At 41.4% G+C, this 66,499-nt stretch overlaps 2 protein-coding genes across 8 annotated transcripts; both read left to right on the top strand.

Annotated features, from left to right (window-relative positions):
* The first annotated feature begins 9,537 nt into the window (after positions 1–9,537).
* c5h19orf47 (chromosome 5 C19orf47 homolog) lies at positions 9,538–21,734 on the top strand. 7 transcript variants are annotated; one of them, XM_066704042.1, is made up of 8 exons: positions 9,538–9,620; positions 10,727–10,814; positions 11,405–11,519; positions 13,234–13,315; positions 13,762–13,887; positions 15,740–15,886; positions 18,155–18,231; positions 20,138–21,734. In XM_066704042.1, the coding sequence occupies exons 1-8, from the start codon at positions 9,557–9,559 to the stop codon at positions 20,657–20,659; spliced, it is 1,221 nt and encodes a 406-aa protein (XP_066560139.1). In that variant the 5' UTR covers positions 9,538–9,556; the 3' UTR covers positions 20,660–21,734. The 7 variants fall into 7 exon arrangements, with proteins under 7 accessions (XP_066560139.1, XP_066560136.1, XP_066560138.1 ...); XM_066704039.1 differs by having other exon boundaries at positions 11,405–11,534; XM_066704041.1 differs by lacking the exon at positions 9,538–9,620 and adding an exon at positions 9,744–10,079 and having other exon boundaries at positions 11,405–11,534.
* A 12,220-nt stretch (positions 21,735–33,954) lies between these two features.
* Positions 33,955–60,960, top strand: ttc9b (tetratricopeptide repeat domain 9B). The gene is made up of 3 exons (XM_066704035.1): positions 33,955–34,649; positions 58,188–58,370; positions 60,804–60,960. The coding sequence occupies exons 1-3, from the start codon at positions 34,202–34,204 to the stop codon at positions 60,896–60,898; spliced, it is 726 nt and encodes a 241-aa protein (XP_066560132.1). The 5' UTR covers positions 33,955–34,201; the 3' UTR covers positions 60,899–60,960.
* The last annotated feature ends 5,539 nt before the right edge of the window (positions 60,961–66,499 follow it).

The raw sequence follows: 66,499 nt of genomic DNA, 5'->3' as shown, positions 1-66,499 counted from the left end.
AGTTGGTACTTCCTCTCTCCTTTCCCTGGCTTCTTCCTTTAAAGACTCCTCTTTAAAAATGCGCTACTGAACATGCTGTCTCAGAACAGCATTGGCAGCACAGTATTTCCTCCTTCTACCAGGAAAACTGTACAACATTCTGATATGATATGTTAGATTTTGGGGGCTTGCCTAAATATGTCTTGTTCAGCAGTGTGTATAGAATATTTTTAAAGCGGTAATGATCTGTATTCGTAGTCCAGGGAACAGACAGAAGAACTAACATTATGACTCTTCCCCAGCCAGTCTCTCTCTCTATTTTTTGCATTTAAACTTTTGCCTTGCATTGTACTCTGTAAATCCTAGAACAGGGGCGGACTGGGACCAAAAAACGGCCCTGAACTTTTACCCAGGTGGCTGGTGAAGTCTGGGCCACAATAAAGTGTGGTCTGGGGGGGTGGGGTTGCCAAAGTGTGGTTGGGGGTGTTGGCGATGTGCGGTCCGTGTGTCTACATGGGGAGACTGGCCCACATGGGAATCGACCATCCCACTGAACTAAAAAATGGACCGGCCCTTCTTGCATTTGCCAGAATTGCCCGATGGCCAGTTCAGCTATGGTCTAGAGTCTCCGTCTTGCAGTGAGAGACAAAGAGTCTGGTCCCTCAACAATCCTGTGAACTTTTTTTTTTCCTCTTTGGGTCATGACTGAAATACATATTCAATTTTTAAATGTTTTGCATGGAACCATCAGCAGCAACATAACTCCGCACGATCAGTATGGAGCATGGGGAAGTGTTCTGCGTAACTTCATGCCATTCCTTCATATTCACAATGCGAGCCGATCTCCCCTGCTCTGGCTTTCTTAAATGGCCATTTCTTCTCACAAGTATGTTTTGCACTAGAGGGACGTCTGAAATTGGATGTTGATTGTACACTTTTTGTGCGGTGGAGGGGGTGGGGAGAAATTCAAAGCAATTACATACAATGGGAGCACTGTGTTTTTCATTTAAGACTGGCAGGTCGGTAAAAGATGTGATTAGGCTACAACCCGACTATGCTGCAGATCTCCTGGAGTGTCAGCCTGGGACCTGCTTTACCGTAGGTGACTGTGGGTCCTGGATCTGGTCAAAACACCACTTTTGCAATGGCAGGTCCTCCACAAGGTATTTACGGTTTAAGACTAAACTCGGTGCTTAAGTTGAGACATTTTCGGGGGCGCTGAAGGCACAGTATTGTCCAGACTGCTGGTCAGAGCACTGCGCCCCTGTCCCCACTGACCGGTGACCACTCTGCTCTGCTTGTTTTTTGTCCAAACAGGGCAAAATGGGTACTTACAATGCGGTCAGCAGCTGGCCAGACCTTCCCTACATCACTCCTCTTCGGCTTCTTTGATATATACTATATTTATATTATGTGTGATAGATAAAATACTTTATTCTGTACCTTTTAGTCTTTGTTATTAAGGACAGCTGGTTTCTCGTGGGAGACTCTGCTGTTAGTTTCTATGTACTGTTTCCTGTTGTACAATAAGTGGATCTTCTATACTGTACAGTGGAGCCCACCTTCCTCATGTGTTACGAGTCCGGGGGCATCTTCAGCTGGCTGCCCTGTGCGTTGATGTTAAAGTGCCTTCAGCTGAGCAACTCCCCCTGATATGGTGAGGTTTGGGGAAGGAGTTGGCATCAAAGTTCCTGTGAGCTCTGAACTCTGACCTAGGCCATATCGTGGCCTGTGCCAGGGTTAGGGCGTAATTAATGAGGTTTTGTCTTGTCGGGGGTTAGGGTACAGGGCTCGGCCTGTATATACTATAGACTGGCTTTGGAAAATGGGGGGTCCACTCCACTCTGCTCACCCTAAAATCAACAAATAAACAAACACAGCCTCTTAACTTTTGGAGAAGTGGCCTCAGTATTGTCCTGTGTGTTTCCCTGGCAGGCCCAGCCTGATCTCAGGTGTGTGGATGACACGCGGGTCCAGGCTTCTGGGCCTCTAAGCCACTTCTCCTTTTATTTCTTTCTGAGAGGCTGGACAGGGGGGAGAGACCGGATTGGGGTGTGGGGACGACAAAAGGGAGAGGTAAACATGTATTTCTGTGAAACTGAACTATAAGGTGACAAAATGCTTTGTTCTTTTGCGAGTACAAGTGGCTTTAGCCTGGAGAAGCTGCTGACCAAACGTCTCGTAGTACTTTGAAGCTTTTCTTGTTGTTATTTGTACTTGTTATCATTATGACTATTATTATAATTTTGTAATTGTTATTATTATTCTTGGGCAATTTCAGGCACGTCTTGCACTATAAACCTTTTTATATGTAGAAATATGTATGTGTGTGTACATATATATATAATTACATAAATATATATGTGTGTATACATACATTTATGTTTATGTAATGTTTTTAAGGTATGAATGTTTAAAATAGACTAACTTATTTACTTTTTGTCAATACATGTTTTTTTTTTTTTTTACTTACCTAGGTCACAAAATTGCTCTTTTAAAAAATGGGGGGGGGGGGGGGTAGGAAGGGGGGGTTGATGAATGACTCCCCTCACCTGACACAAAAAAGCTGTTCACTGCCTAAACCATAAAATGTGTTTGTGTATGTGCAATGATATATATCTCTATAAATGTTTTATGCCATGAACATTTAAAGTCCTTTTTTATTTACATAGCTTGCTGTATAAGTAAACCAAGATAACTTTCTCATATACCCTGGGTAAACTCCCATTCCTCTTGGACTCTATTGTCTGAGCAGATATGTGAAGCTGATTTGAATGTCATACCATTCGATAAGCAATGTTGCAGTAAGGGAGGTCCCTTACACTTACTCAAAGCTGGGACCAACTTTATATACTGGCGTATATACTGACCTCCCAACGTAAAACTGGCCGTGGCCTGGGTTGAACCCAGATTATTCCATTTTCACATCTGAGGGAGGTGGGGTTGTGGGAGGTCCATCTAAAGACCTTGTTTTCACCGTAAAAAGTCCATAAGAAGCTGTTACTTTTGCATACCTGTGTGAGTTTAAGAAAACCCCGCCTTTTTTAATTTGCTAAAGATGTGGGTTTTTTCCCCACACTGCCAGTTTATCGGGGAATAGTACATGCACATGAGTATTCATAGTGGGGCTTGGTGATGAGATTACAGCATTGGTGTTCATTTTAAACATGTGGTTAAAGTCTGTTGGCATGCAGTGGATTCAGTCAGTTATGCCCAAGCTGTGTCAGTGGTGTGTGGTGCTGATGGCGGCCATGGCAGTAGTGGTTCCAGTCAATCAGAGTTACCGGTCCTGTGCTATCGAGCGAATCTGAGCTCTCTGTCCGAATACGGATTGAGGCCAGAAGAGACGCAGCTGTCTGCTTCACGTATGACACAAATTTCCTCCAGCCCTATTTTGTGTATCTGCCTAATATTCCAATTTGCACTTGAGAAGACAGAATGTAGACAAAATGACAAGCTAATTGTAATACATAAACAGGATGACCAGAAACGCTGTAAGGCCTTTAACTCATCCTCTGCCTTCAACACCTAGCTGCCATTGCATGAGCCTCAGTGTTCAGTTCTCATATTTCTCTTCCCATATATGTCTTAAGACAAGATTGGGAGGGAATTATACTAATCAATCTAATAGCCAATTTACCTTCAGGCTAATTGCAACATCTGAGGAAGACAAGACCTAACAAACATTTCCCCCTACTATTTTCTGCACTGCACAGCTGGGGTCTCGGAACAAAAAAAATGCTTTTCTAGGGCACCCCAGGGCTGTGTCTGAGGACCCCCAGGTGCTCCCCTAGCCTCAGTGTGTGGAGCTACTATTGCAAGTAAATATAGATGGTGTATTACTAACTAAGCAGCTCTGTTTTGGTTGTCTGCCACTATCCACCTGGCCTGCCTTAATGTCTCCTCTAGCACCCAAGGCCCCATTATGCACTCTCCTTGTAGAAGTGGCTGTTGAAAGACAAACAGTGTCTCTGTGAAAAGGCAGCTCTGAGCAGTGCCCTGTGGATTGGAATGAATTGCCTGCCTCTTAATGCAGCATTAATCCAGAGAGGCGCTCGCTCTATTGCTGGTGCATTGTGGGTACTTGTGCCTCTGAATGACACACTCTACAGAGGAGCAAGTTTTATCGCTTATGCTTCAGATTTCAATTTGCTTCCATGGTCTCAAAAAGAGCTGCAAAAGTTTCAAGGTGCCAAATCCAACCTCTTGAATGTCAATATATTTAATAATAAAAATAATATGGTATAGGGCAATTACCTGGAGATTGTGTAATGGAGAAGGGGGGAGGTTTTGAAAGTGGTCCTGAAGGAAAAAGACAAAGTAGGAAGGTGATGTGATGGACAGGACATTTATATGTTGTGGTGGGGTGTGGGACAGTTCTGGGGTGCAGGTTAGTGTGGCTTTGGTGGCTGCACAGCCGTGGTGTTGGCTGCACTTAACACTTCTCAGAGAAGATGGGGTCAGGCAGAGTGCTTTGCTTTTTGTCACTCTGTACTTGCAAACTGTACAGTTCACAAAAGCTCTTTCAGCAGCATTTCTCAGATTTGTGGGCTTTAAACATCCTTCACCCAAGCCTCCAGTGCTGCAAAAAATGGTCAGCAGAACTGTCAGGCCCCGCGCAGTGATTGAAGACTTTTTTCGGCCTTTCCATTAGTTTTGAAGATCTGTCTTGCACCTGGGCACCTGTATGTAATGCACACAATTTGGCTTCCAACTCACAGAATGAGGATTTCGCCCTCTAACTTATTGGCAATTTAAAAAACAAGAGCAAACGTGCAAAACCTCAAGACCCAGCAATCGACTTCTATAAAACAAAAACCTCAACTGACTGAATCTGCAGCACTTTTTTCCTTCTATTTCGCCTTTCTGGCTGGAGGTACTGGTGCGTATGCAATGTACGTGGTGCACCCCCAGAAAACGCAGGTGTGACGTGCCCTGTAGTTGTGAAAATCTGTGCTTATGCAGTGTTGAAGTCTCCTTTCCCTCTTGCGTGTTAAAGTGATTGGCTCGAGGCGTGACAGGGAAGCTGTGCGGATTTTCAAGGCGCCTGCCAAACGAGCTGGCCCTGTGCCACTCCCACTGACGAAGTGTTAGCGATTGTGGCCAGTACAGAGTGAGGAGACCCACCAGGCAAGGAGGGAGGGATGGGTGGATAGGGGATGGGGAGATGTGGTGGTGGGCGGGGACAGAGAGTGTTGCCAAAATGAGAGGAAAACCGGCTTTGTTGCAGAGACATTTTGACGGTGTTATTCCCAGGAAACCAAAGCAGGCACATCTAGCTGGGTTCAGTGCATTCTGATTGATCAGAGCTGATGAAGGGGGGGGTCAGGGCTGGCTGGGACCGAATGCCACCACAGACCTGAAACCATTCTGCTTTGCCGGAATCCTAGAGACCTATCATCCCGCTGTGGCCTAGTCCCGAAAATAATGTGAAAATTGAATGATGTTGGGTTAAAGGGAAGCAAAAAATTAAAATTAAATAAATCCCAAAATGCAATGTAAATGTACCCTGTGAAATGAACACTTAATACCTCATTGGTTGTTCTTTTATTCTTAATGAACTTGTACCCTATTGCATGTTTCCTGCTTAATCCAATCTCTGGCTTTCTCCCTGCTGACCAGACTGCAGATCCCTCTGAGGGGGCAGTAATGCACACAGGCATGTTACCCCCCACCCCTCGTTTAGGCAACAGATTTTTTTATTTTCCAGAAGGGGCAACAATAATTGTCAGCCACACAATCGACGCCGTACACTCTATATATAATTTGATCAAATAAAATCAAAACGTTAGTTTCACAGAACTGGAAAAAAGGACAAATTTAGAGATAAGCAAGGCTTATTTGCAAGCTTCATCTATCTCTTTCATTTTGAATCTTGAAAGCTGCCGTGCAAAATCAGACTGTGAATTTGGCCTGTGTCTTTGAGCTGACTACCACTCTGGCGATTAGGGAGCTTACATCCACGGTGCTGTTGCTTTGACCCTAGTAGCATGTTTGACTGCCGTTTGGCCGATCTCTCACCTTCCCTTTTCCTTCACTTGCAGCTTCTGTGGCCGATAACGGCGCCGAGACAGGCCGAGCAAGACTTCCACCAAACACACACGTGGCCGTGATTGTCAGAGAGCATTTAACCTTGAGCGCAAATGCTGGGACGTGGGGCAGGGAGCGTCAGGGTGGGGGGTGGGGGGTGGGCAGGGTGTTAGGTCAGCTAAGCTTTTGTTCTGAAGAACTGCGACTAGAATCCACTGCATACAGCTAGGTGTGCCTGAAGCCTTTCACTTTGCCCTTCTGTGCAACATACGCACAAGTGTGTAACTCACAGGGAGTGATGGATGTATATATTGATTTATTTTGTATTATTGTTGTTTATTCTTTTATATTATTATTATTATTGTTGTTGTTATTGTTATTGTTATTGTTATTATTATTATTATTATTATTATTATTATTATTATTATTATTATTATTTTGATTGTATTATTGACTTCAGCCCGAGAGATCTTTGAAGGAAAGAGACTTTTTTTTTTTGTAGTCTTGGCTGACCCATCTCTACATCTGTGACTGGGGTTTTCATGGGGGTGGGAGACAGGACCCATCCCCCACCAACCCGAGACTCTTGCCAAACTGACTGCTACAGCACAAGGCAGCTCATTTAGGACTCCAAGGGACAAGGGGAAGGAAATCCCCAAGACTCTGGACTACAGGATCCACAACCCAGTTGAATGTGTGACTCTTGACGGAGATCTGTACTGGAGATGGAGGTTCGCAATTCTCCACCTGCTCATCTGCTTATCTATGTCACATGGTTTCTGTTTCAGACGGTTTACACCGACAGTTGTGAGTGCGTGGACCTAAATCGTGTATGGCCATTCTAGGCCCAGTCACGGCGAGTTGTGATAGGGAGCTACTGCCAGCCTGGTTAAGACTGAGACTGAACAGCTTTCCTCTGATCTCCTACGCACTGGTTAATCTGTAATAGGCACCCGTTCATTTCAAAACATACAAGAATAAAGTGTTTAAATGATATCTAGTATAATTCTCTGAAAGTGTCAATCTTAAATAAAGGCTGGTCATTTTTTTTTTTTACTTTCTCTCTCTCTTTTTTTTAATTAGTGGTACCAGGCAAAACCCTGACCAGCCCTGTACATCCTCACCAGAGGGACAGATGAGAGTGGGGGTTATAGCCTTTGTACTACCCTCTCATTTAGTTACTGGTCATATCTCGTATTGAGTATATTCAGGCCTGACTGGCAGTCATTGCTGTATAGGATCCTGCCGGACAGATTTCCGAATGTGCAATAGAAGAAAAACCATGAGATCAGAGAGAGCCCTGCTCCCAGTCTAACCCACCAGTGCAATGGCTCTCCATTCCGATCATGAAAAAGGTTACAGCCCTGAATGTAGCTGTTTCCCGAATACAGCCAGATTTGTTGAATTCATTGGGTCATATCTGAACCTGCCTTTTCTAGGTCCCAGGAAGTTGGCAAGCGACGGATCTAAAAACCTTTTGTTTTGGCTGTTCTTTCTGTCTTTTCAGTTCTGTTTTTGCTTCTGCAATCTTGACTTTACAAGCAGAACCGCCTCTGAAAGGGACTCTCGGAGCCGAGTTTGAGAAATGACAAGAAGCCACGAGCACGAGCTATAGACCACAGAGTGTGGGGCGATTTTTCATTTAGCTGTCACCAGAACAGCCAGAACCCTGCCAATCCCTCACACCCCCCAACTGCCCAACACACACATTGCTGACAGTATCTTCAGTGGTCGCCCCCCCGCCTTCCCCTCTCCTGTCACCGTGAACTGCAAGCTCAATCTTCTACTGGACCTGCTGGGAAAGACATGGCTATTTTTGGCTGCTGTGTGGTTAACCTGCAGAGAGGGCAGGGGTAGTGGTGGGGTGTGTTTTATTGTGTGCAAGATCACCCACCCAGGTATACCTGTTGCTCTCCTTGATCTGACGATGTTGTGTGTGCTACTCGCCCTTTCTATCTCTCTCTCACACAAACACACACAAACACTCTCTCTCACTCTCTCTCTCTCTCTCTCTCTCCTGGGCGCTTTGTGAGAGGGGACCAATATTCTGTTCCTCTTTCTGTTTTAATCAAGCTGTGAAATCCTGGAGAAGCCTCTCTGTGGCTAATTTGTGTAAAAAAAAAACAATAATAAAAAAACTAATAAAGAGACATCTACTTATTGTAACCACGTTTTATTTTTATTTTTTAACTCAAGGTTACTTTCAAACACTGACATACAATGTTCTTCATTTACACAGAGTTACAAAATAAAAAATAAAAATCACAAACACATAATGCATATTCAGTGGAGGGGTATAACTTAAAATATAGACTGGAGTATTAAAAAAGACAAACAGTAAAGCCACATATAGCACACTGCACTGCAAATAAAGCAGAACATGTATAGGAATGTGTCAAAAGATTAAGTACATTTAATTCCTATTATGAAAGTGTATACAACACAACAGTGTGTGTGGTATAACATTGCCTTGCCTTGTTTGTTTACGTTGTGCATGGACTGACGCAGACTCTCATCACTAAAGAAACAAGTTTTGCGACAAATTTTAAACCAAATGTGCATTGAAAAAACAATGAATAAACTAATGGTGTGTGCATACTATTTCTTAAATAGTCTGTTTACTGAGTGAGAGTCTCACACTTTTGTTGGCTTCCTGGATTCATAGTGAAAAGCTTGCCATTCATCATACTCTGGTTAATGCAAGATTCTTCATGACATTTATATCAAACTGTAACCAAAAATACTAGCAGAAACTCAGCTGAATATATTGCAAATAGATGTACAGGTACAATAACAATAACAATAATAATAATCATAATAATAATAATAGCACAATTTATTGTATATTAAAAAGACAAGATATGTACAAATTGTTTAATTTATTGAACTGTTGTTGTGAGAATTAGTTTCCCCATTTTTAAATAAATCCCCAAAGTAATCTAAACGTAATCTGATTAAGTTATTAAATTTGGAGTGTTGTATCAGATTACATTACAGATTATTTAATAAACAAACCAATAAGTTTTCTATAATGGAATGCTATTTCAAAATAACCCTCCCAACACTGGTAATATTATTGTATTATTTGGCAGACTCTTGGGTCCAAGGCAACTTGCATGTTTTATTTGAGTATTAACATACCTAATATAATACATAATACAATAACATATATAGGGTTGCAGCGACCTCTAGTGGTTTTAAAAAGCACATTAAAAGGAATGGGTAGTTCTGCGCAAAGCTCAAAACTCTCATTTATACAGTAATATTCGTGGGTAAAGTTGAAATCAGAGTCAGATACAAAAATATGCGCATTTTTGTAATACCTAAAATAATAAGAACATAAAATTTAAATAATGTAATATGCCTAAAGAGTGTCTTTCATTTTTATTTTATTGCGAAGATTTGAATTGTTTAAGTTTCTGCATTTATAATATTGTAAAATCCCATATTATTATGATTTCAAATCGTATGAGTTCGCGAGTGTGAATTTACTATTCGGGGCAGATTCGGCTATCTCCGGCGCCAGTTCGGATTCAGCCTCGACCGGATGTCGCGTCATCACCCCGCCGGACGCAGCTGCCGTTCATCAAAGATGGCGTCGGTGACAACAGGTGAGGAAAGAGAGCATACATTTAAGTTTTAATTGACTTCGCCGGCGGTAAGACTTTTATATTTTAATTCCATTAAAACGTGTACACGTGAAGGATCAAACGGAGGCGCGTTATGGCTCAGGTCGTCGTTCTGTTTCCGCCCAAAGTTGTTAAAGCTTTGGTGGATACAAATGTGAGAGGCCGGCGTTGCCTTTCTAATTCATTGTAGTGCTAGTGGCCTGTTTGCAGTAAACTGCGGTCTAGGCCGATATAGACCAGCTATAGCAGCTGCCTTCACACCAAGATTAATATACAGCGACTATAAATAGCCAGAAGTACAATTAAGTACCGCAGCTGAACGAGAGCTGTAGTTGGCGTGTTCAGAGCACAATTAATTAGTAAAAACAAGGGAGTTAAATAATCGGTGTATGTATTTTAATGTCGTTTTGAATGGCCACTTGTACTGTGTTCTGTGTCAAGGTACCAATTGGATGCTTTATGGTTTCTTTATTATTTCGTTTGTGTAGTAGTTGGTTAATGTTTTTATCGAAGGTGTTCCCAATTTAAACCTTCACAGCCATACAGGAATGTGTTTTCTTTGCCCTGGGTGCGGGTGGGTACGGGTGTGCCCCTTTACTGAACAGCCATGTGTCCGTCTGTCTGCTTTTTCAAATGTATACCGTTCAGTTTAACTGCTGGTTTCGTGTCTGTCCTGGGAACTACAGATGTATGTATTGCGCGTCTTATTTCGTGGACCCCTCGGATCTCTTCGTCATGTTTGACACTAGTGGGCGATTTCCATGTTGGAAAGGTGAAAAACGGCTGATATTGTTAATTGGCACAATTGTTTTCCGCCGTTTCGTATCAATCGGTTTGTATTTTAACTAGGGTAAATATGTAGATTTGCGTTTCTGTGAAAGTTTCCTCCTTCAAATGTAAGACGCAGATGTAACTCCCCAAATAATGAAATGTTAATATAGCCTAAGTCTTTTTTTTTTTTTAACTTATGAACTTATGAATACAATCACTAAAGTTAGAGGATTTCCCACTACTTTCACAGCTCAACAAGCACATGTTTGTAAAAGCTGGAGTTGAACCCTAGATTGTGCTTCCCCTTTTCTCATTAGCTACATCCGAATGGATCCAATTTTTCAAGGATGCTGGGATCCCCCCTGGGCTGGCAGTCAACTATGCAGTCTCCTTTGTAGACAACAGGTAAGCAAACTAGGTCTTCATGGGGCTATATTGACTTGGCTATTCTGATGACAAGTTACTAAATAGTCTCTTTATGGTTTATACTGTCCATACAATTAATATAAAGTAGCACTAGTGTTTTCATTTGTACTTTTTCCTGTTGCCAGCTATCTACTACAGAAGCAAAACATGTATTATAGAAGCTAAGCTGTAGATGTATTTCAGTGCTTTGTGCTATTAATAGGCATTGCTTCAGTGGGTAAATAGGTAGATGACCTAATGGCTGTTGACTACAGCTTTAAAAGCAGTTGCAGGGGCAACAGAATGAGCGTGGAAATGCTAGATTTGTTTTACAGTGAAGTTTGAGAGTCAAGATCAGGAACCAGAGTGCTTTCGTTCACACAGGGGGCTTTGGTGTGTGGATAAATGGGACCCCCCAAAAAAAGCAGTAATTGCAGGCAATGAGGCATCATAAGGACTATGAAGAAGAGCTTTAATCTGAGACAGGAGTGTTACAGAGGTTTTTACACTGATTAAAGGAACAAAATTATAAACACCTTTCACACCATTCTGTGTTTATAATAAAACCACCTTCTCTCCTCTCTGTCCAGAATTCAGAAGAACATGTTAATGGACCTCAGTAAAGAGATCATGATGGACCTGGGTATCACCGTGATCGGTGACATCATCGCCATCCTCAAACACGCCAAAGTAGTTTACAGACAGGTAAGGAGCACGCAGGTAAGACAACTCGGTGTTTCCCCCAGAAATTTGCATAGGCAGGGTGGTCAGTTACCGAATTGTTCATGCCAGTGGGGGGAGGATCATCGAGGGTGGGGTTGAGTGGGTTGTAGAACGATGGAGGGTTTGTTGCAAATGAGACCGTGGCAGTTGTGAACGAGAGCATGGGGTGGAGAATGTGTGCTTGTGTTTTTAAGGGTGGGGGTGGGGTACTTAATCTGGACTTAATCAAGAGAATGATTCTTCAGCAGTCACTTGTATATGGAATCCATTTCAGGTCAAATCATTTTTTGTTTTATACTTCTGGAGTATAATACATATTGCAAAAACAATACAATACAAATCTAATGATTTACAAAGAGGAATTTCTGAGCTCTAAAATAAACACATTTATTCAATGGTAAGAGAAGGTTCTGTTGTGTTTTGATCTGAAGGCAAGATTTTTACAGGATCCTACAGGGTTTACCTCTTCTCTTCTCTTCACAAACCTTTGGAAGTTTATTTCTAATTAATCGTCTTGGTAATGGCAAAAACAACCAACAGAAGTTCTGTCAACGTTTGCTCCCAGATGTTCAGAATACTCCACATCCAAATAAGCAAGTCTCCAGAATAATGGATTTATTGCATCGTTTCAATACTTACAAACCACTTATCTACAAATGAGTTTCCTACTCAATACCCTGCATGTTTGTAGAAGAACGTGCAGCCCATGTGGGTTTGTCGGCTCCTTTTTGTTCTTGGCAGTGTTTTGCTGTTATGTTTTACGCTAATCTTGAACAGTGCTGTTTCTTTAAAAAAATTGAAAAAAAAGACCGCTCTTCTGAGATACCTAATAATAGGCATGTACATTCTCCCCCTGCTGTAATGTCTGCTCCTTAAAATAGCCCATGGAAGAATGCTTCAGTGCTCTTGTCAAAGGCTGTTCAGCTCCTCTGCCGTTTTCTATTCAGCCTGAACTCAATTATTTTTGTGATGTGTTGATTTAGCGAATCTCATAAATTAAGAGTAGATGAGCTACAGTGGACTGTGATGGAATGACAGATAGGTGGCGCCCTGGTGACACTCACTCTGAGCAGTTGTAGGGGCAAAGGCCTGTATTCAATTTCAGTTCAATCCAAATTATTTACTGTAGCACCCTTAGAAAAAGAGTTGCACTAGAGCATTTCACATAATAAAGAACAGAGAACCATTAGGAGAACAACAAAAACTCCTAATAGAACAAACTGGTATAGGAGAAAATAAATCTGGGTGTGGTCCATTGCATAGGCCTTAAGCAATAGGCCTATGCCTATTGGTTGCAGCCCCTTCAGGCAGTATCTTAACCCTTTTTGTGCTCAAATTCAAATACGTATAGGGGAGACCAAATCATTTAAAGTCGTTTTATATTCAATCATATATATGTATTTTGCCTTTGTCTTATGACTGGGCAATCTGCATGTTCATGCAAGAGCAATTGCCAGATGGGTAATATGCATTTTATACGATTTAAGTGAACCTGTCAACCTGAGACCAACCGGGTTAGTTTCAGAGCAGTAGTGGGCTCCTGTAGACTGTGCGAACGTTAGACAGTCGTTCGCATGTCTGCTCATTTTTATTGTGTGATTTCACTTCACCGAGCATGAAGGTTAGGCTGGCCTTGATTAAGAGTGATGCTCTGCAATGCTCCCAGATCCTGACTCTCTGCTCTCGTGTCTCCCAGGACATGTGCAAAATGGCCACTGAAGCGATTTCATCAGGACAGACCAGCATCCAGGCAGAGTTGAGGAGGACTGCCAACACACGTGAGTTCTCCCTCCCTCCCACAGAGTTGCACTGTCAGCAGAAGTATCATAGCATGGTGTCTAATCACAGATTACAATAATGAGTCTGATTATAAGACTTATTGTTTTCTGTAGATTTGGATGAATATGAAACATTTAAAAAGTTGAAAATTAGAGTATTCAGGAATGGTAACTTTTAATTATGGATACTAATGAAAGTAGCAGTGCTCTTAGATGTATTTATGGGATTATTTATAATATAGAAAATATATAATATAAAAATTAAATTGCTGTGAAATATGATAGCTGAGGAAAACCTTTATTTAAATGTTGGTTATTTTCAGTTATTTATATTATACGCTAAACTTTGTTTTGCTTTTTAACATTATGACATTAATTATAACATTAAGGGTGATTCTCTGAGTGATTTTTGAAAAGATAAATGTAGTCTCCTTCCTCCCCTACAGCTGCCACACGCATGATTGCCAACAGCCTGAGCCGGGACTCCCCTCCCAACACACCTGTGCGTCGACCGGACAACAGGCTGTCCGTCACAGTGTCCAATAAACAGGCTGCCAAGAACACTAAAGCAGGTACTGACACAGCCCAGAGCACTGATACCCCCCATCATGGCAGCGTGCAGTGGTATGATCGGTCTCTGTGCAGTGTTGTGGGCTCTGTGTTTGTGCAGTAGGGGTAGAACGACTACTAACTTTATTGGGTCGAATAGTTAAGGTGTAGTTGAACTATTTGACTAGTCTGGATTGCAGCATAAAAAAAACTATCTTGTTTTTGTATTAAGTAGGCCTATTTCTCTTATGCATCAGACATTTTATAATGTTAGATAAAATCTCTTCACTGGAAACAATTACTTCCATTTTGATAATTCAAGTGAAGAAAACAGAATCATTCAGTTTTGTAATGCATTAATTTCTGCATGGATGTAGTGAAAAGAAACCCTATACAACATGTAAAAAGAAATCCAGAAGGAATTGCTTTTAATCCATGGTCTATAAAATTATTTAGCCTGTGATCATAATTGTTTATTCATATTCGAGTTACTGATTTACTTAACCAAAAATATATTAATCGTTAGTTCAAACAATATGCACATACCTTACAGCAAATAACGAATGTGCAATAGCATAGCTCGCCATGGAAAATAGTAAAATTAATTTAAAAAATAAAATAAAGAACTGGGTAATTTTTATTTATAATGTTTTTTACTTGGGTAACAAATCAAACCATTTCATATAAGAAACACTTGTATTGCTGGCATTGTGTAGCCGGTGCAGGTCAGTTCTCCCCACTCAGCATTTGATCCAGCCAGTAGAGTGATGAGCCCACTACACCAAAAGGGGATACGTCACTTGTATACGTCACGTTCTCATATACCGTATGAGCCCCATTACACTTGTCATGAACCGTACACAAAAGATCAATGCCCCAATGTGCAGTTACACTAATATAAAGCATCCATTGTCACCGATGTTCAGAGGTCGTGTCTTTTAGATTTTTCAGCAAACTGGCTTTTGACAGTCGTACGTGTCTTGGATTTGTTTCCAGACGCTAACGCAGGATGGAATTGTGTACGTGGGTTCAAAAGAATGGATAAGATCTTGAAATCCCTGAATTACTAAAACTGGACGTACATCTTTCACAATGAATGCTATTAGATTTTCTGTTATTTCCTGTTTACCCATGTCATTTATTGGACGCTTTGAAAAATGTAGCATTTTTGACTGCCTTTTTGGGTTTAACTTACTAGACTGCAGTACCACTCATTGTTTGATTTTCAGCTAACTGGTTAAGGAATGTTTTCCTCTGAAGTGTGCACACATACGCAGTGTGCTTTGGTTTTATTTTACCACTTTGTGAGAGTGCATAGTACTTCACATCTTGTTGTTTTTTTATTTTTTCTTATATATATATAGGTGGAATTCTGCAGATCTCTGCAGAACTATGGACATCTGCGCAACAGGAATGCAACCTAGTTTCTTGCTTTTCTTCTTGATGTTGACGTAACATCTGTGCAGAACTACGGTCAACTGCGCTATAAGATCGTGACCTAGTTTCTTGCTTTTCTTCTGATGTTGATGTAACATCCACCATTTTAGCAAATGGTGTGAATGGTCACATGACATTCATCTGGTTAGTTGAATACAAGCACTGAGGTCAACAAAACCTGTAATTATTTGACTCTTTGGTGCCAGCCCTAGTGGGCAGTGTGTGGTCTCTGCGTTTGTATAGAATGCACTGGTGTGGTATTTGTGCACTGTACAGTGTTCATTGGTGGAGTGTCAGTGTTTGTCCAGAATACAGCGGGCCGGGGTGTAGTCTGTGTGCAGAGTGCAGTGGTGTGGTCTATTAGCGCAGTGTACATTGTGCAGTGGTGTAGTCTCTATTTGCGCAATTTACAGTGATGTGGTCTCTCTGTTCGCGCAGTGCAGTCCCGGCCAGCAGACGAGGGTCCAGCTGTCCCCGTGAAGCGGCGGCGAGTTACAGCAGAGATGGAGGGCAAGTACATCATCAACATGCCAAAGGGCACCACCCCCCGTACAAGGAAGATCCTGGAGGAGCAGGCTGAGAGAGGTACAGCTGCTGCCTCCACGAACACTGCTTGTTGGTTACCGGGGTTAATGCCTCCAACCCAAAAAGCAAATAGGGAAGTACGGGGGAAGCACAAAATAACTGGTGTATACTTGCCACATGTTGCCATAGCAATTCAACTAACCTTTAATTGACTTTACCTTGGTTCATACCTTACTGAAGTCAAGCTTGAAGTTGCTTGAAGTTTCAAGAATTCAGTTTCCATACATTGCATGTGCATCGCTGATTTATTGTCTGGTGTCTCTCTCAGCCGCTGGAAAACACCAAGTCCAGACCCTCCCATGGTACCTAGGTTATGGGAGATGTTTCTCTTGGAGCTGTTGATGACCTCAGATGGACAGATCAGCTTTAAATTGCCACTAAATAATAAAAAAATCAAGAATATCCAGTTAATTCTTGGGAGGAACATTCGACTATTCCTTAACTATGGCAACTATCAACAAGTGAATCCAACATTCAATTTTTATTTTTATTTATATATTGATTTTTATTTTAAAGCCTGTACTGCTGATTGGCTCTCTAGCAAAAGCCGTAATGAAGATTGACAGGAGTGTGGGATTTATCTTATCAGTGATTGGCTAAACTAGAACGTACCTTAGTTAACGATGGCTTCCTCACAGACAAGTTCTGCATGGAAATACTTTGACAAAGTAAATGAAAACCCTGGTAAGAGTGAAATGTGCAGTTAAACTGATCTACAAATCTACAACTGGAATGTTAACCCACTTAAAATCTAAACACCCTTCTGCGATGCTAGCAATGACAGAAAAGGAAAGCGCACGGCAACAAACTAATATTAAGCCAGCTACATAAATATATATGCATTTATTTTGTATTCACTGTAACTCAAATGCACAGGTATGATTTAATGTAGACTGGTAGTCTATATGTTGAGTGTGGTTTGAAAACTGGGGGAAAGTAAATAGTTTTAGTTAAGTAGATACATTTTGTATTTCACTTATGACTGGGAAACATTGACATCTCATCACATTTAATGTTAAGGTGTTTGCGTCACTGCTCTCATTGCAAAAATATTGAATGAAAATGTAATTAATAATTTAATACAAACATTTTCGTCTGACAGGTTAGTTGTAATTGCAAAATATTCAGTTCTTATTCATACACACAATTTTTCTGGAGACGCTCATAACTCACAACCTTCAAAGTTAATTTCAAGTTGTAATTAACAAAAGATTGACAGTATCGTGGAAAAATAACACTTGCTTGCAAAATAAGTCTCTCACAAGATGTAAGAGTTGACATGTAATGCTTATTTCTGTTAGTATGCCATAAAGTTCAAAACTTATTGCAATTGTTACATTGCATGATTTTGCATTTAATGTATGTCTCATGATAAATGGGTGCGGCAACTACTTGAATAGTCACCAACAGCAGCTCTGGAAATATCCATAGTTGAAATATTTGATGCCGAGTTACTTCCCTGCCACAGTTTTAAAGAGCAAGTCATAGGTTTTAGGATAAGACTGTTCTGTGTCCAACTGTTGATTAACCCACAGGAGGTTCATTATCTCTGCAGCCTGATTAATGCAAATATATAATTAGAGATTTTTCTGCTTATTCTGCCTACAATTATTCTAATCTCGTCTCAAACAACGAAACTACTCTGAGATGCTTATCCTAATCTTTGACACCTCACTCATGATATTGGTCAAACTTGCTTTCAGTGCTGATCCATCTCTATTGGTTACTCCTAGGCTGGGGTCATGTTGGAAAGTGCACAATTACAACAGGAGGTGGTACTTTCATGATCAGTGTCGGAGACCAACATTTCATTTCTAGAGAACATCACCACTCCTTGCTGCAGCTCTAGAAGGAGGGACCCTGGAATTTCTCTCTGCCAAGAGTTATTAGTGCAATGCGATCACTTTCAACCCCTCCACTCAATTTCACACAGTGGGCTGTTTTGGCACTGATCGCAGCCACGGGTGCATTTGCAGTGTCACTCTTTGGCACTCTGGAGAGAGAGGTGCTGCCTCTGCTGCTGACGTCAGACAACCAGCAGGCTTGGTGCTCTGAGCCTCCGGCACAAAGCAAGCGGACCTTCCTGAAAGAGGTTTTCTTTTGTGAATTTATGCTAATGTGAGCAGCCTTGAACAATTGCCCCTCACAGCTTTATCAAGGTGTGGTAATGAGTCTGGGAGCTAGAGGGAGCACAGCTCAATCAATCTGCTCAGTTCTCTCCCCCTGTTCTCTCTCATTCTTTCTCCTCCTCTGTCTCTCCACCTGCAGAGAAGGGCCAACATCGCACCTCAGTGTTCGAGAGGCTGGGTGCTGAGTCCAAAGCTGACACCACAACGGGGAGCAAGGTAATATCTGCAGTACCATCCACTCGTCTGATGGGAGGCACGAATGACTGGCCAGACTAATCTAACCCTTTTCTTTTTGGTCTGCAAATTGGTTTTGCTTCTCTCCATTATCATTTGACTGTAATTCAGTCTATTTATTTATTTTAATTTGCTTACTGTGTGCGTCTGTGATTTTTTTTCCTCTCTCACACTGCTCCTTTTATGAGCCTGACATTAATAGTAGGTTAGTTACACTCCCACATCCCCAAAGGAATTTAATTAAATTATTTGCCCACTTCATTATGGAGTTCCTGATCTGGCACACAGCGACCCAGCTTCTAACACAGTTCTGTTCTTTTTAGTTTTTTGGAAACGCATTCTTTTTGTGTTCATGACCATACACCTTGCAATTGTTTTATCACCCACAGAAAACCTCTTTGATCTTTTGATCTGGTTTGTCTACACTATACATTTTAGATGGATTTTAGTTAATGTACATCCTGATGATATGCTTCCGATGTCAGCTAGGAGTGTTTAGAAAGCTTTTGATCCCTTGAGTCTTTATACCAGATCACACTCTTCTGGTTAATTAACAGCTGCAGAACAGAAGGCTTAAAGCTCAGTAAAGAACAGAATGGCAAAGTAGTTCAATGCTACACTGATTTCATGATTAATGCTTCAGTAATGGCCTTCAGATGCCTGGTGTGTCACTGTAGGCTTCCTGTGCTGTGCAGTGGCAGTCATCTTAGAAATGTTTGATTCAGACAAGTTAATTTATTTAACCATAAGTGAGGGCAATGTAAACAAAAGGCTTCTAAAGTCATTAACACTTTTTGTTCTTGATAAAAGAATGTTGGTATCTCTGTGGGGTGATGGAGACAATTCTAGTTTGGCCTACTGCTTTCATTAGTTCATAATGGCTTCTGATCTTAAGTGTTAGTCCTCCCTGTAGAATTCATCCTGAATGAAAATTAATGAAAGTTTTTTTTTTTTTTTTTCCTCTCTCTCTCCCCTTTTTCTCGTAAAGTAAAATGCAAGAAGGCTACCTGTCTCTCAGTAGTGGTATTGGCAGAACGTACAGGAATACATTATGATTGCTCCTGAATGCATGCACTTCCTTTAATAACTTGAAAGCACTGCATTCTATTTGTGTAGCCAAAGGAATGCAAATTCCCCCTTTTTGTTAGCTTGGAGTATAATTTTGGCAGGAGCAACTCCAAGTGATTTATTATTTACTGAAGCCGAGAATGACTATGATCCGTGTCCGAAAACCCTCCAGGCTCACAAATGTTCTTGTACTTGTCTTGTGGTATTTGAAACCCCTTTATTGAATGGTGAACTGTTTTCTTAGTTTAAATACGGTCTCAATTGATCCCACGCAGATCTTAAGTTGTGAGATCTGTACCTGTGGCTCTGCAGGTTGCCTTTAACTGCATCTGGTGGTATGTCAGAGACTTAAGTGCAGAATGTTCATTGCTTGATGGTTATGAACTTTTCTCTAGCTCACATGCGTCACTGCAAAGCAGTAGACGTGGAGATCTTGTCCAATGTGAACATTTTTGGGATGACAGGAATTCTGGCTGTGAAGCAACACTTTTCAAACTGCAGATCCATTGTCTGCCTTGGAATGTGATTTGCTCTTCAACTGTGTGTCTTGTTTTTGTGCATGCTCCAAATTCCTGCTTGTAAAGAAAGCCGTCACTCTTCGCTTTTACAATGCCTCTGTTCACTTTTTTATTTCCCTCACCCCTCCACACTTAACCCTCTGTTTCAGAAATCGTAAGCGTCAGACCCTTGATTTTCAGCGAAACGTCCCTGGAAATCCTTTAGGAAAAAGATTGTATGGAATTGTCTTCTGGTGTGTGATTGTGGTTTTGTGTGCTGTCATCACTGGTCCCATCATGTGTGCTCTGTGCTTCTCTGCCAGCCCACTGGAGTGTTCAGCCGGCTGGGGGGAGCCTCTGAGCCACGCCAGACTGGTACCACCGAGAAGGAGGACGGGGGGCGGGACTCTGACAAGCTGGAGGAGAGCGACGAGGAGGGCTCAGTGCTGCAGTACGCCGGCGTCCTGAAAAAGACGTCCCAGTCGTTAAAAAGAGCGGCCTCCTCCACCCAGGCGCCCAAACCCCAGACTGCTGGCCTTGCTAAGCCCGGCCCGGTCACCCTACGTCGCCTGGGCAAGCCCTCCAGCGCCCCAGCCTCCTCCACCTCCCAGGAGCCACCCGCCAAAGTCAGCATCCTCCAGAGGCTGGGCAAGTCCTCCGTCCATCAGCCCGACACCCAGGACAGCCGGGTCACCAGCACCAAGAGCAAAGGGTTCTCTGTTACCCTGAAGAGACCCGTGCCCAGCGTCAAGGTCAGCAGCAGCACAGGGGAGTGCCAGGGCGCTCAGATGGACAATGCGGGAACAGTCAGTGTGTTCAGGAGGCTGGGCACCAAGAAAACCTAACCCACTCCCCACTCCGGCCTTCACCACTTTCACCTCTGTTTTACAAGTGTGGGTTTTTATGTATCAGAGCCCAGTCGTGGACTCCAGAGTTGAACCCTTGGTGCTGCCATGAAGTGCATATCTCGGCGAAAGAGATGGCCTACTGTGTTTTTGTTTTATTTTATTTTTAATCTGTAGGGGCGCACACTCCACAGTTGATATCCCCTCTCCTCCCTCGGCCCTCCCTATCCATTCACTGATGAGAGGAATATGGGTTGGTTTATTTATCATTGCAAAGCCAGGCTTGAAAATACCTGAGTGCACGTCTTTTTAACCGGTATGTAAAAAGAAAGAATTGGTATTGATACAGATCTAAGTTTTATTTTAACTTTTTTCTTTGTACAATCAATTTAAACCCGTTATCTTTACAATACTTTGATATACTGTACAGCTCCTGAATCTATTTGCTGAACTGTATTTAAGTTTTTAAAGTGTCATAATCAGATGTTGTCTTGCACTTGTTCTTAGAAAAACAAAAACATTGCCGTCCTTTGTCCTTTTCTTCAGTTATTTCTGCTTTTTGCTCTGCTTCTTTTTAAGCCTTGTTCTGTGTTTATAGATAGGGTGATATCAGTTTGATCCTCATCATAACAAAATGACTCACATCTCCAATACTGCGAAGACTTTACTGTTCTTCTGAAACAATTGTCTTGTGTAATTATTAATATCCGAATGGGCATTTCAGATGTTCATTAGGTGTAATGAGTGATGGGCAAGGTTTAAAAAAAAAAAAAAAAAAATGTAGTTCTCAACTGGTCAGGACCCACATTTGTCCTTGGTCATTAATTCACGACCCAAAAATAATTTAATTTCCGAACCATTGTAATTTATTGTGCAAAATGATTAGTGCAGTAATCCACAATATCTATATGCACAGTTCAAAACATGAAACAAAGTGCCACAAGGGCTCTTCACAAAATGAATAGTGCAGTAATCACAGTGCCTTCATGCACTGATAAAAACATTAAACAAATGCAAGTGCAACAAGGGCTGAAACACCCAATGAAATAAAAACCCATTGAAACATATGAAACTAGATCTTGGGTCTCCAAAACTCTGCTTTTCTAATCTACAGAAATGGTAATCGGCCTATCTTGAATAACAGGCTGGCCATGCTTAGGCATATGTTTTTTTATATATGAAAACAATTTTCTTTGAAGAAGAGAAATGGGGGTTTGCAGAGCTTAATTACAAGTTGTAATGCACTGCTTTGAACTAATGGAAAAACTGTGGATGCTTTTTGCTCCTGATCCGTGTCTCAAAGTCTGGGGTGATGGTAGACAAAGCAACTCCATGGTCGTGTTCTATGTCTATTCTGTTCCTAGCTTTTGTCTTCAGCTAGGCCAGAGCTGAGCAGCCGCTCTCACAAAGACAAAGTTGTGCTGAATGGTAGGATGATTTTGATTGCATGGGTGGCGATGGAGGGATACTCAGTCACCGCACTACACCAGCACTGAGAGCTTTACCTCTCTTTTTTCTTTTTCAGTGTCCTATCACATGAGCTTCAGCAGCTGACTCTCTTTGGTGCTTGGCAACATGACACTTTCCATCTTGATTCCAAAGGGATCGCGTATCCAGCCGTCATCCCTTTGCTGCTCTGGGAAGTAGTCGTTGAAATGTTCCTGCAGTGCCGTTAGTTTCTTCAGTGCATTTCTGCCTGTGTTGTCCAGGTGTGTAAAGTCATGATAAGCATTGGGGAACATCTCTCTCTTTGGAAACATGACTTGCCCACAATGCCATTTTCTTGATATAGCACCTGTACATGTTCACTGCCACAGCTTCTGAAAACACCTGGCATTCTTGGCCCTCCGTTTAATGTAGTACACCACTTTGACAACATCTTTTAAAGTTTCGTAAAGCACTGGCACCATATCCTTGGCTGCTAAGGCAAAAAACAAAAAACAATTGTTGCAAGTTCACCACCCCTGAGTGTTTTCATATCATATCCCATGTCAGGCCCATCGAAGCCATGCACGAATCCACAGTATTGAAAATGTCCTCTGCAGTGTAGTGGTGGGAAGCTCTCTACTGCAGAGAAATGGCTTCTGATTGCCCTTCCCACACATGCCTCACATAAACCAGTAAAATGGCATGGTTCATAACATCTGTGGATTCATCCAATTGTGATTAATAGTATTAATTTCCCTTGGTGTGAGATGTGGTCTGTTGTTTTGTGTCATTGGACATTTCTTGAATCCTCCTGCATATCATTGGACAGTAGAATCGTCTTCAATTTATCGGCAGCAGATTGATCCAGCACCTATCTGGCCATGTCAATGGCGACAGGTACAATAAGGTCTTCTGCACTAGTGTGGGCTTTCTTGCATTTTGCAATACGGTGAGCTACATGGTAAGATGCACGCAGTGCCTGCTCTTGCGTTGACGTTAGGCATTTGTGGGATGCCCGCAGCTCCTGGAGTCATCTTTGAAAATACATTTTTGTGTTTTGTCTAAATGTTGACTGAGGAGCGCTACCTTAACTTAGTGACAACGTTACTTAACTGCTGTGACAACGTTAGCCTAGTTTTTTAATTTGATTTTGAAAACAGTCTGTGTTGTGTTCTTTTCTGTGATCATCCTGAAGGTGGCACTGCAGTTTTGAATGACACTTTGACACTTGTGTTCTAGAATGGAATGTTGTGATTGAGAGATGCGCAAGACACCTCTGGCCAACTGCGTTCTTCAGATCAGGGGTGCGAACCTACACACCTCTCAGAATAAAAGTGCATCATTGGAAGTTTGGTAAACCTATACAAATACAAGTTTTATTTTTGATGGAGCAGAAGCACATGTCTGCGACCCACTCCGCACCAGCTGGCAACCCACTTTTGGGTCTGGATCCACCAGTTGAGAATGGGTTTAGAGTAAACTGATTGATTCCTTTTTTTTACTATATTGTCTTGGATATTTCCCTAACAGGTCTTTGTCTACCAATTGATCTGTTCAAGCTTAAGGAAGACCAAAAAACAAGGTTCATCATTACAAAACTGCAATCATTCCCACTTGTGCACCTTACCTTAGATACTGTGTGTTGGTAGTTTCCACTCCACTTCCACTCTGCTTGTTTGTACTTTTTGTTTTTTGCGCCAGCTACAGCCTTATACCCTGGAGGCAGTGCACTGATGTATTATTATTAATATTATTATGTATTTATTAGCAGACACCCTTCTCCAGGGCGACTTACAAAAGTATAAGCCACAAGTGCAACCAGGATAAAAGCTGTTTCAAAGCAACCCAGTTAGCATGCAGCCTGTTGGTAATGATGCAGGAATATGTTTTGTGATTCGCAGATTATGACTCTGTGGTAAGCAAGTGCTGGTGAATAAACTAGAATGACACCGGGCTCAGGCCTGCAAGGATTTGGCATCCTCCAAAAATAGTGTGTGTGTTTGTCTCCCCCCCTTTTCTTTTCAAGTGCTTCGCCTTTCGCCCTTTTCTCTGGAGTCTTGCAGTATCTGGAGTAGGAGGTGGGCTGTCAGACGTGCTGTCGTGGTTCCTGGCTTTTTCACCAGAGAGAGCCAGTCTGAGAACAGATGAGCTGATGTCATCTGAATTGTCTTGGGATGACTCACTCTCTTGCCGATAAGGTTAAAGCCAGGAGATTCTGGCTCATGTGAGAAGACTATTATATCAGTCTGCTGTTAAAAAAACAAACAAACAAAAAAAAAAAACTCCATGCCATGTCATCTAGTTTGATTAAATCTATTCCCCTCTGCTTCATTGTGCTGTGGTTTGCTATAATGCTTTTTTGGCTGTATCCAGAAAGGGTATCAAACTAAACTGATCTCACCAGGTGTTAGGTATTATGAGCAATTTTGAAACCTGGACAAAATTCTTAACGAAAAGCCATCTAATACTGAACCACAGTGAAGACCAGTCAAGATGCACGTTACATTTTCTCCTGTAGTAATCAGCACACTGAACTATGCTCAGATAGGCAGTGTTAGTGAAGGCAGAGGAAGGGTCTGAGGGACACAGGGGCTTGATGCTTCCAGTCCATTCAAAACCTTTGAGTTATTATCCTTATTCCCATGTCCCTTTGTGGGTATTGGTTCATGTTGGCCCACTACCACACAATAGCAGGAAGTGTAGGTAATTGTCAGTACAAACTGTTTCGGGTGTCAATGTTTCTCAGTCTTTTGTGTGGAATAGTGACTTAATTACAGGAAGAGTAAAATATTTGTTCTGCAGTGCCATTCAAAACCTGAAAAATGTAGATCTTAAAGAAGAAGGTGGGGGGGGGTGGAAAAACAGTGGAGTTGTTTTTTCTGACTGCAGCAGGTCAGTGGATCTAAACTCAAACTGTACTAGTTCAGATAATGGAATTAATGCAATGAAGACACAGGATGATTACAAACAACAGTTCTTTAATACAAAGTATTAAGTACTTAAGAAATTAAGAAGAGTCTAGAAACAGTTGTTCTGCATTTGGGCACAGATATGCTTAGGGGCCTGCAGTGGCTGTGTGATGAGGGCTGGGGTCCGTCTATGAGAGGTTATACCCCCTCACTTCCCTCTTCCTCTTCCTCCTCTGCCCAGCAACTCTCTGTGTCTTGCAGGGCCGCCTGCGGGCTACTGGAGCCCGACCCTGAGGAGGAAACAGAGTCGGAGTGAAAAAATGAATGTATAAAATTGCCACACATTTGCAAGCTTACTTAAGGGAAAACCTTTTATTGGTTGTAATGACTTGGATTTTTGCTGCTGATACAGTCCAGTTGGGTTTGACTGCAGGGACTCTGACCTTTCTCTGTGTGAGGCGCCTCTTGACCCAGAGCAGGACGATGCAGAGCAGGTACAGCTGCCCCGCGTTCTTGGCCCACGGCAGACAGCAGGCCTTCAGAGACCCGAGCACAGGTCCCCAGGTACCTGCACACTGGGTGGAGGAGGGATTGCTAAATTACTATTGCATATCTTTCACTGTTACCGTTACCAGTAATAGTAATGTAAATAATCGTAGTTGTGTTTTTGATTATTTGAGACTAAGGCATCTGCTAAATGATGAATCATAATCATAAAATAATCATAATATAGTTACTTGCATATTTATTATTGCACCTCTTAAACAAAGTAAAATGTGTAAACACTGTTATATTAATACATATTGCTATAATTGCATTGGGGACAATTACAATATTTACATTATATTATAAATGAGTAGTAGAAGTAATAGTAATACCAATACAAATTATATTAGTTGTGTTGCATCATTATTTTAGACTAAGATGTCGGCTAAATAATTATGAATAATGTATAATACTATGATCCTCAATGTTTATTACTGCACCTTTAAACAAAGTTCAATTTGAAGCTGAATCAGCTTTATACAAATACTTACTGCTATCTTTGCAAAGCAGGGCTGATCAGTCTCCTCCATGTTTTTGCCCAGTCTCCATTGCTCGTGTTCCTGTAACACTGCCAGTTCGGCATTGGAGGGCGGTAAGGGGAGCTCTACAGAGACCTCAGGGGTCCTGTTTTCATTTGCCAACTGTCCTCCAAACACCAGTAGTGCACAGACTATCAGCATAGTGTACAGCACAGTCTCCATCTTCTCTCAGTGATGTCCAGACACTAAGTGACCAGCAGGGCAACGGAATTGTGCTATTATAAGGCCGGAACTTTGGAACCCTGATGTCAGAGGTTCCAATGGTGATGTCACAAAGTGAAGAGAATGTTGATGCAATAGTATAACATTGCATGTGGAAAAGGGGTGAGGCTTGTTTTCAAAGAGACAGATACATGGAAATACTAGTGCCAGATTATTAATAAAGAACAGAATTTCTTTGTCATCGGTTTGTCAGATTATTATAAAAGTGATCTTTTTGGTATAGAAACACCATAGCTTGGGTAGTAACATTTAGTATAGGCCAAAATAAACCCCATCCCCATGTTGCAGTTATTATAATTAGGTTATTTAGCACACACCTTTATTGAAGGTGACTTTTATGGTTTTACAAATGCTTAAATGAAATGATCTTCACGCTTATTAGTATTGTTACTTTTGCAGTGTTGCATATAAGACATTTTTCTATACTTTGAAGTGAAATGAGGTAGAATAAAAGTTCAGAATGGTCTACAGGGGAAATCTTACCAGATGTGATTTAAGGAGTGTAGTGCAATTTGGTCATATTTGTTCTAGTTAAATAACTCTTATAAGACATTTTACCAGTATCAGACACAAACACAAGTTCAAAAGACACAAATCTTTATTGAAAAGCAAAGGTACACTGACTATGCTAAATTATTAAACTAATGGAAAAAATTGGCAGTTAGATATATTATGTAATACAAGGGATACACGTTACTTTAGATAGTGATTATAACAGTGATATTCTCATGTGTTAGAAATGATTAGTTGTTCAATCTTGTTTTATCAGTCTCAAAAAACTGGTTCAGGAGAGGTGCTCACGAGGCTGCTCATAGGTTGCAAATAGGGAACCTTAGGGAATCAAATAGGGAATCACAACTGCACTAAACATAGGTTAGATATCAATACATTATATTATTAGCTAAGATTGAATCTGGACTCCAAATAACTAATGGCAGAATGGTGATAATCTCTGTTGACACACATACATATGTAGTGGGTGTAGAAAGTATTGACCCCACCTTGGAATTTGCCACATTTTGTTGTGTTACAACCTAAAAACTTGATATATTACACACTTTTTAAATTATGGTCTATACAACATGCTCTACAGTATCAATCTGTTTTATAAGTTTGGAGATGAAGAATAAACCCCCTTAAAATCTTCATTGGATAAGGACTGACCCCCTTACCAATTACACTCACAAATATTCTCTGCCTCCACAAGTTGCCTTCAGATTTTGCTAAATATGTTGATTGGAATCCAGCTATGTCAAATTAAAGTAGTTAACTATTCAATTTGTGCACACCTGTCATTGTAAGGATAATTTCATCTGTCTGTGTGATGTTCCGCTGGTGGACATTGCATACAAAGCAATATGAAGACAAAGGAGCTTTCCCAACAATTCAGGAAAAGTTACGGACAGACACAAGTTGGGGGAGGGATATGAAAATATATCAAAGGCCCTGTGTATTCCATAGAGCACTGTTAAGAAATTATCAAGGAGTGGAAGATTAATAAAACTACCCCAGACTCTTCTACGCCCAGTTCATCGTCCAAATCTTAGCAGGCAGACAAGAAGGGCATTGTTCAGAGAAGCAACTGAGATAGGAGTAACTGTATGAGTCAACAATGGCTCTGGTACTCCACAAATTGGGGCTGTATGGTAGAGTGGCGAGGAGGAAGACATATTTAAAAAAACAAAAATCAAATATGAGAAACCCTCATATGTTGTCCTGTATGAATGTGGAAATATATTTTGTGTTCTGATGAGACAAGAATTTAATTATTTGGCTCAATGCCAAGCACTATATCTAGCAAAAGAGCAGCACTGCTTCTCATCACTCAGAACACCATCCCCACTTTGAAGCATGGAGGTCACAGCATAATGTTGTGGGGTTGGTTTTCAGCTCTAGGGACTGGTAGGCTGGTCAGAAAGGATGGCAGATGGCATTTTGTCTTTCAACAAGACAATGACCCTAAACACAAAGCCAAAGTGACCTTAGAGTGGCTTAAAACCAAGAAAGTGGTAGTCCTTGAAACATTAAATCCTCTGGTGAAACTCTGGTTAGAACAGACCACAGAAGACTTGAGGTTATAATTGCTGCAAAAGTAAATATTAAATGCTAAATGACTCAGGAGGGTAAATACTTATCCAAGGTGGATTTTTCTGTATCTTTCTATCTATGGTAGATAATAACTCATGCATGTGTTAAAAATCATTAAAATATCACAGAGCTAGATTATGCAAAAATACATTCAGTAAAATGCTATTGTAGATTACCAACACTTTTTATTATGTGAGTTTATGGATGACGAAGCTTTTTTTAAAAGAACCATGTTATTTGTAATACATTAATTGAAGATAACTACTTTCAAATCTGTTATTTAGCACTTATTGTAAAGATTTATTCAATCGTTCTCGTCGTATACAAACGCATATATAAAATATATATTTTTAAATTATATAACATCTAGTAGAATTTGCTCTTGTAGCGTAAGGTACACTTACAAATTTCAGTTAAAGAAGTGAATTTAAGTATCACCTTATCAAGAATCTTAGAATCTTGTAGAACTCAATTTCTGCAATAATTGGACGCAGACACCAATTCCAAAGATATCAATTCTCAAATGTATTAAAAACAAAGATAAAATCTAGCACTACACTAGTTATACAAAAAGGGAAAAACTAATTATAATTCACTCAACAATCAACTCAGATCAACAAATCAAAGACAAATCACTTCCGTGACCAAATCAAAGACCATGGGATCGCATATGATAACACAAATCGTTAAACAAAATTATAAACACATTGACTACAATACCGTTTAGTAAGACGAAGGTGAGTCTCATTAGTATTGTTAGTCAGACATTAAATAACTAATGCAGGTTAGTATTTATGTCAGGTAACTTCTCGTTATATATATATCAGTCTCATTTACGTTTGGGTTGTTACCACAATTCTCCCTAATTGATTACTGTTCACTGATCAAGGATAGGCAGGGCCACCTATAATCTATTGTCTATTAATGTGTGTCAATTTCAGACTAAACAGTTAAACAGGAATGAGAAGATATTTCTCGCCGTTGACAGGTTTTATTTCTAAAATTGTCAACAAAACAGTTTAATGCAACACTCATTTATATTTAAGAAAACTAAATGATATTACACAATCTAGAGTTATGAATCACAGATTAACATTTCTAATTGATTTCTCAAATGTCATGAATAATAAACTCCAAACTGTTAAACTTATCTGAACTTCGTCGCAGAGAGGCCTCTCTGTCTTCGGGCTCAAATAAAAACACACGGCACGAGGTCCGTGTGGTTTGGAACAAAGGCAGTCTGGTTCGGCTTTGTGCGATAACTTCCACTTCAGTCGATGCACCTGGAAGTTGGGGTTTCGCGAAAGTAGAGTCTTTTCCAAACAGATTTTCCACTGGTTTGACGGCTCCAAGGGTGTGCACAGGTTGTCTTCTTTGTAAGCAGGGTTTTCCACCATAGTTACTTGAAGACAAAGTCTTTGAGGAAAGCAGGGCCCTGTTCGTTTCCAAGGGTCAAGTTTCTAAAGACTCAATAGCTATTTAAATGACTGAACACTTCTGTATTACAGTTGACTTGGTCAATTGTCCAGCTGTATTCACTCCACTGATCAGATGGGCACAGACGGGCAGCGCAGGTTCTAAAGTTCTTTACTTAGTAAAGTTCTTTAAAGAATTCTTCGTACGGCTCAATCTCCTTCTCCCAGTTAAACTGTTCTTTTGCAGGCAAAGACTTGGTTGGTTTCTGGTTCCGGTTCTGACAATAGAGCTAAGTTGAGTTGAGGCAGCGAGTTACCGGTTCAGGTGAGAGAGCCAGAAAGAGATGCCGTGCGCTAGCTTTTATGCCCTCAGATCATAGGTGATTGGTTCTTTAGTGTGCAAGATTGGATTTTGGTTTCAGCCCCCAGTCTCCTATTGGAGGGGGCTCGATTCATGCCTGATACCAATCCATGCCATCTCTTGGAAATGCCGGCTGGCCTGGGTTCGTAGCTCTGTTTCGGGAATTTGGCTCTCGCCCGCTTCAAAGAGTTTTATGAGCTCCACGCTATATACCCCAGACATTTTCACAGCAGGGATTCCAAGCCATTTGGCCCATTCTAGATGCCATCTTCCCAAGACTATCACTTTGATGTAGAACAGTTCATGGGCCGATGAGCTCAGGAAATCTGATAACTTTGGGGGAGAGGTCTTCTTTAGATCAACGCTCCAGCTAAGGGCTCTGAATGCTCTTATCTAAAATACACCCCCCCTTAATGCTACACTCTGTATAGGCAATGTAAATATGATTTTATACACATCTTGCATGCATTAATCACTCTTTACTGTGTTCTGCTTAATCCCTTTACCAGTTGTTAACCTAAATTAAGCTTTGTATTTTTAAAGAAATGTAATTATGGTAATATCTACTTGTAAATTGGAAAATAATATGCTACCAAAATCAAATGTGTAAACAGTATTTCAAAATATCTAACATATGGGGATTGTGCATCTTCTTCTTTTTTCTTTTTTACATTCTCACACCCTGGTTTACTAAATCCCTTGCTGTCTCTGAACACCAAGCCATCTTCTGTCTGATATGGTGATAAGGATTTGATGAGGAGAGCAACTCATGTGTCAAGGTAGCTCAGAGTGTCCTTGTTTTTACAGGAAAGCTTTGCCACAGGGGACAGGTTGTGTGATACCTGATAAATATACAAGCAGCTTGCACATAAAACATGCCCGTGGTTCTGAATTAATAACTGATTCTATTTTAATCGTGTGTTAAAGCCTGGTGGTTTTTCGTTCCTTTTCCCTTATAAAATAGGGTGATCCCTTCAGCATGTCTGATAGAACATTTGCTGTGTGTAGCAGGATTTCGAACTGAAATCTTCAAAGAAAGCACATTTTCTTGCCTTTGCACAAAATTGTGATATATTTCAACAGATGCTTATAAGTGGGCGCCCAGGCCGTGCAAAATGGGATTAGAATGGCTTGATCTGTTTCAGGAGAATGGCAAGAGACTGTAAACATACCCGGGGAGGAGCTAGGAGAGGCTGGGCACTCTGCTGAGTGATCTCCCTCCGATCTCGGCCAGTGTCTCTGAAGCACCATCCATTAAGCTGAATTCTGAAATATGTCCTTTCTCTGTGATTATAAGCCGCTACCTATTTGGGCCTCACCTAAGATTTTTGGGACTCGCCAATGAGTTGTGTAGCCTGTGTGGAGGAAAGTGCTTATCAGTGCATGTTATCAATTTCTTACTGTAGGTCATCCCCTAATATGAACCCCCTTTTCCAAAAACTTTAATGGGAGAAATGATTGCAGGAAAATTAAGATAATAAGAGGCACCCCTGCAAATTTAAAGCGTTGGAGATTGCTGCTTCGGGTTCCCCTTCCTTTTCTTCTGCCTTCTCTTCAGACACTTTGCACATGTCGAAGGAGGTGAATCCTCACCCTGTGTGGGAAGTGATCACACCAATTGCTAAATATAGACAGAGGAGGATTCTGGCCTGCAGAACACAAGATGAGCCTGATCCTATCTGCTTGTGTAACTGCAGTTTCTACCCCCTCTTGCTTGTTCTGGTGACATAGCTGTTTTATGATAGGATGTTTTAATAATAAGGATGGTTTTGACCTTATGATTTATTTATTAGCATACAGCCTTGCCCCCTGGCCACCCTGGCTTACAGTTGTCACAACAGATACTTTTCACAAAACATACATAGTACAATACACAGCATATATCCCACTTAATGTAAGCTACAAATGTCATAATTAAAGATAATTTAGAAGCATATACTGTAATGTGACAAAAATAGGATGAATAACGACTAACATAATATAGGGATCAATAGAGAGTAGCATATTAGTGCAATAATATAATAATAATCTACCATCTAGCACAGGTGGCTGAGGCAAATCAGTTTTGGCAGTCAGGTGAGGCTGTGGTTGGTTTGCAGTGTAATACTGTACTTCTGGTTTTCACTTTACCTGTGCACTGTTTGGTTGAAGATCTATTATTTTGTTTTTAAGGCTCTGTGTTTTACATGACTTTACACTGCATTTCAGTCATGCAACAGAGGGCTCTGGGAATTATGAAGACTAGGTGATGCTTTTATTCATGGCAACTCTTATTCAACAACAAAATGTGTTACAAAACAGTTTCTTTCCCAGTGAGAAGTGAAGAAACAGTATGATATGATGGTGTAGTTCAGCGAGTTACAGCACTTACAGGTTCATGACATTTGTACTGTATTTTCAAGCTTTAGAGCTATTTAAATGCAATAAGATTAATAACTGGTTATTTTCTGTGGAGGGCACGTAGTAGTTAGTCATCATATGAAGTGTTGTAAAAGTATTACAAATTCACTGTTCGGAGGATACAAAGAAATCCTATTCATAGTTTTAGGTTAATTTGATGGGTGCTTTAGAGAGAATTCAACTTCAAGCTCAAAATCCCACTTAGCAAAAAAAAAAAACAAGCCCAGATGACTGGTACCCTGTACTGTAATGGAGTACTTGTTTTTCACATTAATTTCTCAGGCAGATGGACAGCACCTAAGATCAGACAGATAAAGCCCAGATATTATGGAGCTCTAACTATATACAAGGGTAATTGGCACTCTAGGCACACTTTCTACCTAGGCGCCCCTGACCCATTCAAGCCCCTGAAAGGTCAGCGCAGTTATGTTTGTCTAACTAAGCAGTGACTAATGTTGTCACTTGTTAAACAGCCTGTTACTATTGCTGTGTAGTCTGTAGGCTGTGCATACTATAATGCCTCTAAAGAGATGTTATTTTTCTGCGAGTATTCATAATGTATTATTATTTTGTATATATAATTTAGTCAATATAGTGACATCAGCATTTCAATTATTGGTAACTTAAAAATACAATGACAAAAACATATAAAAAGCTATCATATTGTGTGACTGTCCTGCACTTAATCAGTTTAGCAATGGCTTCATCCTCAGTATATGCTTTATATGTATTTCAGTTTTGGTGACATTAAAAACATGTCTGGTCTCAGTTTGTTCTCTCAATGGGCCAGGTGGCAAATCCGTTCATGCTCAACTGGAATGAAGCCGTTTCTGTGCAGTTTCTCTCGCCGCCTGTTCTGGTGCGAAATGGAGCGCTAAAGTAGCGGTGCGGCGGACACCGGCTGCTTTGAGATCAACATGCTTTCACACAATGTGCTTATACACTTCCCTCAACAGCTGGCCCCGGCTAATCTGTAATTGCTCATTTCAGAGCTGCCTAACTAAGACGGGCATTAGCAGGATGCCTTTGCTCGCCGTTTCACAATGACACACGGACACAGTAAGGGGGGATTCAGCTGGCATTGACAGCCAAACCCCAAACAAACACTGAATGCATCTTATGAAGCATTTGCACTCTTTGACATTGATGGGGATACCTCGTCAACAGCTCCACATCCCCCCGCCCCACATTCAAATGCGGCGCTGCCTTAAAATTAGGGGAACTTTTATTTGTTTCTCCCAGCACATACTTCCCAAAGGGCCGCGCTGGAGCGGTGGTCGGAGCTGTGTCAGCGCGTCTGGCAGCGGCCGCCGTGCGAATTGCGCCTGTGATGCAGTCCTCGGCTCCCACAATGCAGCGCGAACACCATCAGTCGCTGTCTGTGGTGCTGAAGCTGCGTGTCGGGCGCTCGACTGGAGGCGCACAATCCGGCTCCACCGACCCCCGTCTCCTCCCTTCATCGGGCAGACGAGAGCGGCAGCGAGGGAAGACAGAGTGAGGGGCGAGACAAAGAGGAGCTGATCGAGCCGAAACACAAGCCAAACGGGGATATCTTTGCAATTGATGTTATCAGTTGTACGTGTTGTTATCCTTTTTCTATTGTACATTCTCGATCCGAGCGCCTCTCATCCTTTATGCCCAGCACGCTGTTTCAGACCCCACCGAAAAAACAGGACTTTCCAAAGCATGGCCTGTCGCCGTCACTGAGAGACATGGAAGCCAAACCACAGTCGATCAAGAGCCTGAAAAGCTACCCGGAGGCAGGAGGGAGAAGCCTGGCTGCTGCGGCGGGCGGGGACGGCGGAGGGGGTTACCGTGCCAATGCGGAGGTGGAAATGGAGTCTAAAATCCAGAAAGCGGTGGAGTTTAAAGTGGAAGGCAACCGCTGCTACAAGGAGAAGAAATTCCGGGAGGCGATCGGGAAGTACCACCGGGCGCTGCTGCAGCTCAAAGGGGTTCACGTCGGAGAAGGGACTACGGGCTCCGAGCTGAATCTGCTGAGCGAAGCCAACAGCACGCCGACGGAGGAGCAGAGAAGACTGATTGAGAGCACGGAGATTGAGTGTTACGACAGCTTGACCGGTGAGTTAGGAGAGCCGGGCGAAATGTCATTGTTTGCACACATAGTACTAATTATCTGTTACAAAAAAAAGACAAGTACATACCGTAGGCGAGTGCATGTATAATAATGTATGGAGTAAATCATGCATTAAACAAACAATAACAGCGCGGTCGGGTAGCTAAATCTGAAAGGGAATAGTTTTATGATTTGTTAATAATTATCAGTATTTCCCCCCCTCTCCCTCTCTCACGTTGACAAGCAGATTTGCACTTAATAACTGAATCATTTTTAATAACTATTTCAATGTGCAGTGCATTCTTTATAACTTTGCATTCAGTAATGTGTATGTATTTTCTTCTCGTTTTCTCCACCCATGAGTGGTTTATTTAAAAGAGCATGTCTAAAGAGAGTCAAACTGAGTTACCTGTTGGTTGTTTATAGTAAAGTTTGGTAGATCTGATAGGCACTTAGTGGTAATTTAATTAATACGCGCTTTAGTTTATTGATTTGATCACCTAGACTAGAGTGCGTTAATATGGTATTGAATCACTGTAGATCCATTGTACGCCAACTAACTACATCAACACTCTTACGGAGACATCATCGACGTTGTCCTTAATCAAGATCGATATATGAAACCTTCACTTCCATATGTCGTTGACTTCTTTACCATAGCCTTGTTTTGCTATCTCTACATACGCATGCAAATCAGAAATCAGTGTCATAAGATATGAGAGAGTGTTATTTTGGATTTGGATTAGATCTTGGTTTATTTTAACATCTAACACCTGTCGGGAATAAATTCAGACATTATTTGATCAAAAGCAGGCATGTCAGTAATACAGGTAACACAATGCCTTTAATGGTTTGTGCAATGTATATTATTAGTATAGTCTGACAACTTTGTCAGCTGAATGGGATGGCAGAGAAGTTCTTAAACATAAACATACAATACTGTAGGTATATAATAGCTGGTAGCGTTGTGTAATACTGTGGGACAACACTCCCTCGCTGGCCAGAGTAGCTAACCTGTTTACATGCGTCTTGAGGGATTCCAGTATAAGTGTACTTAGACAGTATCCTGATCTGCTGGCATATGATTCTGAAGACGCTCTCTGCTAATAATATGCCTTCACTGTTGTTTCTCACTAAATGTCATGGAAAGTGCCGAAACACTTGTTTTCATCAAGGCTACTCCCTGTGTTAATAGTAAGGGGTGCGGTTTCACTAGCGTCCATTAGCTATACTGGAAAACCACGCCAACCTCAGCTATGGAGCATTCTGTTAAGACACACTATCATAACTACATATGGTAGATGCAGTGATTACACCTTAGTATTTACCTGTAAGCATAGTGCACTAATCCTGCTTTATGCAGCAAATTATCAAAATAGCACTATCCGCCTAAGCCACACAGTAGTACTTAAACACTCTACACTTAATGTAGTTAACAGGTATTAGCCATACTGGATTAGAGGAGAAAGAGGGCAAGGGGGTATACAATATATATTGAGATGTAGACCAGGGCATTTAAGTTCAGAGGTGCAGTACTCAGTTTTATCAGTTGTCTTTGCTTAGCAGACAGCCTTACCCAGGGCTTTCACAATAAACATTTTCAAAACCTGACAAAGTGCAGTAACTACAATTAGTACAAAATACAATAAACAGACATCCTAGTACAAATGAGCTAACAAGTGCAAAGGTAATTGAGTTCGGTCCCTGGTATGTGCTAAGGGGTGAGGTAGGCATTGGAGGAGTTACAGTATAATAGTAAGTCTGCTAAATGACAAATAATGTAATGTAATGTAATAATAATAGTGCTATCAATACATAAGTAAGAAGGATCAAAAGCATAGTTTAATAAGAGAGTGCATAAGAGAAAGAGTGCCGAGTTGTCCAGGAGATTAGGCTACAGTATTACAGGTAACGTATTGTGTATTTATAGCTGCAAAGCCCTCAACTTGGGTAAATTCACATATAACTTAACTCAGACGTTGAGAGGTCAAATATCTATGAGCTCACTACTCATCTCTCCATTCTGAAGATTCCTGGTTGTCCTAATGGGACCTTACTTGATTATATTAGCAAAGCATTAGGCAGAGTAAATTCATAAGACATTTTAGTACATTTTGTAAACCAGCTGGAGCGTGGAGAATGTTCACACCATGGCTCCTAAACCCATCTCTTTTGTTTACAGCCTGTAGGGAATTGCTCAGTGGTAAAGGTCAGCAGAGTGCTCCCTGTAGTTTGTGTCTAATGCGGTGTCTACTGAAAAGAGACATAAGTAAATAGTGGGCCAAGTCTCCCATGAGCACCTGCTCATTCTGGAACCAAATGGAGCCCTAGCAAAAGTAATGCTAATGGTCTGTGGTGTCTCCCTGTGCGTTATGTATAGCAGTGTGTGGAGGAGAACAGACATCCTGCTGTGTGGGAGTGCAGTCCATTGCTGGCACAGGCCCTGCAGCAGTGGGTTCTGGGAAGAGGGTTTACCGAGATGCTTTTGCTGGGTGCGGTCAGGTCAAGCCTCTTGTGTTAAATGGAGTTCAAATCAGGTGATTGGCTAGGCTGTGCCCATCTCTGACCAATCCCTGTTAAATAAGGGTTCGTCCAAATCCAAACTTCGCCCCTACCTGCAAAGTACAAATCTGTACCCTATTGTGCTTTTATTAGTTGTTAGAAGCCACTTTATACTATTTCTAAGCATACAACTCTCCCATCAAAGTAGAAGCCAAGCCAGTGGAGTTGACAGCTTTGTATGCAAAACAGATATGACATGCAAATCACATGCAGTTTGATCTTAAATGAATAATGGGGCAAATTTCTACACATGGGGGAAATAAAGCAAAATCTGGATAACATATTTTGTTTGGCATAAGCCTTCTTCAGAGACATTTGGGGTGAAACAAGGAAATGGAGAAGACTTGAATAGCATGTTTTAATCTCTCTGATCGTGAGAGGTGCTGCCCCAGCATTAGAACACAACGCGCTTGAGAGAGAGAAAGTGATACATTAGATTAGGAAAGGAGATACAGTGCATTGATTATGCAGGGGGAAAAAACTAAAGTAAAGCATTTTAATTTGACGATAAAGCCTTTTATTGATGTAGAATTTAAAGCTGCTGTAAGCCACAGCATTATATTCTTGAGTAAACCTACAACAGACTGAAAAGCAGAAGGCTCAAGCTGAATTTTTTCAAGAAAGCAGATGCTGAGAATCGAGCTAATCGCAGGTTGCAGTGTTATTGAGAGAAGCCTTTTGGGCCTGGCAAAGCCATCCCTGGCGCACGCCATCACTACAACCTATTGTTGATGTGTTTCATTTGTGCTTTATCTGCTCTGTTTGTTGTTCACTCACTGGAGCCCTGACATTGCCAACACTGCTGCATGTAGCAGACTGGCCAGTTTAATTAAAATGTACCAGATACGTTTGAACTGTAAATGTGCTTAATCAGCACATAAGGACCGCAAATTTAGAATAATGGAGGGGAGAAGGAGGGAGGGATGCAACAGAGGGATGAAGACAAACGAGGCGAGTGGAGATAAAGCCTGAATCTTGGTAGGTGAAGGTAAATGGGGGACTGTTCTACAGCTGGGTCATTCATCCGTCCCCAAACTGTTATTGTTCGCTAGATTCATTGTAATAATGGCCACTGGCATCCCTTAAGGCTTTGATCTGTCTATATGTATTATAGTCTATTTAACAATGGAGGAGGAAAAGCCAAAGGGCATGCCCTGGTTTATTAACTAAAACAATAGTGCTGTTGGTTTTCCAGAATTGAAATGCAAAACGACAAATGAACTAAGCTCAGACAAGTTAAGCTGCAGCCTTAACCAAATAGCACTTGTTGACTTGCCTCGCTAACAACACATTCCGTATCCATGCTGCCAGCCCATGTGTGCTTTTCCAAACAGTGTTTTAAGTGAGCCGTGGAGAATTATGTAATAATTTATTTTTTATGTATTTTTTATAAAGCATATTCCCTAAACAATTTGTAGACAAAACAAGCCTGAAATAGGGACTCACCTATTCTAATTCCCAGGTGTGGGGAGCCACCAGCCACATGTGGAGAAACACTGCAGCTCCTTGGGATGACACTACACTGTGTATCTGTGGTATACGAAAATTGTTGCCCTGAAGCTAAAACCAAAAAATAAGATTATTAACCACACCAAAATGGTCACAATGTAATTATTGTGCTTTGTCATTACCTGTGAATGAATGTTCAAGCTTGATAATAAAAAAAAACATTCTACACTAAAACCTCAATTTGAAAGAAAAGAGACTATCAGAACATTTCCAAAAATAACTTGTCTGTTTTAACCTCCTATTTTAATCACACTGGTGTTTAAATATCATTTTTCTCTAAACAGCCCCTTTGACCTTCCCTCTGCAGGGATATAAACCCGTTGATCAATAAAATAAAATTAACCTACTGCAGTTCCCTACGTCTCCAATGATTTGTGATCAGAATCACAGCAAGAGAAAGATTCTGGTCTGAAATCGGCCTAGCTGTAAATTTTCCATCTCTTCGCTGTACACAGGTTCATTGCCCTGATTATTTTGATTAAATCAGCCAATACTATAGCCTTGCAGAAAAACCAGCAGGACAGATATTTTACTAGTAAAGGGGGCAGGTGAGTTTGGGCTTGAGCTAACTCACTCTCACTGCCTCATTGTGGTAGAATCGAGTTGGAGTTCATAGGGCCCTTGTGGATTTGCAAGGCATGATCAATCTCTCTATTGACCTCAGTGGTTATGCAAGTGTGAGGTTTGCAGTGCAGTGCCCAACAGACATGCGTCTACAGTGCAGGTGACCTGCGCTTGGCATGGTCTACCAGTCTGGAGTAAGGCTGGCAGGGTCCCAGGAGTCAGTGGCACAGAGATACTCAGGTGTGGACTGGAAGCTATTGGGGGAAGTGTTCACAATGTCTCCTGGCAGAAGACCATTGTATCAGTGCTGTTCTTCCTCACTCTACTTGAGTGCTGCTACTTTGCAATTTGCAGTACTCCACAGAAAGGACAGTTGATGCTAGATTGCTCCTTCGTGTGTGCGTGTGTGTGTGTGTATATGAGTCATAATTTTCAAGAAGACAAAATGTACTTTTTTCATTTTTTTATTTGAAATCCAATGGATTATGACAGCATTTTTCCAGGAACAACATCCTTACATTTCAGTCTGCACAAACAAATCCTGCAGTAATGTAGTAGTTTTGGTCTGACTGGTATGATTTTTACTCTCTGTAACATCTGATGTCAACAGCAAACGGCTTTTATGCACACTAATGTCATGTCTGCTGCAGGCACTCCAAGTAATTATAGATAGTGTTTGTTTGTCTCTGGCACAATACACTAACAGAAACACTGTTTGTATAGACCAGTCAGCTCTCATTTTCTTTCCTAACCTTTTTTTTCTTCTCTCCCCTATCTCTGGTAGTCTATTTATTTGTGTCTGATGGTTGTTTCTCCCCTTGAATGGCAGGGAAGCCACAAACGATGCACCTGCCATGTCATATTCTGCTCCCAAGGGAACAGGATTCCATGGCAAACTATCTGCCTCCAGGGATGCGGCTGTTTACCTACACTTGCTGTAGCTGCACAGTGAGTTGGTTGTGTAAAAGTGACAGTTAGGCTTCCATTAGGTGACACTGTCAAGAACCCATTTCCTTGCTCTGGGTTTCCCCTATCTGTTATGGCTAAAGACAATTCTTTGCCCTTTCCAATGCCCAAAGGGTGTTGTAGAAGAGAGCACTGCCGTCACAACCTGTGTGTGGGATATCACAGCGTTCTCTACAGGCTTGTGTAGATTGTAAATGCTGGAGACTTTGCTGGCTTAGTTAAGCGTTTTTTTGATGGCAATGAGCTGCATATGGAATTGTGGGTATCATGCAGGACATTTGGAAGGAAAGGATTATGGTGTTGGTTCAGTGTGGATTGTAGTATAGCTAGTTTTCCATCACCCAAGTGTTATCTGCAACAGCAGGTGGCTAGCTTTTGGCAAATCTTATAAATAGCTTTGAAAATAAATAAGTGTGTCTCCTCTCTCACACTCGCTCTATATCTATATATCTTGATCTATCCATCTATGTATATTTGTGTATCTATATATATCTATGTATATACAGTTACTCTCACTGTCCATACATATTTGGACAGTGACACAATTGTCATCATTCTGGCTCTGCACGCCACCACAATGAATTTGAAAGGGAACAATGAAGATGTGCTTTAACTGTGGACTTTCATCTTTAATTTGAGGGTAGTTACATCCAAATTGGGTTAACGGTGTAGGAATTACACCCATTTTTATATGTGGTCCCCCCAATTTTAGGGGCTCAAAAGTATTTGGACAAACTAACATAATCATTAATTAAATTGTGAGTTTCAATACTTGGTTGCAAATCTTTTGCAGTCAATGGCTGCCTGAAGTCTGGAACCCATAGACATCACCAGATGCTGGGTTACTTCCCTGGTGATGCTCTGCCAGGTCTGCACTGCAGCTGTCTTTAGTTCCTGCTTGTTCTTGGTGCGTTTTGCATTCAGTTTTGATTTCAGCAAGTGAAATGTATGATCAATTGGATTCAGGTCAGGTGATTGACTCGGCCATTGCAGAACATTCCACCTCTTCACCTTTAAAAAAAGTCTTGGGTTGCTTTCGCAGTATGCTTCACGTCATTGTCGATCTGCACTGTGAAGCGCCATCCAATGAGTTTTGAAGCATTTGGCTGAATCTGAGCAGATAATACAGCCCTAAACACTTCAGAATTCATCCTACTGCTTTTGTCAGCAGTCACATCATCAATAAATACAAGGGAACCAGTTCCCTTGGCAGCCATATAAAAATGGGTGTAATTCCTACACTGTTCAACCAATTTGGATGTAACTACCCTCAAATTAAAGATCACTTAGGTCACTTAGATCCTTTTCTTCTTGCCATCTTGATCCAAAATCGAGGTCAACTGGGCCTGCTCAGCATTTGTATATATGCCACAAAGCATGATAAGATGTTAATTGCTTAATTGTATCATGCAGAACACCTGTTTGGAGGCATCTGCAATCGTTCCTCCACTAATTTATTCAGGTTTTTCCTTTAATTTGTAAGCCGTCTGTATATGACAAAGCAGTTATTTGGGATTTTTAGAGGGTTCTGCCCAAATCCTTTCCTATCCCGAATATCATGTGTATACAGCTTTTATACATTGTTGAAACTGAGTTTGTGTGCATTACATTTCTGCTGGTGTATTCAGACTAACTGCAATGTTTGAACACAGCACTTGCCCGAGAGTTTATGGGTCATAGCGCACAACATGGATTATGGATTGCGGTTTCGTATGGACTGGCAGATTGCAAAGCATTTGCGTTCCCAGCTGTAGTCCCATACCAATTACCCATCCCAAATTTGTTATAGCACTGTGGTATATGAACTATTAGCGTTAGATAAATCTGCATTACTATGCTATTCTAACACTATTATCGACTGTGACGGTGTGTGTGTATCTTTGTTTACTGTTGTAGTTTAGTATCAGTCCAGGACTGTTTTGAATGTAGTATTTCAGTAGTGCGATGATTAATTCATTGTAGTACACTACTCATGTTATTCAATTCATTGTAGTAATAAATTAAATTTTACCTGCTGTAGTAAAAATAGCAGTGTTTTGAAATAGGCATAATGCTGCATTGAGAATAGCACTGTTCTGACTCATGGTGTCTTAAGTGACATGCAGCATTAGTCATATTATTGTATCAATTATTGTTGTTATTGTCTGTGTACTGAGTGGTGATATAAAGATGACTTGGAGGGCATTGTCTCATCTTAATTTATGTCTCCATGTAAATGGGGGAGGGTGGCGGCTCAGCTGTTGCTAAATAGGACCGTTTCCATGTGACACTATAATAAGGGTAGGAGCAGGTGTATCAGGACAGGACTAGTCTTGTGGGTGAAAAGAGTAGAGTCTGAAAAGTTTTAAACCCAAAATTTACTTCCTTGGATCCCTAAATGCTACAATTGGTTGCACAAGATTGAGACGGCCTTTGAGTCTCAGCAGAACTTTTTTCCCCCGGCCTAATAAGTGGTGTCCATCTAAGGAAGAACATTGATTGCTTGCTAATAGCTCATTCTCTACATTTTAAGGCCCGATCACTCAATCAATTAGACTCCCATTAGAGGGGCATTAATTAGTCCTGGGAGTTTTCCATTACATGCTGAAGAGATCCAGTGGGTGAATCAATATGAGTTTTTATATATTTGATCCCCCCTCCGATTCTGGAATAGCGTCAAAAGGGCATACTGTACTGCTGTTTTTTGAAGTCCGGCCCTGAATGGCCTGAGTATTTTTGAATGCTTACATTCTACCGGAGCTCAGAACAGCTGAAGTGAAAAGGGACTTGAATTAGTAACGCACCGGTTCATGATTACTTTGATTGTGCTCTGTCTTGCTTATCGACATCTGATTTATATCCCTCGATCTATAGATGTGTGTTAATTTCCATATGGTGAATGTGTACGTCTGCCAACTCTGGAAGGACACGCATATAACTGAACCACTGGGCATGAGAACCGTGTTCCGTATCAACAAGGATAAATCTAATTTCTGAAGGAAGAAGAGCAAATGTCTTCAAATGGGAGGATCTTCCGTTTTCCAGCACCCCCCCACGCCTGGCTGGTTGCTTGCTGTGCTGCCTGTGTCGCCACCAGCATCAGTGGGGGTGGGGATTTGGGTTGGAGGGGCGGGGGGGTTGTGCCTAGCTCTTCCAGTCTCCTTCCCTCCCTGGAAGCTAATTGAGCCCTAAAGCGCAGCCTGTGCCATTCGGCAAGCATCCCATTGAATCACCATCAGTAGGCCGGCTCTCATGCCTGCTCTGTATATACAGTTCTGGACCAAGCTATCTCTACTGTAGCACTGGCTAAAGGGTTTGCTGTTATACTTATTTTTTGGTCCAGCTCTTGCAAATTGTCCAGGGGTGGGTCCAGTCTAGCTTGACAGATTCACTGAATTATTCTTAGTTACACAAAAGGTCTTTGTAGTTCTTCAAATCCTGTCGGAACTTGACCCTTCCTGTTGTAGTCTCAACCTATAGCTTCTGCTTTTATTTGATCTGCATTCAGCCTGCTTGACAAAGGTATTTCGAGTATTATGATCTCCGGGAGTAAACCGTTCACCAGTATGTGACTTGCATTATCTGATTATTCTGAAGCAAGCAATTCAATGCAGTGGAATGAAGGCATTGACACTGAAAAATTGAGAATCACTTAACGTTGAGCATGTGAATTAAGGAGGAAGTGAGAGTATTCTTAGTTAAGGGACCCAGAGGTACTTCAGTGTAGACATATTCGTCTACAACTTATTCTGTGGGTGAAAGAACAGGTTACAAAGTCGGGGGTTGTAGTTAGGTAGCAGTTGTGAAGTCAACGTGGGTATCCATGAGGTTTGCAGTCCAGACAATCCATAGTCTGTGTTTTCCCATGTATCGCTTTTCTTGTGCTGATTGTATTTGTAACCCCCGCTGTGAGCCACATTGATGGCAGTGGACTGTGATTGTATGACATTGTTTTTAATTGAAATGAAACCCCAACTGGAGCAGGGCGAGTTGTGTTCCATGTTGTAGCAGCTGGTGCCATTGATTGATCACTAATCCCCCCCTGCCCAGAGTGATATAGGCCTGAATCACTGTACAAGGGGGACTGCAGGCCTTGACCTTTTGTAAAATTGTACCATATTTAGCACACTTTATCAAGCTGCAAAAGACGGTCTTTAAAGTGGTTGAAGCTCAAACGTTTTGTCTGTATTAATGCCATGTGCGATGCAAAAAGGTCTCCTAAATTACAGATGAAATGCGCTCCTCTTGGTTTTGGCCGCCGCCAGGCTTCCCAGATGGCGTGGTGATGAGTGGAGCCGTTTGTCTCCCGTTGTGCAGACAAGGCAAGGAAAAACCGAGAGAGGAACCCAGGCTCTCACAGACTCTCCGCGCTGAAAGTCACAACTCAGCACTTAGTGACTGAAACAGATGCCTTCTTAGATTATGTTCAATAAATATGAGCAGAATCGGCAACAGCAACTGCAAACAAGGCATGTGTCTCTCTCAATATCTGGATTAACTTTAATGAGATTTTAATAGTCTTTGAACGATTAAAAATGTGTGCTTCTTTTCTTCAGAGATACATCTCCTCTTTTTGTAAGCATGTTCACATTATCAGTGTTGGTTTCTGACTTCTGTAGCTATGTACATAGATGAGAGAGGAGAGACTTCTGTGTTTTTGTATATTTTGGTACTGTTTTCCAGATGTCTGTTCATTTGAACAACATGCTGCCGCTGGGTTCCCCTCTTTCTCGACCCTAACCATCAGTTAAAAGGTTTTTCATTTGTTTGCATTTTATGTCATTATTATTTGTCTATAACTGGGGATTGTTATTTTACTAATTTGTATTGTATGCAATTTTGCCACAGACATTGGCTCAAGTGTGTTGCATGTGCATTTAAACATGATTCAGTTGTCGTTAAGCTACAAACATGTTCTCCATCTATAAAGCGAAAGGAGACTTTACGGTTTTGACGTGAATGTATAAATAAGGGGGAGTGGATATAAAAATATGAGCCTCTGTCTCCCTTCCCACCTCATCAGCCAGGTCAAAGCCTCTGAACTGTAACAGGCTCAGGTGCTGGAGGTGGGCATTCAGATGGGAATATCTTGCCCATCTCTCGCAAGCTTTCCGTTTCCCTAGCTGAATGAAGTAGCCCTTGATTCTAACCTTCACCATCTCCCACCACTCTATGGGAGAATCAAAAAGGTCCTTCAGGGTCCTTCACTCCTCGAGGCGTCTGCCAAAGGTCTTTACGACACGATGGTCATCAAGCAGAGAGGTGTTAAGCTTCCAGACCCCAGACCCCGACTCCTGTGTGCTCGGAATCAGCATCTTTGTCATCAGGAGCCTGTGGTCTGAAAAGAAGACCGCCTCTGAGGACATGGTAGTCCTCTCCAGTGTCTTGCTGAGGAGGACAAGATCTATCCTGGAGAAGGAGGAGCCAGAATAATTCACCCAGGTGAACTGCGGCACCAGGTCCCGACCTGATTGCAGAGTTCAAAGTCCTCCACGAATGCAGCGAGATCCCTGCTGGATCTGTCATTGCAGGGCTTACTCCGGTCTACATCCCTCAGGGCACAGTTGAAATCACCTGAAATGATAACTGGTAAGGTGCTGATCAGGAATGGGCGCAACTGAGGGAAAAAGAGGACTCTCTCTCTCTCTGGTTGGTGGGGGCATAGACGTTGACCAGCCTCAATACAGCCCCCTTGTATTTAAAGTCGAGGCTGGCCAACCTGCCCACCTCTATTACTTCCTGAGTTGAGCCTCATCAACGGGCGCAGTGGTGTGTAGCTGCGCAGGCTGCGTGACCTGCATGGCTCTGTTGACAGGTGCTCTGACCCGGGCCCATCCTGAAAGTCTCCCCTGTGCTTTGTGTGCTGATTGCACAGGGGTCACCGCAGCCACCGCAGGGCAGCCAGGCAGAACTCTCCCACAGCTCTGAATCAATCACAGCTGACTGACTCTTCTCTGCGCCCTTCCACTGTGGCTGAGGAGAATTCTGGGACATGCACAAAAACGGCACCGCACAGCCCGCTCTCCCACTCCCACCTCACATAATACCAACCACACTGCCAGGGACCTGACACAGACCCTCTGTCTCCCTGCTGTGAGGTCTGCACTGAAAGTACTAGTTCTTTGGTGTTTTTGGGCTTTTTTTTTGTTTGTTTGTTTTTTGGCATTTTCAAAAGCAGCCACACAAAGGTTTTGATTTAAGTAAGGTTAAGTTAAAGGTGTAGCTGAGCACAGCACTATTTTGGGGTGTGATTTTGGTTTCCACAATTGAGATTTAAATAAGCGATTTCCTCACATCCCAAGGTGTTTATAACACTTGAACGTGCTACCATCCCTTATCTTTAAGCAGCAAATTATAACACTATCAGTAACAGAAATAATAGTAATAATAATAATAATAATAATAATAATTATTATTATTATTATTATTATTATTATTATTATTATTATTATTATTATTATTATATGTTCCAAAGTGAACCTGTGGTCTTTACAGTGGTCTGTTGCTGTGGCCTTCATTACATTTTTATTCTGTGTAAAATTGTATCATTGAATGTTCTCTGTCTAACATAGCTGTTCTCGTTGGGGATGGGGTGTACACTCCAGAGTGTCTAATAATAATCCCCCTAAGGCCCTTCCTTATTAAAAATCTCTTATGCTTCCAGAGATTTTTTTTTTTTTAATGGGACATCTTCCCCCTTTATAATTTAATTATTTTTTATCAGCAGTGTGGTCTGTGAATTTGACCTACAAGCCTTTGCTTTATTTCGTAACTCACTGAAGCACAAGATACATAAATAAACCCGCTTAATGACAGTTGGCAGAGCAGAAAATGTATAAATAATTGAATAAATTCAAAACGATATAATTCGGCTGATATCTTTGTGAAGTGTGCCAGGGGGTGGGGAGAATGTATAAATATTTGCTTGTTTTTAAAATGCGACCCGAACTGACAGGCATACATAATGTTCCACTTTCTAAACAATATGATAGAATTATTGTTGTTCTTTCAGAATGCTTGTCCATGGGCTCCCTGCTGTTTCTGCATTTGCACAGAAGTATAGAAAAGCATTCCTCTGTGTGAGTGATTACATTTTTATCTTCAAGTGTGAACTAATGCCAGTGGAATAAGTGAGAAGCTTGTTGTTGGATATTTCCACTCATGTATTGCTGTATTTATCTTACTGACACCTATCCAAGGCTGCTTGCATTCAAAAACACAATTGCTGTTTTTAACTTACAGCGAACTGTTAAAAAGATGCATTGTGCAATTGATATATAATGTACAGTGGCAGCAAAAATGCAGAGTTACACGGGTTAGTGCAGTGTGGAATAAGATCTCAAAACTACCGCAAATGACGTTAATGGTGTTAATACAGTATGCTTGAATCATGAGTAAGTGGGACTAAGAATGTGATCTGATGTTCTGTAGTGTGCCATGTGAAGCAGCACTTGACTGGTGATGAAGGTTTTTAAGTCAAATGTGTTTGTAGGCAGAATTGTGGTTTCAGAATTCAATTTCCGACAACTCCCTGAGAGAGTGAGGACAGGAATATCCTTGTTCTATCAATGGGGAGAACATGCCCATCCCAATTCTATTACACTATTGGACTGAGGCAGTTTCCCAGCTCCAGCCCTGCCCCCACCTGCACCACCCAAACATGAGCTAATCAGCTAACTGATTAAATAACCCTCCTCCTTTACAAACCCATTACATTAAGTAACAGTTATAGGAGAACTAGATTTCAAAATCAAGGATTTGTCAACCGATGTTTTAGAAACCTGTAGGATGTTGATTGCTGGAATTTCTGTCTCTTTCAGGCGCAATGTTTTCTGGGATTTTGTTTTTTGCAGTTTGCCTTTGATATGTCTCTGAACTGTACATTGCAGAACCCTGAGGGATTGCTCTGTGTGTCAGCCTGGCAATAAGTGGAGCTGAGTGAGATCACGGGAGGGATGTGCATGGGGAGAGCTTAACGTCACTAGCAGTATGGGCAGGGTTTTGGTGTACAGCCCTACCTTTACCTTACGTCAGTAGTTCCCAGCCATGGGGTCACACCATAAAGAAATGGGGTCACAATTTCAGAGTGAGTTTTGTTGATCTTTTTTTTTTTTTTTTTGCTATTTTTGTAAATAAGGAAAAATGCTAAACACTTGAAATGGAAGATATGGACCCTACTGTACACTGTATTACGGTATTTGTGATGGACAAACTGATGGATAATTTTGAAATTCTGCAATGTTAGATTGTATTTTCTAACAATATATCCAAAAAGTGCAACTATCATTGAAAAGCTACTAAATGTACATTTTAAAATGCACAGAGAGCATCTGAACAAAACTTCTTCAACCAACAGCCATGCGTTTCATATCTGCCAGAGTAACTAACTCTGGTTGGGATCAGGTTTCATTTGCAATGCAGGTTGGTCCAAATCCCTGATGAATTGCACACTTAATGAAGCCTTCTCGTTATTGTTAAAATCATTAACAAATTATTATGCTACATTTTTTGTAACTCGTAAGTACAGTGTAATTATGCATTATTACAATGTACTTAATGTGTAAAGATGATTAACTGTATATGTAACTACACAATTGCAAGTGATTACATATAAAACAGATGTAGTTACAACTGTGTACATAACACATACTGTTAATCATTTTTACACATTCAGTACCTTGTAATAATGCATTATTACACTGTACTTATGAGTAACTACAATGTAAATACACTGTAACTAGGGAGAGTTATTGTAATGTGTTACCGTTAAAATTATATTTAAATGTACCTGCACTTGACAACTTATTTTTCTTTATTGATTATTTTATTTTTAGTTATTCAAGGTTATTTTCAAAGGGTGTGAGAATGGAGCAGTATAATTGAACACTGGTTGGCTTATGATATGTTTTCTTTGTCCTTGCCACAAGCCGGTAGTTGTGTCCTGAGTTCCAACTGCTTTAACTTTTAGGCTCAGTTGAGCTCTTTACTGCAGCTGATCCATGCCGAGAGGGTCCACTTCACACACCTACAGGCTCATTTCTCAGACCTCCACCTCACCACTTATTGTAAAATAATAATTTGATTTATGTTTCTTAAGCTTGAATGCACTGATCCCCAGATCTGTGTCTCGGTCAACAGTGAACGTTTCCTCTGTGCACAGAATCTAAAACACGATTCAAACTACAGATCTATAAAGGTATGTTTACTTTTAATCAGAATTGTCAACTCCAGATTTATCTGCATAAGATAATTTTTTTGTTTGCCGTGGTGGCAGCTAGGAATTTGAGTAGCCTTCTTTACCAACATGATAATGGTGTGTTATACAGGGTCTATTATAAAAAAAAAAAATCAGTTGCTTAGGGGCTTATATTTTACTAACCCCTTCAGTCTTGGAAATGACATTCTAGAACTAAAATTAGGTGAATATTAGGACAAAGTGCTCAACACTAATCCACACACAGCTGATAATTTGAAACTGGCAATGGCGCAACAGGTATATTCACAGAAGGTTGTATTGTGGAATTTCATTATTCCACTTTGACACGTCATTTCACAAAGGAGGATGTACTGAACATGTTTGGCATCGAGGAGTGTGTTTCCCATGTCTGGGCACTGCTAGTAAATAAATAATGAGTTATGTACATGTTCTGATGGTTCTCATTTTATGAGTAACTAAATTGGGTTGGATGAATAAAGAAATCACCCTGTAATTGCAACTTTATAGGCCTTTAAGACCTGCCGCAGTAAATTTGGCCCTGAGTCCACCTCCCTGGGCGGGCCCACTAAATACCATTAAGCCATTAAACAGTCTATCCAAATCATACACAAATTCAAACCAACAGTATCATACCAAAATAAATACATAAACCATACCCAAGAATATGTAAACCATAAACATAAACTAAATGAACTTATCTATAAATCATAATTGTATTTAACTAATAAAGATGGCAATAAAGGAAAAAGAACATGAACACTGTTTGATCTGGCTGCAACAATACTTGGCTAAAATAAAGGTGCTACCATTCCTGCTGCTTTCATGATTGTGTTGATCCATTATGACATGGAGTCTGGCTCAAAATCTCAAACTGAAACCATACAGAATATGCCCAAGATGGCCCTAAGGGAAATGACAGTACAACATGCTGTGAGACTACATTGATGTACACTGTTTAGAGCAATTTTCTATTTGTTTATCGCAGTCATGCAAGTTCCATTCATGTTTTTATGTTTGTGTTTGTCCATCTCTGTAGATCTCTTGTCTTGCCTCCCAGAATGATTTCTCCCATCATAATAGGGGTTGCCTCAGCTTACTTGACCACGTTTCTAGTATTCAATGCTCGTTACTAGTGCTGCCACCTACTGTGCTATTCATTAAATGGTTGTTGTACTGTGGGAGACAGATACATTTCCCCCCCAGTTGTCTGGTTCCAGGCTGTGGCTCAAAAAATGGTGCCATGGTTTATTTTATTGTACATTGTCTCCAGATCGGTAGGGTTGTTCTATTTATAAAAAAGAAAAATGTCAGTATAATCTCAATATATATACTGGTGTTTTTTTTATTTTATTTGGCATTTTCAGTATTCAAGACCTTTAATATTTGATCACCCTGATTGATTGCTAAATTAGCCAGTGTATGGATTCATTGACATTATGCAATGATAAAAAAAGATCCACCCTACCCCTCAGTAATCAGTAATACATTATCCTCCATTGATCACAGTGTAATTTTGCTAGTAAATAACTCGGGCAATTACATCGATTTAAATGCGTCATGCAACTTGAAAATAGATTTAATCTCACTTACCTTCTCATAGTTGATTTGTGTGCCAGTTTGGGTCAGGGAAAACATTGATTGATCCAACAGCAACACAAGAAGACAAAACAATGGAGAGAACAAAAACCACAAACTGAAGCACTGATCAGTAAAATTCAATAGATGGGAGAGCGAAGGCCAGCTCAAACGTGAGTCAGATTTGAAGATAGCAGGGTAATCTCTGTATCTCAGACAAGACTGCTCTTGCTTAAAGGAGAAAATAAATGCACATTATTGGTTTTGATGGTGATCAAGAGATTAAATATATCCATGAGATGCATAGCCCCAGCCTTGTATATATAGCCTTATTCCTTCTCTACATGCACTTGAATAATCTATCTATTGATATCACTCACACTACTAATCGCAATGGCTCATAAAATGTGTCTTTTAGAAAACACTGATGTATTCTAGTCGGTTGATCATATTTCAAAATGACTTTGAAGAAGGTTGTTTTACACATTTAAACCTCCTGGTGTTGATCCTGTACTGTTTATTTAGTGCTGCACTTCTGAAAAATAAACAAGCCTGAGTGGGGATCACTCTTGCTGTGTTTGTCAGCAGGCACTACACAGATCTTTAAAGGTGTCTTTCTGAAGCAGCAGAGGCTTTTAGAAGCCGGCTAACACCAGCCTAAAGCACATGTGAGCCCAGAGGAAGAGAGGGACAGGGAGAGAAAGAGAGAGTGGGAGAGAGAAAGAGAGCACTGTTTCTGGCAATACTGCTGTGTCATCAGTTAAGGCGTTCTCCACAGTCTCTGTGATTTAAGGCCCCTGTCGGCTTTATTTTGCACTGCTGCCCTGGAACTGTTCAACAATGAAACTGGTTTGAGGAGAATCAGCACTCTGAATGAAGCCAACCTTCAGCATATGCTCCTTACCCAGATGTCAATCAAAGTGTTGATTCCAGTCAGTTCCCGGGGGAGAGGAGAGGAGGTGTGGGGGGTTGAGGAAACGAGGTGGCAAGATGGGCAGAAAACTCACCTTGTCTGTTCCTCAACATTTAAGCAGATGTGGCTGATGTTACTTCCTTGTGCCATTGATCTGTTATAGCAAATTGAAGACCTGTGATTCAGAGTCATTTTCGGACAGGATCACTGATGACAGACTGGTGATAAGTTACCCTGAGGGAGGAAAAAAGTATTTTTTTAACCTTATGCTATGACTTTCATTCCTCTGGACTGTCCTGTCTTTTACATATTAACAGTCTAGTCTGTTAGACTCTGATGTGTTTCTGTAGGCATTCTCCAATAAACTTGACTTTTTTTTGGTTTTAAATTCTGTCCAATAGACTCAGGTGGAAAAGCATTAAGAACTACATGTACATTTCTAGTATTCCCTCTTGATGGAGGGGAAGCTACACCTGAACCAATTCAGTTAAAGCTGGGGGTGGGGTAAAGTACAATTATTGCAAAATACAATATATGACAAAATGCCATCCTAACACACAATGCAATGTTTCACCCATGAATGTATGCAGAGGGGTACAGCAGACATAATGATCAATATTACAGAAGCAGTTACAGTGATTTAAAGTGCTAGAAGAGCGTCTTAGTGCAGTTAGAAAGTGCATTAAAGTAATCGTACTGTAATGTCCAGGAGGGGTGGGGGCTGAAGTACTACAGTCTGATGGCGGTCATGTGATTCTCTGTGCCCTGGCTGGCTGCCGTGATGTGTACCTGCAGCTGCAGCAGTGTGCGAGACACTGGGAATGTCATTGACAAGGTCTGTCAGAGCCGCGGGGGGGGAGGGGGCACTACAGCACCAGCCAGCACAACACAACCAGGATCCATTAGCCCGAGTCCCAGCCTGTATTTTGTATTTATATTTATATCGCTAAATGTCTCTCGAGATTTTGTGGAAAAATTTGATTGGTGCATTTGAGGGGCAAGTCACAACATCCCTACCTCAGATCATGCTTTTTTCAATTCGGGATTAAAATGTGATTTGTGGGATTATGGGTAATGTGTTTAGTTTTTTGGTTTTAGGGACTGAGGTAACCAAACTAATTTCTCAAATCTGCACAGTTGAAATGCCCCCTGTCCATCTGTAATTAACTGGAGACCCAGAGCATAGCAGGTATACAGATGGACATTTCCATTCTAACATTTCTGTGTGTCTCTGACTTCTATAAAACGGGGCAAAACATTTGTGCTTTCTCGACTTTATTTTAAATGGACGGGGTGGGGTTTTCAGAGTGCTTTGACATGCCTGATAAGCTGTCATCATATCAGCAGTTGAATTAAAAATTGTCCAGGCTCCACTAACAGCCAGCAGTTTTTTCACTGTTAAAGTGATGTTAATTACTTTTTGCCCCTTAATTACAGAGGGGAAAGTGACATGGACATGTTTGGTGTGAAAAGGGAGGGAGGCCTACAATGATGCAGCTTGATATTTGCAATTTGGACTCATAAAGAACTAATTAACTAGAGATTGGCATGAACGTAATAACCAAAGAGGATTTGCTTAAAATTAGAAATAATTACTGGCCTTGTCAATAAGTTCTTAATGCAGACTTTGAATTTTGAATAGAAACACAGTCTTGAGTTCCTGTGTCCCCCCCCCCAAAAGTCTTATTTATTGATGGTTTCGGAAACATAAGAGAACATTTAAAAAAGCTCCCTTGTGTTTATTGCTTTAGACCAGTTTTAGGGAGATTTACTACATGCAAGTGTCACTAGATTGTGCAATACTAAAGGAAAACAGTCGTCTGGTGTCCATCACCCTTGAACCATGCTCCCTTCAAAATGCCCCTCAAAGTCAAAACCATTTCATTGCCAGTCAGCTCCTGCATCCGTTACCCAGAATTGGACATTGTTTGTACCATTCAAAGTACGATGGATGGCATATGGTTACATATTTTATTGGGAGGGGGCTTTTATGTGGCATCCTAAGCATCTGGACACTGCTGGAGGGCTGCAGCGGAGTATTATAGACAAAGCCTCCAGTCTGGCTACACAACAAGGACTCTGTGTTGTCATTCCAATCCCTGCTCCAGTTCCAGTTTTGGTCTATAAACCTGCTTTTAAGAGAACACAAACACCTGTTACCTTAATTGTGATTCTTTCTGAGATCGCGCTTAACCCATTAATCCTCAATCTGTGAGATAAGCATGTTTTTCTCTCATATCAGCATTTCCTTTTGTTTTTCTTCTTTTTTTCCTCCGTGGGGATCAGCAGGCCTGAGACAACGAAACGTCTCACCTCACCCCGGCCGAGACACCCCCGTGAGATGTAATAAAAACCGAGGCGCTCGTGCTTTTGATGCATGGCCACGCCATTACACACTTTATTCAATTGAGATCCGCATTTATAACAGAGAGACCATTAGCACTAAGCAGATACGCTAATGGAAACTCTTCAGATTCATTTAGCTCTTAAAGCTGGCCGGCAGTCTGGGTCTCTCTCCAGCCAGCAATCAAAACAGAGTAGGCGGTGACTCTTACTACTAACTCAGAGCCACTTCGGGGTAAAAAGCCTTTCTGGAGCAGGGCATTTTTCAAATTCATGATCTCAGCCTTCACTTAGGCTACCTGCCTGCCTGCCTGCTCCATATGTGCTTCTGGGTGAGGGTTGCATTTTCATTATACATTACATTATATCTATCTAATATTTATTTTTGTTGTGCTATTTGTGAGCTGAGCTGATGTCATTATACAGGAGCAAAAGTAGACATTAATTAGTCTGAAACTAGATTCATGTGGGTTAGATTGGTCTTTTAGATAGATTTTGTTTTTGTTGTTGTTGTGGTTTTTCCAGAGCTGTCAGCAAATGTCTGACAACACACTCCATCTTCAGGCTTTACACAGCCCAGTGGGCAGTTTCTGCCTAATGACAAGGTAGGCATTCTTCCTGTTGTACAGAGACTAGACATTGTGATGCAGACTCCCAACTTTGTAAAACTTACACCCAGCTATTCTCAAATTGGACAAGCACAAAAATCTGATTCCTAAAGCAGGATCAAAGTTGTTACTAATGTTCGTGTGCAGTTCTCTCTCACAGTAACTCTCCCCAAGTCATCACATTCTCCCAGTTGAAACACCATTTATTCAACTAACCCCTTCCTTAGACCAAACCAAAAACATTACAGGGAAACAGAAATAAATGCATTTAAGAACATTCCATACATGTCACAAAATAAACAATTATAATTATTTTATATATGTGTGTATGTTTATGTATAATGTAAAACAGATTAAAAATAAAAAATACAAGTCAGAAATGCAAAACAAAATAATCTATTCAAGGCCAACAGACAAAAACAAAGACCCACTCTTAGGAAGTTTACGGTACTGAAACAAAATAAATCACAATATTGGCATCGGTAACTACAATTTTGCCCCTCAACGACATGGCAAAATGTTTTTTTCGTATTTTTAAAAATTCTATTCCATTGTCACAGTGTACTTTAATAAATATTTTGAATTATAGAAATGAGTGTCGTTAGCTTTGATGTTGTTTTGCACCATTCAAAATGATTACAGTACGTAATCAACAACATTCCAACATTTAAAACGGGCACCAGTCTGTGTAATATTTACAGGGATGGACCTTGCTCCATCACACTACTGTTCCCATGCACTGAAACTGTATAGTTTTAATTAACTTGTACGGAGCGGAAACATTGGCCCCCCTGCCAACTATGAATTAAAAATGCAGAACTCCAGGGCAGCTCTCCAGTAGGCCGAAGCAAGTCGTTTTAACAAGATGTGTGAAATTCTAGGCTGACTTGTCACTTTTGATTTGCTCCAGACTTGAGATCCTTCAAGGGTAAAATCTTCACTTCCCTCACAGGGGCTTTTCTTGTCTTGCTTGGACAGTCTTCTCTTGTCATTTTTGTTACCATGGCTTCCTTCTGCTTTCTTAGTATTGTGCCTTTATTGTTTTTGACTCTACGAGGTGCAGACAAATATTCACAAATGTAAAGGTTCTGCAGTTGGCAACCCACCTCCATGGGAATCCTAATCACCCCAATCCTCCCTTGCACTGAAAATTGGATCCCTGACCTGCCGACACACCCGGCTACCTGCCCTTCTTAGTACATGGCTTGGATAGTGTTTAGATTACATCAGCTGGTAGGAAAAATCTCCTTGCATAACTCCTAGATTGCTCTCCCCTTTCTCTCTCTCTCTCACACACACATACTTGCTCTCCAGAGACCTGGCCTGTGTGACTCACTGTAGCTCCCAGCTAATCAGCAGTGACTCATGTTATTCAGAGAGCCGTCTGCATGTCAGAGGCAGAGGGATATTTTGGGGGAGGGGGGATGGATAAGGGTGAGAGAATGGGAGAGGGAGAGAGAGAGGGAGGTTTGCACATGGGAGACAGGGTGCACCATGGATTACAGTAAGCTCTAATAAAACAGCTCAATTAACCTGGGCCCCGCGCAAGACTTTTCGCTTTGACAGACTGCCAGATAACGCAGCGGCACTGATTCCTGCTTAGCCTGCGACTGGAGCCCTTTCTCCTGCCTGTGAAAGAGTGCGCGGGGCTGAGGGAGGTTTTCTCCGAGCCACCTATGATTGTGATAAAGATGGACAGACGCTGGAGAACTAGGCTTGCAGAAGGCCCTTCAGCAGACTTAGAGAGAGGGCGCGAGAGGAGAAGGGTGTTTGTAGTTTGTCTGCAGCATTATATGCGTTTCCATCTACTAACACTTTATCAGCAACCTGTTCACACTTGAGTAGCTGCATGGAGGGTTGAAAAAACACCCAACAGATCATATCAAAGGATTGCGTCAGGAACACCTGTTATAATGCTATTATAATTATGTACTTTATTTGCTGTAATTACCCATTGGTTATCTTGCTCCGTTTTTCTGCTTGCCTCTAATAATAGACTGCATTAGGGTTGTGCCGTGACTCCAGTATTGTTGTTAGTGTGAGCACGCAGTATGTGCCTCTTTACAACAAAAAAATACTCCTTTATATAAAATGCAGGCAAATAACACTATAACACTATTCTATATATTTGTCAGCCAATAAATACAACACAATAATCTAATGATGATGAATTGTTAATTTCAATATTTACTCAATGACACAATTGCATTATAAACTTAGGCACACTTATTTACACAGAGGGTTGAAAACTGATAAAAAGCATAGTGCAGTGGTTTACCCAGTGATGTGCCAGCGAGGCTGAGGATGACATAACAGGCCTTGAAGTATTTTTAAAGATTAGTTCCCTTCATAACAATGATGGTGCTTGAGCAGTTTTTGACTTTATATGGTGTTCCTCCCCGCTCCTGTATTGCGTTATCCACGTCAGTGTAGGGTTTTCCCAGAGCCTGGCTGCCTGGCTTAGCTGCTGCCTGCCTTGGCTTTCCCGTTGTGTTTGGAGAAAAGCACATGATTAATGCCGGCTTTGCTTGGCGAGAGTGAAGATGCCAAAAAAAAACCCATCTGATCTGAACCAAGAGGACAACACATTCAGTTCTAATATTGATGACAGACACTGTTCTATCCTACAAGCTGCTCAGAAAAATAAAGAACCATGCAAGTGTGGATTGCTTGCCATTAGAAAGCGTTTTCTTTTTTTTAATCTTTCGGAGTTGGGTTTCAAAACTTGTGACACTTTCGCCCAGTCAGCACGTCTGTGACTCAGCAAGGAGAAGAAAGCCTGTAAGGAGGGAGACGCTGCAGTGAAGGCCGAGGGCTTCAGACGCAGCACGTTCTCTGAGCTTTTTGACGTCTTTGTGTGAGTGTGAGTGTGTAGGCGTCTGCGCGTGTCTTGCAATAGACTCAAGAATGCTTTGTAGTAAAGAATCTCAAGACTGCAGAGATGGCACCTTTTGAGTCCAAGTCTTTTAATCGTCCTGCAGGTGAAAGCTGTAGGCTGACTCAGTAACCGCAGGGGAAAAGAAGAAAAACAAACCATACTAAGCTTTAATGAGAAATTGTAATGGTTGCAGTTGCACAGCCCAGCTCCACCAGGATTTAAACCAGCAATGCCTCCAATAAAGAACACCTCATAGACTGATAGAGGGTCACAGTCCTGATTGATTGATTGATTGATTGAAAATGTCCACTGGAGGCGAACACAATGAGCAGGTTGCACAGTGTGTGAAGGCACCAGCATCCAACCTCTAGTACCGAGTGGCACAGTGTGTGATCGCTCTCTCTCTTCCCCTCTCTCCCTCTCCTCCAGCTTGCCTGCTGCAGTCGGAATTGGTGAACTACGAGCGGGTGAAGGAATACTGTCTGAAGGTGCTGTGCAAACAAAAGGACAACTTCAAAGCCATGTACCGCGCCGGGATCGCCTTCTACCACCTGGGCGACTACGACAGCGCCCTTCGCTACCTGAAAGATGCCAGGAGCCGCGAACCATCAGGTAAGCAGCTGTGCCCCCGACACTGCTGCACCATCCAGCAGCGCATGGTGTGGAAATGTATTTATGTATAGGGCTGCCCGTGTTGAGTAATTGGCACGTTTTCCTTTTGGTACACTGGAAAATGGAAAATTTTGCCCTACTTAAATCTTCTTGGCAAATCTTTTCCTTGACTTTTGTTTCATTGTGTCACCTAAAACTTCCACAGTGCTAATCCCTGCTAAAGGCTGTTTAAATGCGATTAAATGTAGGATTGTGATGATATTACAATTGTTATTTGTATTTTTTGTATGATGTTATTTATTGCAATGCAGTCAACTCGGCCTGGTGTTTTAATGCTTTACAAATCTGGCCTGTCCACAGTGCCAATTTCTGTCACAAACCGAATCAATTAAGCCTGATTTTCCCATCAATGCATGTCGGTTGTCTGTTCTTCGGTGCTCGTCATTGTCGTGATTGGTTTGCCATGAAGTTCGGGTCTTTTTCACACTGCGTATGATCTCCCTGTCACTGGTCTTGTGCAGGATCTGAAGTTCTTACACAAGCCTCATTAACTTTTTTCCCATCACCCCTTTCTCTCTTCATAAATGATTGAGGCCCTTAAAGATATGAGTGCAGAATTCAGCAGTAAGGCTGCACTGATACCAGATCAGTGGTTCACAATTTGTTTTTGGTTCATCTCTCACTGCCCCCTTCAAATGACGTTTACAGAAACCAATGCTTTATTACTCAAGAAAAAACGACTTGAGAATTACACTCGACAATCAAAAGTGCACACATTTATAGTGCTGTGGCCGTCCATTTTCCAATCCTTGCACTTCTCCTAGACAGTCTAGTAGCCCCCAAGAAAAAAACACTAGGCAATCACTGTGTGTGTGTGTGTGTGTGTGTGTGTGTGTGTGTGTGTGTGTGTGTGTGTGTGTGTGTGTGTGTGTGTGTGTGTGTGTGTGTGTGTACATACACATACACACTAGATTTTAAAGACTCTGGAGTTCACTTCCTGCAATTTCAGCTTTATACTTATGCTGAACTCAGCAGCTTGCAAGCATGACACAACCATTTTCATTTCACACAGAAATATTGGAATTTATTGCACAGTATGACAGCTCCTAACCTCTGGCAAACCGTACTCAACTGGGCATTTTAGAACAAATTATGTTTTTTATTTTTCTATATGTTTTGCTGAAGATGTAACAGAATAACAGCTTTTTTTTTACAATTTGTACAAGGATTAGCAAGCACCATTTCCACTGATTCTCTGTGTAGTGTATTTATTGTATTTATTCATTTGGGGGTGGGGGTGTATTCTGACTCTCTTGGGAACTTTTTTACATTTAAATGGATATTGGTTTTATATATCCCTGGGTTTATAAAGGATTGATTGAATGTACTTAGTAGGTTGTTTTTCAACCACTGCATAAGTAATTTGCTTATAAATCAGGTTTGGCCCGATCATGTGGATTTCAGCCCCACATAACCATTTCCACATCCAAATATTCACAGGATTGTTTGGAAATAAAATAACCAATGTGGCTTAAAGATATATTATAGTGGTGCTATGGTTTGAATACTCTGGGGTAGTGGTAGTGGCTTGGGGGAGCCTTGCCTTCTGGTAGTGAGAAGACAGATCTGACTCCCAGCCAATGCCTTTATAGTCATGTGCAGATATTGGTGCGGGTATTTGTGAACACCACAGGGGGACAGACTCAGCAGGTGCAATTAAGTGATATTTACTAAATAAAAAGAAAAAGAGCGTGGACAGCACTAAGTACCATCTCAGCAGGATTTATTAAAAGCAATGTGCTCAGAAGACTGCCAGGACATGTCTGAGAGCCAGGGTTGCTCCGTGAGCAGCGGCGTGGGCCGAGCCTTGAGCTGGAATGGGCTTGTGCCGCTTCCCAGCTCCCTGTCTCCCCTGGGATGTCTACACTCGCGTTGCCATGTAATGTGATTGCACCCTCACGCCTTCCCCAGCACCCGCACACGTGCGGGACATTGCTTCCAAACACTACTTTTGCCTGTTATTCAGTCTGTGTGAGGACCTGTGTGACCCAGATCTGCAGTTGCTCTCCTTTAAGTTTCTCGCTTCTGTTCTCCCAGGCAAACTGTTGGCAGAGCCCTGGGTTTGGGAGCCCTCCCACCAGTGAAGCATCAGGGTTAGGGTTTAGTGTATATTGGGAGCATTGTATGCACAGTCTAGACATCTCTGTTCACTCGCACAATGTCACACATGGCTGGTCACCAGCACTGTTCACATCTCTGGCAGCCTCTCTGCCATGGGAATCCCCACCATTCAAACCATTATGCTCGGCATGATGAATTCACTCCCGACATAGAGAAAGGGAATCCCTCTAACATGATATCAAACACATTCATGTTATGTTTTTGTTCTCTTTTTAATTTTTTTATTGACCATAAGTCTCTCGCTCCCTTCAGACACCAACGTGCTACGGTACATTCAGCTGACAGAGATGAAGATGAGCAAAAGCAGCCAGAGAGAGCGAGAGTGCAGCAAAGAAGCCATGGGCTAACGTCCCACCAACCCCTGCAACCCCCCACCACCCCCACCCACCCCCTCTCATCCCCTCCTACCTCCTCCCTCTCCGTGATCGCCCATCCTCCCCGACAGCCCTGCCAACCTTGACCTGCAAACTGTTTCCTGTTGCACCAGGAGCCTGGCGCGCCATGCCACGATGCCAACCCTCCAGCCACGGACCCTCGACTTGGCAGATAAGTGAAACATCTGCAACGGGAGCTGAATGGGACAAGTAAAGAAAATAATGAATAATAATAATAATAATAATAATAATAATAATAATAATAATAATAATAATAAAGGACATCACTTACTTGTACTTTGATTAAAGGGGAATGAAATAACTTTTGATTTTCAAATGGGACAGCTGGGAATCGAGGCAGTGAGTGTTTTTGTTAGCACTGTATGTCAGTAGTGTGTTGCTAGTTGATTCTTAACAAGGGAGACATACAGACTGCAGCTACAGACCAGTACAAAGCTGCAGTACAGGCTTGGGGTGTGTGCCTGCAATTGCCATTGCCATGAGGGAAGGGGTTTCCATCGCACATGTCCCATAAGGCGCCTCCTACCAGTAAGGAGACTCGGGCACAGAGTTGCACCCTGGAGATCTTGTAGGCAGAAATCTAATCACCCCATCTGGTGTCTGTTCCAATGGTCGGACTTCTTCTTCTCCCCATTGCTGTTTTTGTCTCCCTACACTGGCTGCACGAGAAGAAAGCTGGGAGATGCAGCGATCCCACAGGAAATTGAAAAAGAGGAGGAGAATTCAGAGTTTTACTACAAAGTGTTTTATTTATTTATTTATTTATTTATTTGTATTATCATTTTTTTACAGGAAAAAAGCAAACAACCACCATGTATTTATTTATGTTTCTCAGTGCTGTTTTCCTTCCAAATCAATCACCGGACAATTTTTAATTCAAGGGCTAATAGGTGCTTCTGAGTTTTTTAATTTATTTATTTTTTATTTTTTGTATACTAGCAGGTATCTTTTCTCTTTTTAAAGAAAAAAATAATTAAAAAGAGCGCTGTTATGTAGGAGTAAGTGGTATTTTGAATATCTCCCATCTCCCTGAAGTCAGGTACACTTGACTGAGCAGTCTGTGTGGTCTACTGTGTGCTTTTCCTGTTCTTTCATTGCTTAGGTGTTGCCAATCTACTGAGTAGCTCTCCTTGATTCTCTACTGTTGACATTAGATGATTGGCCCTCTTTAGGGCTATTCACACTACAGCCTTTATTTGATGCATATTTTAACCCAACAAGCACCCCCTTCAGTGTATTATGAACTGTTAAGAGGCTTATGATCTGATGCAGTTCATTCGCATGTTTTAAATAAGCTGCGCAGTACATTCATACCTTTCAACCTCCTATAATCTGCCTGCCTTGGGATTTTCTGATGATCTTAAAACCATTGATAATCATGTAGTCATTCTTTAACCTTTAATCATGAGCTTGTAAGCTGAATAGGTTTCTAATTTTGCATTTATATTTAAAAAAAAAAAAAAGACTAAATTGAACAATGACTTCATGACTTGTTGCTGCACTGCCTAATAGATGCGTCTTGTGTCTGTATGGAATTTCATCCGTTTTTTTTCTAGCCTTACAACAGCAAAAAAAGAAAGAACGTAAGGGATTACACAGGGCCGGAACCATTGAGCATCCAAGCCCCTAGATTGTTCTATGTTTAAAGTTTTTTTAGGACCTTCTGCAAAGCTTCTGTAAAGCACACAATCTGGCAAACTTTGTCTCGGTGTAATTATTCAGGTTGTTTCCACTGAACCTTAGGCATTAGTCTGCATTGGCTTTGGCATCTTTGGGCTACAGAAATCTGAATCAACGGCTTGATTTTAACTCTGTAGTGTCCAAAAACAAATCCATTTGTTTATGCCCCTTTTAAATGACCCATCTGACTGTCCACATAAGACGATTTAGGGCTGCTTGTTGTAATAGTAAAATGTATCTATGAATCAATTAATAGGGAGAAATTCACTTTCTCTTAATACATGGACAAAGAACATCCAGGACACGATTTAATTCAAACATATCAAAGCGTTTGTACAATAAGAACTAAGCGCTCCGGAGACGGCCAGTCAGGAAGACTCATCTAAAGTTTTTCTGAAGAATATCCTATCATATAGAAGCTTACTCCCTTGGTTGCTGATTGACTATATTGACCTCAGTCAGGTTACTAAGCTACCCTAAACTACATCTCTTGTCTTCTTCTTTGTCTTTTACTCTCTATATGTACTTAGATTAAATTGTTTTTCTAGAAACGGGCTGCACAGAAGCTATCTTGCAGTAACAATGGTGCAAATAGAACAGATTTGGCATCTAGACCGGTCGGTGTCCCGCCTCACAATAAATAGAGATTTGTGTAGATGCGGATACAAACGAGTGAATGTGAGTATGACAAAAATAAAAGATAATGTCTTGCCTAAGGCGCTGAGGAATTATATTGAAGAAAGAACAGATGGCTCGCACACTTGCTAAAACACTGCACAGTTATGAGAGAGATCCTTGATGAATTGAAATGTTGACCTGGATTCGGCCTGGATGACTATGTGTGGAGCATGTCTAATAAGTGTGTGGTGTATCTATCTTTTCCACAATAGATTGAGTAGCTGGCAGGAATTCCAGAGTCAGGGATCACCCCATAACGCACTTTCAGCTTTCAGAAACTTACACTGGGGTGAGTGACAGTGCACAGTTTCTGAGCCTCAGTCTGCAGTAAATCCACACCTTTTTTGAGGACAGTCTTCTAACATTGGAAGTACATTAAAAATAATCATAAAAAAACCCTAATAAATATACATGATTGAGAGCTTGTTAATCATTTCAGAATTTGCTTTGGTTGGGTGTTCCAGCAAACCAAAAGAATAAATGCTTCGGACTACAAGACGCTGAAGTCAATTAGAGAGGTTGCTCTGTACATGATTTAGACTGATTGGAAAAAAGAGGAAAAAAGGCAAACAAAAGCCGGGACTGAATCAGGTAGTTTGTTTAGCCCCAAGGCACCGGGAAATTGGAACTGCACTCTCCGCTGCTCCCGTTTATCAAACTGTGCCGCCACTCCTGTCACACAGTGCCACCGAAATAAGCTCCTTAAAACCCGGAGCAGAATTTCCCTAGCCGGCAAATCTGGGCTTTATTATTCGAGGAGAGAGGGATCACACCATATCAATGAGCACATACTCAAAACAGACATATGGAGGCAGGAGGTAATATGGCCAGCTTTGAAAGGGAGGGAGAGGGGAGAGGTTAGGGGAAGTAAAATAAATTAAAAAAATAAATGGAATTGTATTTTCCTGCTTGGTATAGAACCATTAATGACAGGAACAGCACCAAACCACGACTGCACACAGATCTGGCAAGAAGCGTGAGGCCAAACCCATCTGTACAGGTTTGACAGAGCCCCCTTAAATCATCTGTGTTTTACGTTTCTGATTAGTCAACTCCTCATCCAAAAAAGATCGAATCCTTATTATATTGGAGACAAATGCATATCACTAACTGAACAGCGATATTTGACACCTGGCAAAATACGGACAACAAGTGTGTCTGACCCCTGGTGTGGTGCATGCTGGGTTAATACCTGGGGTTAATGCTAATCTGCCAGTTTTCCACCTCTTGACACCCCGGGGATCTGTCTGGTGTGCAGCCCGAGCAGATACAATATTAATGCCATAACCCTTCTGACTGTCAGGAGCCACAGTGCCTCTTCAGCATCTCTTCAGTGATTCAGATGCGCACGGCCCGCCAATTGTGCATTGTGCGTTAGTCAGCCTTGTGTGAGGCATTTAATGAGTGGAAGCTGTCAGACGGAAAACGGCAACAGGGAGCGCTGCCACTCACTCTACCCGACGTTTCCACCCCTCAGGAAAGTGCCAACGCAGGTGCTGGATGGTCCACAGTCCAGTTCCTTGTGTGGATCACGCTGAATTAGTGGGGGACACATTTTGTTTTTTAATCAATTAAGCAAGACTCTCTTGTCCAATTAAGGGCATTCTGGACTGTGTGGGACTGTTGGGTATTCAGCTGCTTGTTCCAAGTAATTTCCTAAATGGCTGAATTGATCAAGACCCACTTAATTGATGTCCTGAGCAAACTCTTTTCTTCTGAAGTCTCCAGCCCTGGTGCTGGAGATTTACACTGTACAGCATCTTTAGGTCTTCATTCCAGCCATGCTCCCGTATACTTCATTGAAACCATATTTGGCTGATGTAGTCGAATTTTAATGGAATGTTAAGCCACCGATTTGAAGCCTTCTATACAACCTGGGGTGACTGGGATTATTCAGGTACAGCACAAGTGTTGAAGACCACTGTTATAGTCAACAGGGGAAAGATACCACCACATCTGGTTAGAGTTGAGGTTTTTCTGTTTTTCTTTCTATATGTAAACTGGAGTCCCACACATGCTGTTAGCTTGGTAGCTGTAACTGAGCAATTAGTATTAAATGTGATTTTAAACAGGCCTGCTTTAATTATTGCAGTATGACATATTTAGTTTTGTTTTCTCAATCCGTATGTCCTGGCGAGGGAAGTACTGTCACTCAAACTCAAAAACTATTTCATTGAATCTTGCATATCAGTTTAAGATGAACAAAATGCACTTGCAAAAGAAAAAATTGCTCAGAGAAACAAAAGGGATTAGAAAGAAAACCGTAAAGATAGGCATAGTTCATAGTAGTTCATCCCTGGTTTTCAATGTCAAGAAGGTGCAAGTTTTCCCTACTGTGGCCTTACTCAGTCAGTCAGAGTCAGTTTACTAATGACCTTCGTGTTAATGTTTCTGTTTTTCTGAAAAGTCGGGAGGGGAAGCAATAACCATATAAACTTGTTCAGGCTGTGCAGCAAAAGGACATGGACAATTTTTCATGCTTGTTTGTTTGTAATTGCTTCGTTAAATCTATGGCTTTATTAAGAAAGCGACAAGGCTGACTGTTAATTATTAGGCAGATGAATAATTGAAAATGGAAGAACAGAGAAATTCATCACACCTTATCTGCAGCACGGCAAATAATGAATTTGTTCCCTGTCTGCTTTCTCCTCAGCCATGTTATATAGTCTCCTACATGCTTCACTACCTATTTGCTGTGAAAGTGGGTTATTATTCCATTTGTTTGTCAGCCATTCTTTCCTGACTGATTCAGTGCAAAATGCTTTCTAAACAGATCTTTCTAGCTTAATTGTGAGAGGAGGAGGTGGGGAGAGCTGGATGATCACACGTTATTGCCTGGCAGTAATTGGAACGAATCCGGGCAAAAGCACTCCCGCTTCACATGTCAGCTGCCGTTAATTTCTTTTGAGCGCAAAGGCGGTATACAAAATGAGAAATAAACACAAACAACTATATATATATATATATATATATATATATATATATATATATATATATATATATATATCAACTTGACCCGCCTCAATGCTGCTGGGAATCTTGAAGCCAGGTGGCATCCTTGCTCTTTCATGGGCACCGAAGCGCTGCACTTCAAAGGGGTGGAACACAAAGACGCAGCCGATGAGAATGAAGTGAATTCGGCAGTAATGTGGGGCTTAAGTGGGATATGACGCAGGTTGGCAATTCAGCAACTTG

Source organism: Amia ocellicauda, chromosome 5, assembly GCF_036373705.1.
Source record: "Amia ocellicauda isolate fAmiCal2 chromosome 5, fAmiCal2.hap1, whole genome shotgun sequence".
NCBI lineage: Eukaryota > Metazoa > Chordata > Actinopteri > Amiiformes > Amiidae > Amia > Amia ocellicauda.
This window is presented reverse-complemented; position numbering and strand designations above follow the sequence as displayed.

Coding starts and splice junctions, on each gene's coding strand:
- c5h19orf47 (XM_066704036.1), top strand. CDS start 10,272: ATGTATACCGTTCAGTTTAACTGCTGGTTTCGTGTCTGTCCTGGGAAC. Junction 11,535..13,233: donor GACAGGTAAGGAGCACGCAG/GTAAGACAACTC, acceptor CGTGTCTCCCAG/GACATGTGCAAAATGGCCAC. Junction 13,316..13,761: donor GAGGAGGACTGCCAACACAC/GTGAGTTCTCCC, acceptor CCTCCCCTACAG/CTGCCACACGCATGATTGCC.
- ttc9b (XM_066704035.1), top strand. CDS start 34,202: ATGCCCAGCACGCTGTTTCAGACCCCACCGAAAAAACAGGACTTTCCA. Junction 34,650..58,187: donor GTGTTACGACAGCTTGACCG/GTGAGTTAGGAG, acceptor CCTCTCCTCCAG/CTTGCCTGCTGCAGTCGGAA. Junction 58,371..60,803: donor CAGGAGCCGCGAACCATCAG/GTAAGCAGCTGT, acceptor CGCTCCCTTCAG/ACACCAACGTGCTACGGTAC.